General features: G+C 42.3%; 5 protein-coding genes and 1 long non-coding RNA gene across 9 annotated transcripts; 4 read left to right on the top strand and 2 right to left on the bottom strand.

Annotated features, from left to right (window-relative positions):
• Positions 1–10,173: 10,173 nt before the first annotated feature.
• Positions 10,174–35,692, top strand: dot1l (DOT1-like histone H3K79 methyltransferase). Of its 3 annotated transcripts, XM_053429749.1 has the most exons (28): positions 10,174–10,553; positions 17,528–17,571; positions 17,685–17,759; positions 17,946–18,009; positions 18,464–18,692; positions 18,910–19,004; positions 19,578–19,640; positions 19,740–19,795; positions 20,225–20,304; positions 20,537–20,605; positions 20,701–20,807; positions 22,282–22,323; positions 22,416–22,511; positions 22,647–22,872; positions 23,003–23,116; positions 23,911–24,002; positions 24,180–24,281; positions 25,242–25,379; positions 25,569–25,694; positions 25,975–26,411; positions 26,533–26,620; positions 26,723–26,872; positions 27,180–27,222; positions 27,363–27,985; positions 28,241–28,446; positions 28,740–28,813; positions 28,895–29,578; positions 31,666–35,692. In XM_053429749.1, exons 1-28 carry the CDS (start codon positions 10,473–10,475, stop codon positions 31,671–31,673), a joined length of 4,212 nt encoding a protein of 1,403 aa, XP_053285724.1. In that variant the 5' UTR covers positions 10,174–10,472; the 3' UTR covers positions 31,674–35,692. The 3 variants fall into 3 exon arrangements, with proteins under 3 accessions (XP_053285724.1, XP_053285726.1, XP_053285727.1); XM_053429751.1 differs by lacking the exons at positions 10,174–10,553; positions 17,528–17,571; positions 17,685–17,759; ... (1 more) ...; positions 19,578–19,640; positions 19,740–19,795 and having other exon boundaries at positions 18,551–18,692; XM_053429752.1 differs by lacking the exons at positions 10,174–10,553; positions 17,528–17,571; positions 17,685–17,759; ... (2 more) ...; positions 19,578–19,640; positions 19,740–19,795 and having other exon boundaries at positions 18,699–19,004.
• On the top strand, positions 29,593–35,692 carry LOC128447582 (putative protein TPRXL). The gene has a single exon (XM_053429753.1). The coding sequence runs from the start codon at positions 30,291–30,293 to the stop codon at positions 30,900–30,902; it is 612 nt and encodes a 203-aa protein (XP_053285728.1). The 5' UTR covers positions 29,593–30,290; the 3' UTR covers positions 30,903–35,692.
• Positions 35,693–38,498: 2,806 nt separating this feature from the next.
• Positions 38,499–40,691, top strand: amh (anti-Mullerian hormone). The gene is made up of 5 exons (XM_053430439.1): positions 38,499–38,701; positions 38,869–38,980; positions 39,061–39,154; positions 39,250–39,674; positions 39,773–40,691. The coding sequence occupies exons 1-5, from the start codon at positions 38,516–38,518 to the stop codon at positions 40,177–40,179; spliced, it is 1,224 nt and encodes a 407-aa protein (XP_053286414.1). The 5' UTR covers positions 38,499–38,515; the 3' UTR covers positions 40,180–40,691.
• LOC128447969 (uncharacterized) lies at positions 40,506–45,257 on the bottom strand. Of its 2 annotated transcripts, none has more exons than XR_008339687.1 (6): positions 45,171–45,257; positions 42,878–42,999; positions 42,587–42,655; positions 42,364–42,498; positions 42,114–42,190; positions 40,506–40,841 (listed from the first exon to the last, which is right to left on the bottom strand). It is a non-coding gene; the product is annotated as an uncharacterized LOC128447969 (long non-coding RNA). The 2 variants fall into 2 exon arrangements; XR_008339688.1 differs by lacking the exon at positions 45,171–45,257 and adding an exon at positions 43,851–44,716.
• oaz1a (ornithine decarboxylase antizyme 1a) lies at positions 43,916–49,108 on the top strand. The gene is given in 6 exon segments (XM_053430440.1): positions 43,916–44,135; positions 46,741–46,807; positions 46,809–46,895; positions 47,512–47,687; positions 47,908–47,993; positions 48,443–49,108. Coding segments are annotated over 6 exon segments (666 nt in total). The 5' UTR covers positions 43,916–44,016; the 3' UTR covers positions 48,574–49,108.
• Positions 49,109–49,412: 304 nt separating this feature from the next.
• Positions 49,413–54,067, bottom strand: peak3 (PEAK family member 3). Its single transcript, XM_053430438.1, has 4 exons — positions 53,491–54,067; positions 53,091–53,221; positions 51,627–52,186; positions 49,413–51,300 (listed from the first exon to the last, which is right to left on the bottom strand). Exons 1-4 carry the CDS (start codon positions 53,553–53,555, stop codon positions 50,224–50,226), a joined length of 1,833 nt encoding a protein of 610 aa, XP_053286413.1. The 5' UTR covers positions 53,556–54,067; the 3' UTR covers positions 49,413–50,223.
• Between the last annotated feature and the right edge of the window lie 1,839 nt (positions 54,068–55,906).

Here is a 55,906-nt window from a genome sequence, read left to right as displayed (position 1 = left end):
CAGTTTGCATCGTTTCTCATTGTAAACCTGTGTATTTGGTCAAGTGATGCCCTCGTTTTTAATGTGCATACTCTTCAAGCCCACAAATGTGTTCATTGCCCAGTATGTGCGGTGCAATGTGGATCCCAAAAAAGCCCCTGGCATGGCAGCGTGAGCAGAAGATGCTCCGACAAGGCACCCGAGAGGACAGGGCTCGCTGTAATGTGACACACACTGAAGGATCGCAGAAATCTACATAGTGACTAATCTACTGTGTTCCAGTTGGCTGGAACACAGCCTCCCTGTGCTGCCACTGGCTCCCGTCCCGAAGCTGGCCTCAGCGCTGCTCTGGGAGCTGGAGGGGGCCCGGCCAGAGAGTTCATTATGGCGAGCTGCCACCTCTACTCAACCTACAGCACCGTAAACACTGATATGTTTACGCACTCGGCAGAGAAACTGGGGCCGTCCTCCCCCTGTGTCGTTCTATGTTTGCAGCCTCTTTAGTCCGATTTCTAGATTTAAATTATCTGGGTTTCAGCAGTGAAAGAGGAGAGGGGTTTGCTCGTTTTTAGATTCTCTTGCTAACACACCAGGTCACTGCTTTAATGTGAACTTGTAGGCCATGGGTGACACAAAGGTCAATCAATAATTTGACCGGCCTGGTTGGTGTATTAGACATGAGGCCGTTTCATAATAGATCAAAGTACCATAGTTCATTCTGAAGTTCATACCCACTGCTGTCTAATCCTCACATCACTGCATACAACTGCAATACTGGAGTCATTCTGTCCATGTAGGTTACTGAGAGGGAAATATTTAAGACTTTATTCACACCTCCACAAAACAAACAAGGTCACATGAAAAAAACTTTACACGTTTTCGCAATTTAAAGAAATGTGATCATGGCCTGACGTGTCAGTCAGGTGGAGAATCACATCCTTTCATCACATGATCACATGTGATTCCACATACAGTATCTTCTGTATGCATACTTTTTAATTAAAAAATGAATAATAAAATACAAGCGTTTTCTAAGAGATAATTCAAAGTTTTAAATGTTGCTATTTGATCCAACTGTTGGAAAATATGAAGAAAAAAACGAAATGATTGGTAAAGTCTAATAATGATTAGATGGAAGTTTTCCTATGAAAGAGTCAGAAACACTGGGCAGAACAGCAGCCTGAACTTTCCCAACAGGGACTTTAACAGTTTCCATGTTTTCCACAAAGTGCCATCATCTCCACATATTCACTTTACAAATTCAGGCCCTGTGTTGATCATGATGGGGAATAAAGTTTGAGTCGTCTGTGTTTTTCTATGACAAAATATATACATCTTCCATCTAAAAGGTCCAAAAACCAATTTTCCCTTTAATTCACATTATGTGCTTTTGGATCTGAAACCCCTCTTTCCAATAAAACACTTTACATCCCAACATTGTACCCCCCTGTGAAAGAGTGGGATTCAAACCCGGGTCGTTGTTGTGGAAGAGCGAACGCTCTACCAATTAGGCCACAAAGCCTGATGTCTAACAGGAGGAATTAAACACCATAAGAACATGGACAAATTATCGTGTGTGTGTGTCCGTGTCATTTTAAATCTCTTTTGATAAACACTTCAGAGAAAATATTTTCTACTTTACTACATATATTTGACAGCCTTACTTAAAAGTTACTTTTATATTTTTGGCTTTTAGATACTGGATGATTTATCATACTTTAAAAACCTATTGTTAGAGAATAACCCAGTACTTTTCCAACCTTGTCTTCGGACGCCTTACAGATTAACTAAAGTTGTCCATAAAACAAAATGTTTAATATCCTTCCAGGGCAATTTGATGTACAACCAGCAATTAGTGCACAACAAAAATAAACCAATATATATATAATGTAAATAAAACACAATATAAAAACCCTATAGACTAAGTAGCAGGGGAAAATTAGCTTTTAATAAATGAATTGATAAGTCGACCAACAGAAATTTCCCGTCAACTATTTAGATATTCTAGAAAGATTTCATTCTACTTTTAATTTCCTGTTGTGTTTCTAATAATTATTAATGTTGGTGACATTTCCTTGATAAATGGGTGGAGGTTTTATTACCTCTGCTAAGGAGGTTATGTTTTCACCTCTGATTTGTCAGTCAACAGGTTTATGTAATAAACTACTGGACCAATAACCAAACAACTTGGTAGAAGCAAGCTGCATGGATCAGAGATGAACCTATAGGACTCTGTTGAGCTCTACTGAGTGCCAGTCTAGTGAATTAATCTGGAATCTTTTCTCAAAAAACATTCCCCCCCCCATAGGGTTTGTAGTGTGAAGCTAATGAGGTGTTTTATAAAGAGGATAACGTCGGACCAAGTGAAGCCACTTTATTTCAGCATGAACAGAAAAAAAAGAAGGGAGTTTCATTTCACCTCACAACAGTTCCTCATAGCAGCATGATGCATACAAAGAGATGTATAAAAACCTACTCATTTTGGCAGCATGGTAGGGACATTTGCTGATGTCACCACCCTAGGCTCCGTGGACAGGCAAGCCAGCATCTACAACATCCTACTGGATGGCTCCCTGTGTGAACAGTCAGGCGGCGGCTCGCACAGAATTTGCGCTTCTGCCTCAGGTGGGTCCCTGACGTCCAGCTGCGGTGATAGAGTGTGGTTAGAGTCAAAGGTGAATCAAAAAAAGATTACATTTTCAGGCGCACAATTCAGAAAGCACTGCAATGTAGAGGAGGAGAAGAAAGAACAATATAGAGGTAAGAGTCATCCCGATTGTGGACATCATTAATGTTTATTTGTGTCGACATGACATGATATGCTATCAGTACAGGAGTCTTTTGATATTTTTTATTATATATTTTTATTGTTTTTTATAGCTTACAAATGTATCTGCCTGTGTGTGCATCTGTTTACAGTCCAAAAGTTCTTGGGGATGCATGACAGTTTGCGTGTGTGTGTTGGGGGGCGCCATTTTGAAATCTCGCCTAGGTGGCCAACATTGCCAGGGCGGCCCTGACCAGTGAGCTGAGCTCCCAACTACGGTTCGGAGCCGAGACACTGGCCAGAGAAGAAAACACTTGGAATACGTTGCTTGTTTGGTCTGCATATGTGTGCCATGAGTGATGGGTAACGTAGTGCAAAGTCCAGTTAGTTGGTTTAGGTTAGGCTACATCGCGGACATTTTACGGGCACTGAGCAACGACATGGTGAAAGCATTCGATTTAGACAGCGTCTCTCCTGAGGAGAAAGTATTGAAATGTCCTGAGGGTCAGTGAACAGGTAGGGGTGGGGTACGTGACAGTTCTAGGCCAATGGCTATAGGGCTCTCATTGGCTGATGAGTTGGCGTATCAAGGGTGAATGAGGAAGGGGAGTGAAGAATACAGTGGTGGATGTTGAGAGGAGTGTCAGAGTTACGAACAAGAAGTGTGTCGTGTTCGCTGGACTTTAATAAAATTACACAAAAGGGAACAGTTTCCTGTCGTCTACACGTGAGGACGCTATACGAACGTGTTCACCGTTCAAATTCATTATTTGTCATTGAGTTGCGTTCAGTTAAGATTAATATTATGATGCATTTATTAGTCCCAAACACATGCACAGACATGCACAGGCACACTCATGCAGGTAGGGAAATGTAACCTCTGCTTTTGACCCATCTGGTGCAGGACACACAGAGCAGTGAGCGACTATGTACGGCGCCCGGGGAGCAGATGTTGGGGGAGTAAGGTGCCTTGCTCAGGGGCACTAGACAGGGTAGGGAGAATCCTCTTGGATTTTTGGACAGATCAATCCAGGTTCGTCTTTTTGTTGTTTCTCTGTGGAGTCGAACCAGAGACCTTTTCTGCCCATAGTCCAAGTTTCTGCCTCTAGTCCAGCGTTCTCATAAAAGTGAACATGTTCAATGAATGCGTTCTTTTGCGTTCGTTCATGCACAACACTGGCTGCGGGTCAGAGAAGGAGTGGCTGCAGCCGTTTGGCGCTCAGCTGCATGAGCACGAAGTGGAGGAGGAGGGAGGGGCGCAGCGGGGGCTTGTGAGCACCTCGGAGCATGTCGGGGCGACATTCTCACAAGAACTCAAATAAATGCCCTGTCAGATATCAAAACACATTTGGGGGGAAATGATGACAGAGAGAGTAATTGTTATTCTTAAATATTGATGAATGAAGAAAAAAATGGGCTCCAGCAGAAGGGCACTTTTTCTCATCCAGGGCAAAAGGGCCAGGGCTTGAGCACCTCTAGGGTTCTCTCTGTGCACGTGCCTGGGTGTCAGAGTCGTTGCTCTGCAGTTTCCAGTTTAATCTTAATTTCTCCAGTCTTAGCTTTTAATATCTCAGAACAATACGCCACCCACTTCGCATTTACAATCCACATTCCACGACTGACTAAAATTGTTCTTCTTTCATCATCTGGAACCCCACATGTTATTTTTTGCCGCCCCTCATGTGTCCTGTCCTCCCTTGTTGAGGAGCCTGTGTCTCAGCATCTCAGTGGATGATTCCTCAGCGACAGCTCAGTTGGTATTGACTCCCGTGACCTTCAGCCTCACTTCCAACAGGAGGAGGATTGTTTCCGCCCTCACAGCTGATCTTGTCACCACATCATTGTCTCTTTTTAACCCAACAATCAGCTGGCGGCAAAGAAGTCGAGATAGAGGCTGACGACGTATTATTTTTTTAGATGTTCTGGCTTCTTTGAGTGGGTTATATCTGTTATACTTAATAATTATTTGAGATGAATTTAATAAATACAAGTCAAGATTCTGCAGCAGTTGAATTTGTACTCTATTTTGTGTGATTCATGCAATTTTTTTCCTGCCATTTATTGTTGACAACCTTTTCAAAATATGATGTCAGGTCACATACTTGTTCCAAACAATACTGTCTCTGTTGTGCATCCCCTCGCTGAATCAGCCAACTTTTCCATGAATGAGCTGTGGAGGTTTCTCTTTTCCACTCATCCTCACTTTCGATTTCCTGTCGTCACATTTGCAATCGAACAATAGCCAGGCTCAGATATTGTCAAAAAGCAGCAGATTAGAAGGTTCTACTTGTCGGTTGTTGCAGAAGCTTGCTTTGCATCAAACATATAATTACATTGCTGGACAGTAAAGATAGACATGCAAATTAAATATCAGAATAACATTGTAGCTAACACGCTAGCCCATCCACACCCACAACAGCAGATTACAATATAAGTCAACTGTTGCATGTTGCAGTTCAACATGCTTTAATTATCTGTAACTGCACAGTTCTGAATGATAGCCAAGTTCGGCACAAAACATGTGCAGTGTGAGGAACTTTCCTACAAATGTATTTTCTATAAACCATGCAGTGCATTAATTGTACAGAAGACTCATGTTTCATACAGAGCTGAGCAGTAATGTAACAGGGTGTTGTGACCATCAGTTTATTGAATGTCTCTCAAGCTCCTTTCTTTATTTACTTCTATGCGTAGTTGCGATTGTTCAATCATTTTATTCTTGGAAATGTATTATTTTTACACATTATTCTAAGAGTGTTGTCCATTTCAACTGTCCGATTCAAGAGAGTGGGAAAAACAATGTTAGTTTGAAAATGTGACTGTGACACCGATTTCTTAATTTAGGACTTTGATCAGTCCTGGACTATTGATCCACGTTCAGGTCTGACAACATCACACATGTTTGTTATCCCTCTTTCTCTCTTTGTGTGCGTAAGTGTGGTTGTTGTAAGTGTTGTTGCGTTTATATATCAAAGGTCAGCTACATGTCAATATTGTCATAAGCCTGGTAGTGGGGTGCCTAGGCACTCAGTCATTTCAAATTGATGCAAAAGTTTTGTTTTGTTTTCTAAATTTAAGATAATAGTCTATAGAACAATTTTGGTCTGAGGGCCAAGAAACCAGATAAAAAAAAAAAAAGGTTTTGGGCCAATTTTCTAAAATGGCCAAAATCGGAAATATATATTATTTAAAAGGTCTTAATTTTTTTACATTTGCTATGATGTATTATTTGTTATTGCAATTGCAAGTCAATACTATGTTGGGGATGAACTTTTGCTCAAATATGGAAGTTGTAAAAATTATGGTATGGCAAAAAAATAAGGTGGCTACCAATTTTCATACCTTTTTTTTTAATAAATAATTTTAATAGCTATAGTTACTTTGGAGAATGTCCTGAGTATTTTGAATAAGGGAAGGTGTTTATTATTTATTCCATTTCATATACAGTAATTTGATGTATGTCAAGAATATTTTACAATCTTACAATTCATGCCCTTTAGTTATTTTTCTTCTATTCCTCATTTCACTCTTTTCTCTATTCTACTGCTTGGATAGATTAAGGTTTATTCGTCTGTGTTCCTCATTTGGAAAGTCCATTCAGTCCATGTAGGATGAATGAATAAATGCCTGAAGAATATAATAATTCTATCAGTAATGCCCCCAGTAATCAAAATTCACTAAACCACTTGGCTCTTTACGGAATAAGTTCTCATTGTACTGTTTGAAGTGACTGCATAAGTTGCACTGAACATTGAAAGTAAGTATTCCTTCTTTTACTGCTACTGCTGAACCAACCCTAAAAGGGTGAAAGACTAAATGTAACAGGTATTATGAGATGGCTGGGACAACGAATTGGCAGCTATGCATTCTTTGCCAAAACCAAACGACGGAAAAAACTTGTTTGCCCTGTTGCTAATCCAATTGTCAGTCGTAGAGAGGGAGCATACATAGATCATATCAGCCTTGCACGTCAGTTCCAAGCAATTGGTGCTGCTCCCCACCCAAATTTAGAACTTCCAGATGAAGAATCCATGCATCAGAATCGTGCTTCCTTGCACAAAACACGGCACAAGTGTCGTAAGCTTTACCAGCCAACAACACTTGACAATGCAAAAAAAGGATTGACTCCTGCCATAAGAAGATCCTGCCAAACTGGTGAAACTGTAAATCGTAAAATATGTATCTTCTGTGGTGAGGAAACAAATAGAGCAGACCATTCTTTCCAGAAGGTAAAACTTTCCCATCAGATACACGACATGGCAGTTGCACTGGGGGAAGATCGTATTGTGGCACTCCTTTCAGAGGGAGATCTTGTCACTATTGAGGCCAAGTATCATCGCAATTGCTGCACAGGGTTCAAACGTCGATACAATGCAATTTGTAAACGAAATACAGCTAGTGAAGACTTTGAAGTCACAGCCGAAAATAAGTTGCTCCAATTCATACAGGAAGAAATTGCTGGAGGTCGCAACATCTTTGCATTACAAGATCTGACCGATATGATGACGGAGCGATTGGAACAAAGTGGAATCCAGAAGACAGTGAACCGGACACGCCTAAAGAAAACAGTCCTCAAACACTTTCCGGATTTGGCAGTGGAGAAAGGTACCTGTGATGGTTCATTTCCCAAAGACTGAAGAATCATCTGTTCCACAACGTATGAAGTATTTCTTCCGTAATCTCCTTTCAGGACCCAAATCATCACCCGAACAGGAGAATTGTCGGGAGATACTCTCTGTGAGTCAGATGGCCATGCTAAATATGACTTCTCTTTCCTCAAACTTGTCTTATGAGCCTCCACTTGCAGTGTTCCTGGCCCTCGAACTGCATTCGCAAACAAGAAGCAAGAAGTTGGTCGTACTCTTACACAAATATAATCTGAGCGTGTCATATAAGAGGGTCCTCAGCATTGAAGCTAGCTTTGCAAAGACTATTGGAGATCGAAGAAGGAACAGCGCAAAAAATATTTTTTCATACAAATTTGCATCAGTGCATATTCACAGTTGCAGCCCTGGATAACCTGGATCATAATCCCACATCACGTACTGCTACCTCATCCTTCCATGGAACTGGGATTTTACTTTTTCAGTTTCCTACAACACAGAAGTCTGGACTGGACCAAGAATGTCTACGCATAAACTCACATGCAGAAGCAGCTGGTAGCAGTGGACCAATCCTGCCTCACATGATACATATGGGTTATATCGGTCATATTATAAAGATATCAGTTGTTACTCCTGATCCTGAATCAATACATACTTATTATGTTCAGATCAGATATTCTGATCAAGAATTATAACAGCTACCATATTTTATTAAGGCTGGTGGTAGGTTCGGAGCCAACAACGCCCCCTAGAGGGCAATTTTTTGACCGGCATGTCTGGCCCTCGGACCAAAATTGTTCTATAGACCCTTACAAACAACTTAGAAGTGAAAACGAAACTTTTGCATCAATTTGAAATGAAAATGACGTATTGCCTAAACACGGAACCCCACTATGGTAAGTTCCTGCTGAATTCAGTATTCATAACCGTGCCTTTTTCTGATAAAAGATTACAAAATAAATGTCTACTAAATTAAGCATGTGTTATTAACTGATACCAAAGTCCAGGGAGTCAACCTTTGCTGATAGGGGGAATACACACACTGCAACATTGCACCTCTCTCTAAGCAGACGTGCCTACTTGTCTCACAAGTGTGTGTGCAACACGTCCAGGTGTAGCAGGAGGTTAGTGCCTTCTGAACTGGAACACCTGAGGTACAGCAAATTATGACGAGCTGTCAAATTGCTGCTATAGATTTTGTCATCTTGAAAAACAACTCTTCTGATTGAGAAAGCGAGAGGGGTGTTAGAAGAGACATACATATTACGGTAACAATAAGTGACTGTGTATCGTTACTCTCTTTTTATCGTTTTTTTATCAATGCCATTGCATTCAGGCTTTTATTTTCCATAATTCCTTTTAGCCACTGATTCTTAATAGGTTTCTCTGTATGCTCTTTGTTTTAAATGTGTTTTTGTATGTGTGTGTGTATGGAGGACCATACATGACATAAGTAAAAATAAATAAATAAATAAATGTATAAATAAATACAGAAATAAATAAATAAATAAAAAAGGAAATAAATTAATTAATACAGAAATAAATATGTTAATACGAAAAGAAATGTCAAAATAAATGTCTTAAATATATTTGCACATTTATTTATTCCCTGATACATTTCCTTTTCATTTTCAGTGTCCTTATGCTAATGAGAAAGGCGGGCCTAACCACAGTCTCGAGCAGGATTGGTCAACTGAGCTACACACACACACAGCCCCTGCGCTCCGCCACAAACTCTCTCAGAGACACGGGCAGTGACTGAGACTTGAGCTCTTCACCGTAAAACAGCCGGTCAGTGACTTTGTAGAACAGTGGAAACACAGAGCATCTCTGGTCACATCTGCTCAGAGATCAGCGGCTTCATGATCAGAGCAGAAGCTGCAGGTGGTTTGTACCGAGCTGGAGTTTCTGTTTCCTCCTTCTCCTCTCGGCTCGCTCCTTGTGCTCAGTAGAACACGTGACGCCCACAGTCAGGACTACTGACACCTAAATCATCCCAATAAAAAATAACCTTAACTAACCCTCTGAACTTGAACTAGTTCATTTTAAGTGTGAACTGGCTCAACGCTGCAAACAGCTACTGGACACCAGCATTGAGAGGCAGACGTAGGGCTGGATCATTACACTCTTGTGACCAATCCTGCATGAGACTGCGGTTAGGCCCGCCTTTCTCATTAGCATAAGGACACTGCAAATGAAAAGGAAATGTATCAGGCAATAAATAAATGTGCAAATATATTTAAGACATTTCTTTTGACATTTCTTTTGGTATTAACATATTTATTTATTTATTTCTGTATTAATTTATTTATTTCCTTTTTTATTTATTTATTCATTTATTTCTGTATTTATTTATACATTTATTTATTTATTTATTTTTACTAAAGTCATGTATGGTCCTCCATATGTGTGTGAGTGTGTGTGTAATTTGTCCCTGCTTGTGTTTATATATGAAGTGTTTCCATTTCGTTTCTAGCTAATCTTACCAGGACTCCCCCGAAGAGGCGATATTCTATATATATATATATATGTTTAAATGTGTGTGTGTTTGTGTGTGTGTGATTGTGATTTGTCCCTGCTTGTATCTATATATGAAACGGTTTCACTTCATCGCTGCTCATTTTACCAGGACTCCCCCGTAGCACTGATATTGTATATGTGGGTGTGGGTATGTGTGTGTGTGTGTGTAAGTTCTACACTGAGCTGTGGTTACGCTGTCACGCGTCGTGGGACGTGCGCTCGCTCGTGCTCACGCTCGCTGACATCACAGTCCCCCTGGTGACGTCTGCGTCTCCTCCGCTGCCACTGGCCCACTGCCATATTTATTCATGCCGGGCAAGATGGCGGCGATACGGACGAGGTGTTATTGCCAGTGGACATGAGAAAGAATTTTATTCACACCGTTAAACCGAGTCGGACACGTTTCTACACTCGGCCGCGTCGTCTGCGTTCTCACCAAGTAACCCGCGTCGACGTCGTTTTTTTTATTTCACGCCTTCCAACGTCTGGGTGCCACGAAATGTTCACGTTGTAGCTCGCTCGCTAACCGACCAGCTGGCTAACCGAGAGCAGCGCCTAGCTAGCTAACCATCCATCACAGCCAAGCCGCCGTGAAGTGTAGAATGGGAGAAAAGCTGGAGCTCAAGCTCAAATCGCCGGTCGGAGCAGAACCCGCAGGCTACCCGTGGCCTTTACCAGTATATGTAAGTGTTACCCCTCCAGAACCCAACCGTCACACACCCACATTTACTCTCTGTTTTGGTCTTTGTTAGCTAGCTCTTTGCTAATAGTGGCTAGCAGAGGGAGCCACGGCACGCTCGTCCGGGGAATCAGGTCATACTGGTCCAGGCGGTGACAGCCGCCGTGTTTCAGCCTGTTACACTGACACATTGAGCTCGTTTCCCAGACCAATAAGTCCCGGAAATTGAAAACATACAGTGTTTGACTTATCGTATCTAAGTAAAGTAGCCCCAAGTATAACAGAGCCAGACGTTAACACTCATTTACAAAAAGGTGTGTTGTAACTGCAGCGACATAAACACACAACGTTCAACCCCCACCCCTCAGCCACCGTGTCCTTACATTACTTGTTCCGTATTGTGTCTCAGTTCTAAACCTTAATGTCTTTGCTGTAACACATGGTGTAAGGACACACAAATTGTAACAATGCTGTGTTATACCGGTTTTCTATCCTTGGATCCACCACGTGATTCTAGTAAACAATCGAACAACACAAATCCATATAGAAATATGTACTGTTTATGTGTTTGTGTTCGTGTCCCTTGAAGTCAGTGCTGCACTTGTGTGGAGCAGTATTGTATTCCTCGAGTGCCTTTTTAGTTTTTTTTTCTTTTTTTTAATCTCTTGACATCTCTACGACTGAGACCAGCTGGGTATGTATGGTAGTTTGAACTCTCAAACCTCCACCGAGCCCCTGATCGGTCTGTGCACGAGCCAGTTATAGTCACACTGGTCTAATTAGGGACTTATTTTCTCCTCTAGTTGTGTTTCCATGCAGCAGGCTGTCAGCTCCTCGGTGTCTGGTTGCCGTTGACTCATTGGAGATCAGCGGAAAAGGAAGCGGTGGCAGGCACTGTGGTGCTTTTTAGTCTAAACAGAGCTTCTCCTTTATAGTAATTGCGGTGAGACAGACAGCACAGACTGAATTTCTCAGAATGTCTGTGAAGTCTTTCGTATATCTCCTCTCCACCCACGTGACCTTATCTGGTGGTGTAGTTACTTCATTTCACCATTTAGTGTGTAAATTCCATTATTCCAGTAATGGTACCGAAATGGTTTCAAGTCATTGAGTCAGAGTTAGAAGTTTCTCTCCGCTTTGGCTCACAGAGTTCACCCTCCCGGTACATCACGCCAGAGTGTGATATTTGTAGCCTTGCCCATTTCCTTATGTTATGGTTGAGTGAAGATAAACATAGGAACAAGTATGTGTTGAATTTAATAAAGTTTTGACTTGCATGATCTCTTTTATACTGGGCCATGTGCTGAATTAGAAACAGCTGATGGGCTTGCATGTAGAGTTCTGCAATATGGAGCTTATTTATGCTCAGCTCTCCTCCTGTTTTCAAAGGGGAAAGACTTCCTCTCTTCGTCCCTCCTCCCATGTCCATATGGTCAGCTCTACAGGGAGGAGGGTGGAAGTGACTGCTCCTTTTCAACAATGCTATAATAAAATAATTCCTTTAAGGGATAGTTCACCCAGAAATTATCTGTTATCTGAAGTGTTTGAGTCCACAAAACCCTTTTGGGGTTTCAGGGGTTAACAGTGTAGCTGACTAGTGACCGATCTTCAGATGTAATAAACAACAGAAAATACACAACATGGCTCCATTCTGCCTGTGTGATGTCATCCAAGTGTCCAGAAGCAGCAAGATTCCTATTCGACTCAAAACTAGGTGATTTCCACCATGTTTCAAGCCTAAACGTCCACCAGAAGTGGCTAAGCTGGAGGACGTTAGCAATGCACCTCGTCAGTAGATATCAGCTAAAAATGTAGTTTCCTTCGAAATTGAATGTCGTGGCTTCTGGACACTTAGTTGACGCCACAGGAGCAGTATGGAGGCTTGTTGTGGTTTTTCTGTTGTTTCATTACATCTGAAGAAGGAGGACTTGACTTTAATTGTTTTGGATTCTGCTCTAACAAAGTTTACCCCCGAGACTCCAGAAGTGTTTTGTAGACTCAAATTTGTGAATTTCCTTTTTTGGGGAGAACTATCTCTTCAATGTGTTTTTCCAGTCACGTTTCATGATCAGTTGCTAGCCTTGTTGAACTGCCCCCTGGCAGCAACAGATCCCACTCCGTGTAGATTCATACTTCTCTCCCACAGAGCATTAAGATTGCTTATCTCACCCACAGAGCATGGACAATGTGCTGTCTGTGTTTTGACACACACAAAATGGATATTGTACCGGCTGTTGGAGAATAAGGCAGGCTGTCAGAACCCAGCCCATGCAAATAGGCTTTCTTTCTCTTTGGTTTTGTGTTTCGTCTGTTTCTCCCCGTCTCACCCCGTCTCACTAAGTGACCACATCTGTGCATCTATAAATGCTTCCATATGAAGTACACCTCTGGTGTGGTGCAGCTCTTTGTCCATTTGGTTGTGGGTGTGGGCATTAACCAGCCCTACATAGCATTTCAAACGCACACCACTGCTAGATAAGTGCTACGGAGTGTGTTTGGGTTTGATCCTTACCTGTGGACTTCACATATTATTTAAAGGCTGCACTTACTGTAGTAAAATCAGAGGCATAACATATATAATAACATTTAGTATGCTGTGGTGCTGCAACCACAGCATACTGAAATGTGAAAAACCATAATAATGGCTGTCCTGTCACTGTGGCTAGTGAAGTGATTTTTATTGTACAGTGTTTCTAAGTTGGAGCCAGGCAGCCTGCCAATGTAGGTCAGCTGTGTTGCAGTCTCTGTGTCATCAACATGTGACCTGCTGCGCTCATCTGTCAAGACGCATCCCCCACGGAGCAATATGTTTGTGACCATCTGATGATAATTTTCCGCGTATCTTTGCTTAAAAGTCAGAAAGAAAAACAAGCCCAAGTATCTTGTTTCATATATTGATTCACTGTGTGAGCTGTATTTCGTGGTAGGAGTTGTGCAAGTGTAGGAGTGGCACGCCTGCCTTAGTCATTTGTTCTCGAGGGCTGATGAGGTATACAGTACGTAGTGGAGCAGTGCGTGGTGTAAAACCCCAGACAACCACGACACAGAGCACTGATGTAAGGAGCGACTGAATGTGGTTTCCATGGGAGGAGTCACAAGTGCATCAGTCGTACGCGTAGCAGGGAGAGAGGAGAGTCTCCAGTATTTTGTGTGTGACGCTCTCTTTCAAATCGTGTTTATTTTTAGCAACAGCCCTGTGCTGGTGTTGCTGTGTGCCGTCTTTGTACGAGCAGGTGACCCCCCCCCCCCCCCTTTCAACATCTCATTCTCTCGCTCTCACAGTCTTCAATACACTCGCACACATCAAACACCTTCCCTCTCTAGTATGACAGTGTTTTATATCTGTTGTGCCTGCTCTTTGTTCAAATAGATTTGTAGCTCCTTCGGTTTATTAGCAGCACTGCTAGCTTTAGGCTTGATAATGAAGTTAGAACCGGAACTCTGTGCTGACAGAAATAGAACACGATTTCCTGTGTTGTCATACATCTTTGAACGTGTGTGCGCATTCATGTTTGAGCTTTGGCGGAAGTTTGCAGAGTAGTGGCGGGCAGTGTTGAGCGGGAAGCTGCGAGGCTGTGAGCTCTGAGCCATTAGCTGGGGCTGCTGTGCCAGTCCTCTAACAGCTGACAAATGCCAGACCCCCCCTACCACCACACTTTCCAGCTCTTCTCACTTTCACTTTCTTTCCTTTTACCCTGTTTTTCTTTTACCCTCTGATTTCTCCTCCTCCCTTTCATTTCCCCATTTCTTCCCCTCCACCAGAGGCTCTCCTTGGCACTGCACTGTGGAAGGAGACTGAAAGTGGGTCAGTGGGTCAGCTCCGGCAACAGGCTCAGGCAGGCTGCACTCTGGGTGTAACTTGAGCCCTCTTACTGCCACAGAATTGTGCATTCCAGCTAACATTAGTAACTATAGATTCCCTACTTGTGATCAATAAAATGTATATTATCTAATTTTATTAAGATTTTATCTAGACTTTAGTGACTTTTAAACTAGAGTAACTTAAATTGGTTTCCTCAGAAAGGGTTTAAATTGGTATTGAGTCTTGAATTTACTGAGGCCATTTCCTGAAGGAAGGTTAGAGCTACTCCAGGTGAAATTAAGTTTAATTTAGATTTACAAAGGTTTAACCTCAGATACATGGTGTCTGCATTGAAAACTACTGCAAAAAGTGATTTGGTTTATGAGTCACTCTATAATTTGTGTCTAAGGCCATTTTTACAAAATATTATTTAACAGTATATACCACCCTTTGTCCAAGCCCTCATTAAAATACAGTTTTTGTACGATGTTTTTCTATTCTTTAGCTTCTCTGTAAAAGGTCTGGACCAAGTTGTCTGGACGTTTTATCGACTTCGTGTCTCATAAAGCCACTTTTACAACTTGCTGACTGTTTTTTGACAAAGCCATTAAATTAAGGCTAATCCGAATGCCGTGACAACACTGAACATACATAATTGTGTAATAGTGTGTTGTAATCACTGACAGAGTTTCTTAGCAGTCAAAATAGAGTCCAGTGGTGGTTCTCACAGTTGTGTGTGCAGTGGATATTATGTCTGTCAGATGTTGATGCAGTGATGTTAATGTGTAGCTTCGATTAAGTAATTTCAGTGTGCCTGTATATTTTTTCTTCTTCACCAGCCCGGGACCCTCCCATTTTTTGTGTGTGATGTGTAATCTTCTGAAAAACAAAATGCTGTTTCTTTACTTTGTTGTGATCATCTTTAAGTCATTAGTGGCATAATAAAAACACCATTGAAATAGGAAATGGATAAATATGTTTATTTTGCCCCATTTAAAGTAATGGGAATAAAAAAAAAAAAGCAAGGTGTCTTTAAACACTAGACATGCTGCTTTTCAATAAAACAAACTCTGCCAAGGAGGTTTTGTTTTCACCCTGGCTGGTTTGCCTGTTTCACTTTCGTAAACATTGCGAGATACAGCGTTTTTTTTCAACAGAGTTTTAAATATGAAGTGCCCTTTTGAAGTACCCAACTCATAGTTGTGTTTTATTTTTTTTCAAATAACTTTTATTTGACTGCTGTACATCTCTAATCCTGGCTGTTAGGATATCGAGCTTTTTTATTCAAAGCTCTATATGTTTTGCATGTCTGAGTTGAAATAGCAGCACTTCCTTTGGGTCCTCATTGGTGATCAGTGTTTTATGAAAATGTATAATGAAAATGTATAATGAAACTGTTGCATGATAAATTAGTCTGTTAGTTGAAGTCGGCAAACAAGGGAAACAAAGAAAACTGGAGTCAGGACTCTAGTCAGTGTCTTGCAAAAGAGTGTGGGCAAAAGACTTCAGATCAATAATTGTTTATTTGCATGAAGAGGGAAATGGGTTTGGAAGGGATTTCAAAGAGTTTGAATATTCATCAGTCAACAAACTCTATAAATGGACATGATTTATTTATAGTAGGTATCCAGCTAAGATGACTTTAAGGGCACAAAACAGAATGATCAGAAATGTAAAAATGGAGCCCAGAGTATCAGCTAAGGCTTAATGATTGCAGCTGGTTAATATCTCATGGTTCTATAATGGTAAATCGTTGTTTGGGGTTTCATTAAGTAACGTTTCCATGGAAGGACATTACTGAGGAAGCTGCTTCTCTCCTAAAAACTGCACATGCATGCCTTAAGTTTGCCAAAGAAATTCCACAGTGCTCCCGCGAGAATGTTTTCCAGGCTGATGAAACTAAGGTTGAATTGTTTTGGAGGAACACTCCGAACTACACATGTTGTAAACAGGCAACCGCATACCAGCGTGAAAACATCATTTCAGAGAAGATATTGGTTAGAGGGAGAATCATGATTAAGGGTTGCATTGCTGCCTCTGGGCCTGAAGGACTCAACAACATGGAGGGGAATTAAATTCCCAGGTTTAGCAAGGTATTTTACAGGATAATGTCATAGTGGCAATTTGCCAGGTGACGCTTGGTAGAAGCTAGGTGACTGAAGTAAATAGAGAATGACTTGTGGAATTGACTGAGCTGAGGCAGTTATTTTTGAACAATGGTCAGAATGTCTCAAGAATATTCCATTCATATTCTCATTTACATGTAGAGAGCATCGTCTAATCACGGCGTCAAGCAGTTGCTTACTGACATATATGTTTGAACTTACATATATGCAGTAAAAACTCATAGGACTTTAATGCTATTTAAGACCTATACATGTCTACATAATGCGACTAAGATTGGAATACTCCACCTCTTAAGTTGATTATTACTTTTAATCGGGTTAATATCTGAAGACTGGTGTCTATGTTAAAATGTCCACTGTGCAATTAATACTCAGCCAATAGAAGCTTGTTAAAGTGTATTGCTGTTATTGGGTTTCTGTGTTTTCTGTATTGTGCTACCTGGCCTGTAGATTTCTTTTGATAATTCAAGGGAATTGTTGAACAGACTGTTTTATGCTTTCTACACCCACCTGCTACTTTATTAATCAAATTTTAAAGGTTCAATGTGTAGATTTTAGTGACATCTATTGGTGAAGTTGCATGCTGCAGATGAACAACCCACACCTCACCCTCCCCTCCCAAACATGGAAGAGAACCTGTTGTAGCCTTCAGTTGTCATAAAAACTCTAAAGGTTTGTCCAGTTTGGGCTACTGTAAAAAACATGGCAGCCTCCATAGAGAAGACCCGCTCCATATTTTGGTTTTTTAGACATAAAGTGTCCATTCCAGGTAAAGACAACAACAGTTAATAGAATATAGATGTAACACACAAGTGAAAGATTATTTTATATTCAATTTCTGCCAATAGATCCCTTTCACCTAAATCTTACACACTGAACCTGTAAAGCAGTGCAGTATGAAATATACACTGAACATGGAGGCTATAATCCAGTCCACTTTTTGTTTTGTTTTTTTAGAGGTGATGTTTCAATTTCAGCTTCTGGCATTGACCATAATTTGTAGTTCTTTTGAATTTGATGAGAATGGTGTCCCTCTTTTCTGTTTTTCAGGATAAACATCATGATGCTGCTCATGAAATCATCGAGACCATACGGTTAGTATATCTAGTCTCTGACTCATGTACTCTGTGCCCACATTCACATGTACTGTAAGTGACAGTGACAAGTACATGATGAACTTATGGTATAATGTGTGTACTTTCTGTAGGTGGGTGTGTGAGGAGATCCCAGACCTCAAACTGGCAATGGAAAATTATGTTCTCATTGACTACGACACAAAATGGTGAGCCGCGGGTCACGTGACAATCTTTAGCTCACGTTGATTTTATTTTTTTAGATCATTCTGAAATGACTATTATGATTAAATGTTTTTGTGAAATCACGCCTGAAAATATGTTGTATTGGCAAGTTAGATTTGATCTTATACAAAATGATTTCGTTTAATTTAGTGTCTTATGATTTTTTACAGCTTCGAGAGTATGCAGAGACTGTGCGACAAGTACAACAGGGCCATCGACAGCATTCATCAGCTAGTGAGTCTATTTGTGTGAAGGGTTTTCAGTGTTGTGTAGCTGCTATGAAACGTAAAACACTAAAAGTGGAAAATACTGTATCCGTCTACATTGAACTCTGGCCATTTGTGACTTAAATTTATGACACATGCCATCCTGTACAGTATGTATACAGGAATTTAGGGATTTGGGGTTTTAGTTGTTAATCAAGATTTTCCTCAGAGCCGATGATCTCTATATATATAGAAATAGGTGTCCAGACAAAACATTCATCGAATTTAGTTTTTTTCAGAGAGCATCCTGTGTAAAGTTTTTCCTTTTATCTTCTCCAATAGTGGTTGAAATGAATGCTGATTTAGGCGTATGTTTGAATGCCCATTGTATGTTAACGCATAAGCAAAATGCATCTATGACTTGCTTGGAATGTTTTTGTTTGTGAATAAGTATAGTAATGAATGTGAATCCCTCCTTATAGTGGAAGGGGACAACCCAGCCCATGAAGCTGAACAAGCGTCCATCCAACGGACTGCTAAGACACATCTTACAGCAGGTGTACAACCACTCAGTGACCGACCCGGAGAAGCTAAACAACTATGAGCCTTTCTCCCCTGAGGTGTACGGAGAGACGTCTTTTGACCTGGTGGCTCAGATCATTGACGAGATGGAAATGATGGAAGATGACACCTTTGTTGACCTCGGCAGTGGTTAGTCCGCTGTTATTTTTGGGACATCCAGGTTTCCGGGAGAATAAGAAGGTTTAGTGCAGTGGATAAAAAAAGACACCATAAGGTGTTGATTCTTTAAAAAGACAAGATGGGTAGAGTTGCAAGACTTGGTCAGGATGTTGGTGTTGACAGGCTGGTTATATAACTTTAGTATAAGATAAGAATCTATAACTTTTAAATTGTTTCGTGTTTGCAGGAGTAGGACAGGTAGTGCTGCAGGTTGCAGCAGCAACTAACTGTAAACACTACTATGGAGTGGAGAAAGCAGACATTCCAGCCACCTATGCAGAGGTAACTACGTTTAAAACTCACAGGACCAGATGGTATTGCAGAAAGGAAGCAGAGAAACATGAGACTAAAGCTGAATTCATTCTAAAAACACCACTCTGACAAAAATACATTCCTTAGTCGTTGTAGTAGAAATGATGTGTTGACGCAGTGCAGTTACATCTGCAGATAGATTTGGCAATTTAACAGCATGGTCTGACAAAAAGTCTTTCCACCGTGGGACATCTTTGTCTGATCAGCCTTCGTACAGGTTTCAACCTTAGTATTCAGTTTTCTTTTTTCTTTTAATTTCTTTTGGCAACACACCCATGTCACTTTGGAATAAACATGTCTAAGAACAGCCACGCTGCAAACTAGTACAAGGACCTCTCTTAGTCTAAATGTGTCTATGTGCAAGAAGTCTCACTTCAATTAAATTAAACGGCTGCAAATACAACTTAAAAGCTCAGCATTAGTTATGATTGTAAAATACCCTCTAAATCTCTGGATAAGTACATCATCCTTCTCTCTTGCAATCACCTCTAGTACACACACAGAGCACTTTAAATTAATCATATGTTAAATTCTTTCTTTTAGTCCATGGATAAAGAATTTAAAAAGTGGATGAAATGGTATGGGAAAAAACATGGAGAATACACAGTAAGTTGACTCAGTGTCGCGTTTACACTTATACTCACCAAATATTTCATAGTAGGTACGAAGGTATTCAGCTTCTTTACCCCAAGTCTTTTTTTTCAGCTGGAGAGAGGGGATTTTCTCTCTGAGGAATGGAAAGAAAGAATTGCCAACACAAGGTGGTAATCCAATCTTTGTCACAGGAACGGTCTGATTGACACAATCTCCATACATTTCACACCATTACACATTTAACTAAGTTTAGACTGATACATGGAATTAGGAAATGTTGTCCTTGGTACCATTGGAAAACTTTTTAAACTATCAAAGTTTGTTCACTGGCAAAAAGTATTTCGAATATTTTGATGTTTGGTATAAAGTCTCTAGCACCATGTTGAGTGAACAAGTTTAACTCGGGTCACCCAGATAAAGATCATCCTGTGCAGCACTCCCATTAGAAATGTTAACAAGAAATGTAATTAACTTTTTTGTCCCGTGGCAATGTTGCTACAACATATTCCTGTTTCAAAATGTACTATTTGCTTGGTGAACAAATGTTTTGCTGTTGACTGTAGATCTTTAACATATCCCTTTTGTCTGTTTTGCAGTATTATTTTTGTGAATAACTTTGCCTTTGGTCCAGAGGTAGATCACCAGCTGAAGGAGCGCTTTGCAAACATGAAGGAAGGTTAGTATTTTGAAGCTAAACACTGAATTATGATTGTGGTTACTCCTTGTGGATTATAGCCATTGGTTATTTAGATGAGCTTAAAAACAGAAGAAGTATATTAAGTTAAAAGTTCGAGAGAAAAAAAATCCCGTTTTCTTTTTAAGAAGTAACAATGTTTGACTGCACAGTGTCTAAAATGTAATACAATGGAAATAAATCTTTATTTATTTTTCTGCTTTTTATTTCGCAGGTGGAAAAATAGTTTCCTCCAAACCTTTTGCACCTTTAAATTTTAGAATAAACAGTCGAAACTTGAGTGGTAAGTATTGCGATCGGTCAAAAAAATCAGATTTGATTGTTTAAGGCTTCTTTTGTATAGTATATAACGTGTATGCATTTCTGTCTGTATTGCAGATATTGGCACAATAATGCGTGTGGTGGAGCTTTCTCCACTGAGGGGCTCTGTGTCCTGGACTGGAAAACCAGTTTCCTACTACTTGCACACCATAGACCGCACCATAGTAAGTCCTAAAACTTTTCTTCATCACTGCTCGTGTAACTGGTTATTAGAGGTGGACACAAATGCAGAGACTAGAATTACTAGCAGAGGGAATGTTGTGAATAATAAAACACTACAATGCGCCAATACATAATAGATCAGACACCAACAGTAACCTCAGCTCAAGAGGCAGGCTTCCGTAACAGCAGCTGTTATTTTCTTAATGAGTCAGTCTCAGGAGTTATCAATCTGAGGAGAGAACACAAAGGGTTACGCATGGTGAAACAAGCCCAATAGATAATACTGAAGTGTGTGTGTCACTCTGGCAGTAGGTTAAAGTAATACCCGGTAACCAGTGGGAAACCCAGTGAGACAGCTGCAAGGCTGCCTAAAAGGTGCTGGTAACAATCTGCATTTGTTGATGTGTTTTGTGTTACCACTTGACATAGACAGCTGTACAAACTGTACTCGCTCTTTATAATAGTGTTGGTGGTGGAACTTCTTGAAATGCAACTGAAGCAGTAACAGTGTCACAGTAGGGATGTGGCTGTAGTTTTTTGTCCCTCAGAGAATGGCATTTGGTCAAGCTGAACATAGTTAGGCCACTTGCAGACTTGCACAGACTGTACTATCAGAATATGCAGCCCACTCATTCACTTCAATGAGGCCATTCTGGCAGTGCAGCAGGGTTGCCACAAAATGCAGCGTTATTCCAAGGAAAGTTCAACCACGTCACAACTTGAATGCCACAATGCAATGTTTTGTGGCAAGACCCTGTGGTAGCAGTTCAAACGCACCGAAGCATTCATTTGTATTGTTTTTGTTTGTAGCAAGAATCATATTTACACTGTTTATCTTTATTTCCACAGTTTTATTGTCGAAGTAAAGGAGAAAATGGTTTGCACTGTGATAACCTTTTGTATTTCATGTGTCACCAGTACCTAAAGTAACACATCAGCACAGCCTTTAAACACAAGGATGAAATTGTCACCACCATTTTAATGCAGCTTTGAATGTGTTTTTTTGTTAATATGCAATAACTATATATTTGGATATATATATATAAAATGTCACTTGAGTCTCTTGTGTTGTGTGGAAAGTGAAAAAGCTGAAGCATGAATAAGAGAAATCACTGAAGTTACCAAAATTTATGAAATTCAAAATCATGTCACAGGTATTGCATCCTTTAGTTTAAAAATAGTCCTGAATGAGTTTGACTTTACACATTTATTTTAAATTTAATGGGAGAGATATTAAATAAAAGAATATAATATTTGTTTGCTTTGTGATTAAACAAGGATTATTGTAGTTACAGGGACATTTGAAATCAGGTTCCAGACAAAAGAATAATCAGTATTTATAAGTGTTAACACCATGATTAGTTGAACTTGGGTGGAATAATCACTAAAAATAATACCTAAAAGTTTTCTATAATAACATCAATAGACATAATTAACCCTAACCCAAATATCTAATCTTCTTCTTGTCTTTTTCAGCTTGAAAACTATTTTCATACTCTCAAAAATCCTAAACTCAGGGTAAGTCCTGCTCTTCCTCCTCAGTTTAAACACAGTGTCCCTCAATGTATGTATTAAAATGAAAACAACTAAAATGGTTCATCTTGTATCAGGAGGAGCAAGAGGTTGCTCGGCGACGTCAGCAGAAAGACACGAAGGACAATAAAAGCAATAGTACCACGCCCACAAAACCGAAAGAACAAACCAAGGTAGGACATGATTTACACAACATGTTTTCAATTTTGCTCTATTATGAGTCATTTTACACCTCAGTCTGTTTAACTCTGCAAGGAGAGGTTCCTGTCCTCTTTGTGTAAATATGTGTGTGACTATACGTTCTACAGCAACAGGACTCCTGCGGGGAGGAAGAGCGTCCTAGCCTGGTGACAGTGGTCAAGCCCCCCGCCAAACCCAGGAGAACCCGGCTCTTGTCCAAAGGTCGAAAGTTGAACAACAAGAAGCGCGGCCGACCCAAGAAAGCTGCCCCGGCTGCCGAGAAGAAAAACAAGAAGAATCAGAGCGCGCTGGACTTGCTGCACGCCAAGACCCTTTCTGCGGCACCCCCCCAGGGTCAGAGCTCACACACATTCACGCACACACATAATGAGATATGCCTCGTATCACAGAAGAGACAAATGTCCTCCTAACCACATCACTGCCTCATTTTACTTTAACTTCAACATGCTTACTGTGTGTGCAGATGCATACCGGCCACCTCAGAGTCCCTTCTACCAGCTACCTCCCAAAGTCCAGCACTATCCCTCTAGTCAACTGCTGCTGAGCCCGACTCCACCTGGTCTGCAACAGCTGCTAGGTAAGCCTACGAAGATGCACCAGACCTTGATCAACTCTATATCAACAAAATGCAGTCTGTGAAATCCATTTGATTAACATTGAACCGTTAAAACAACTTGGAAAAGGGGATCTGTTTATGATAAGTTAACAAAACAGAAAAATGATTACAGAAGGAGAGTTACAAAGCCTAGTGAGATAACAGTCGTTACCTTGACTGAATCAAAAATACTTTAAGGATATGTACACACTAATAAAAAATTTTATTAAAATGTTCCCCATTTAGATGAATGTTTTAGGTCGGAATCAGAAATAGTAATTTATGTACACTTAGCATGCACTTTCCTATGGGGATTGTAACAATAATCCATCCTAATGCCTCCTGCACATGTTGGCAGTTACAGCATTTTACAAATGCTATTTAGCTGCACAACAGCTGCTAGCAAAGACAGCCAGGTCAGCAGTGTTCATTATCCATGTTGCATTCCCTGTTGTTAGTCGAGGCTGATGCCATTTGTTTGGTTCCTGAAAAGGATCATAAAATAGTAGTGTTGTGTATCAGGGAAAGATAAGGATTAACTGATAAGACCAATTCAGGAAGAAATCGTGGGTGTCTGCTTCACCTTCTCCAAAGGTCTCTGTTTCTGCCCCACCTGACTGAAATACAATCCTAGAGTATTCATAAATAGTAGAGTGGATGTCAGCTGTAAATGTAGAAAACATTAGAAACATCACTGTAGATGTGGCTTTCGGTCTAACTAATGATGGATTTGTGTTTTCTCGTTTCTCCCTACGTGTCTTGAATCCTTTTCGCAGATAACATCAAAGTTCAGTACATCCAGTTTATGGCCTACATGAAGACTCCTCAGTACCGCACCAACCTGCAGCAGCTTTTAGAACAGGAGAAGGTATTAAGATATGTCATTACATACGCTACAGATTGGCTACTCCTGCAATTTTGATTAAATATATTCTAGGTTTCATGTAGTCAAGAACATTTTATATATCTGCAACATTAATTTAAATTGCTGATTGCTCTGCTTTGGTCCATCCACTTAACTGTATTCTTGTTTATGTCTCTGCAGCAAAAACACAGGGATCTATCGGGACAGGCAGAGCAACTCCACTCTGTCTGTCACTCTCACAAGGACAGAATCAAAGGTCTCTTTCAGACTAAACTAGATGAGGTAGGAACTACGACTGTGTTGTCCTTTTAACACAACATTCCTATAAACTATCTTGTACCGACATCCAGGAATTTGCACTTCTCCTGTCAAGTCCTTGATCCATCCTAACGTTCTTTTATTATGTATTGGGATTTTTAATACATAACACGACAGACAATTATCTTCTGGTTCATACAATTCAACCTAGCTGCGGCTAGGGGCCAGAGCACTCTTGTCACTTTCAGACTTGAGTCAATGGCTCTGAACAATGGAATCACATTTGATTTATACTAAATAAGCCCCTCCTTTCACAGAGGTAGAATGTTTATCCAATCAGCTCTCTGCGTGTTGTCTTCAGGCTTAGATTTGGTCACCCTCAATCTGAATGAGGACCCCTTCGAAGTCTCACTACACATTTCCATCAGGCCTCTGCTGAGTGTCAAGAAGAAACCTGTTTCCCAGACCCGTCGTTCTCTCAGACCCCCTCGTCTGCGCCGTTTAAACACCTATGGTCACCCCGTTGCAGACAGTAAGATAGCCCCTGCTGTGAAAACCCTTTTGTTTCAGCAGCAGGCTCAGGAGTCTCCAGCCAATACACATCAGCACAGAATGTCACCAGTCTAACTGCAGAAAACATTCTATATATATATATACATTTGTCATTCTTTCATTAAACTTATCTAAATACAAAATGTCCCATCACAATTATAAAACCATTCCGTCCAATGATACACAGAAGCATTAATGCCCAAAACTTTGTTACAGTGATCATACCCTGAATACACTTAGCAGGCTGATAACAAAAGCATCAGCAAAGTTGTTGCTGTTGTGAACGTGTCTGTGCGGAAAACCTTCCGCTGTGTCGTCCCTATGTGAAAAGCAGATTGCGGTTGAAGTCTGTACCCAGTTCTCTGGACCTTACGTGCAGGTCTTGTCTGAAAAAAGCTTATGTGTGTGTCTGTGCTGTGATTGTATGAGCAGCTGGGAGTGAAAGCCCTGACTGCGGAAGACCTGCTGCAGGCCCAGAAGGAGATATCGGCTCACAACCGTCAGCTGAAAGAGCAGACCAAACAGCTTGAGAGAGACATGGCCTTACTGAGAGACCACAGCCTGCTACTGGTGAGACCTCAGAGCCTTTTAGTGTTGTAACCCAAACCTAGTTGTTCCAGCATCATCTCCAGTAATTCACACCTGACACTATTCCTGTTCTAGGTTTTACGATTATGGCCGGCATTATTAATATGATTACTTTTCCTTGAGTATTCTTGAAAAGCAAATCAATAACTGCAGATTTGTTTGTTTTTTCAGTTGAAATCTCGATGTGAGGAGCTGAAGCTGGATTGGGGCTCTTTGTGTTTAGAGAGTCTGTTGAAGGAGAAGCAAGCACTGCGCAGACAAATATCTGAGAAACAGAGACACTGTCTGGAGCTGCAGGTACAAAGTCTACCTCATGATTCTGTCAGATCTCTTTCAAAATGCTTGAATTTCTCTTTTCATCTACTGTAATACTCCACATTTGCGGTTTTCTCTTTTATCCCACCCCTCCTTCATCTGTCGCTCTGTCTCTTCAGACATATTTATGGGCGTTAAGCTTATCACCTGAGAGAGAAATTAATTGAAGATTTATTGAATCACTTTTTTTCCTAGACATGTCAACATCATCACTGGATACCTGTTTTCCTGTGTAATGGCTCCCCCTGGTGTGTGTTTGTAGATCAGCATTGTGGAGCTTGAGAAAAGTCAGCGGCAACAGGAGCTGCTCCAGCTCAAGTCGTACAGCCCCTGTGATGGCTCCCCATACAGGAAGAGCCTGGAATCACGCTCTTCCACAGACTTGGACTCCTCAAAGCTCGGCCTGTCCTCCGGCCCAGCCCTCAATGGTGTCAGCCCAGAGCTTTCAATTAATGGCACCAGCTCATGTTTCGACCGCGCCAGCTCAAAGGGAGAGCTTCTTTCGCGCTACCTGCCCATCTCTCCCGACCACGAGATCGTACCCGCTGCCCCTGACGCTCGGCAGAGGCAGCAAAGCTCCTTTCACACTCTTCCTGACTACACACGCTTCTCCCCGGCCAAGATTGCCTTGCGGCGGCACCTTAACCAGGACCCAACTGCCTCAATATACCTAAGAGGTCCAGGGCTGACCATGCACAGGTTGGTAGGCGCTAGAATCTCCCAGTTCTCAAAGGTCTTCAAGTTTCTCCCTAAAAAAAACAAATTGCTAACTAGTGGAAGTAAAACTTACCCATTTGTGTTTTGTTTAAATTTTTTCCAGGGAATTTGTTGGTGTTAACTCACCACTTGGAGCCAAACAGAACTGCCTCTCTCCCAATACATTGGATGCACAGAAGAGTTCAGACAGGGTAAACATTGATCTCTCTTTTACGGTCCGTTCAATTTCCTAACTCCCTTGTGATCTTCAGTTCTCTCACCGTCAACACATTTTCCTTTGGTCTCTTTTAAAGGGTTGTAAAGAAAGGAGTCCATCTGTTCAGGTTGATAGCAGCATCACAAGCCTTCCAATTAGCATCCCCCTGAGCACTGTCCACCCAAGTAAACTACCTGTCAGCATTCCACTGGCCAGCGTGGTGCTACCCAGTCGAGTTGAGAGACTGGTGAGTACCCTCACGACAGTTTCACCTTGGCACAGTCACCATTTTTTTGTTATCTCTATTAATCAATGAGCTTGAAAATGACTGAAAGTGTTCCTGTTCAATTTTTTTGTCATGGGACAAAGGTTCTGACAGGGCCCCATCTCGTACCTTAGTTTAGGCCACTAACATTGGTGCCCTGCTGGTATAATGATATGAAATTAGATTGATGTACACACGTCGTTTGTACGAACAGCTATTTACTCACATTTTACATGGTTTTTATTTATGATTTCATGTCATAATCTATTTTTTGGGTCCATAATTTCAGAGAAGTACTCCCAGTCCCGTCTCTCAGTCAGGCCAGACTAATGGTGAGGATTACCTCTTAACCACTCAATGTTTTCATACATTCAAACCTAATAATAATGACTAAGATATTATTAATTGCTTCTGTTCTGAATTTGATAACTGCCTTTCTTCTCCTCCTGTGTATTTTTATCCCTTTCTCTAGGATATTCAACCAGCTCAGGGCTGATGAATGGAGGTCCCCACCCTGAGGACCATAATGGTGCTTCTTCATCCCCGCTTCCACACAGCAATGCTTCTCTGACGGGACCCATAGGTCGAGGAGGTCCCATCCAAAGCCCCCCACTCAGTACTGGAGGGGTTCTCCAATATGCAGACGGACCACCAAGGATTCTTCCAGAAGACGGACAAGACCGCCAGGGAGGTGAATCTGACACTGAGCCCCAGGATAGTGAACTGCGGAGGAGAATCTTCTTCTCCTCGTCCTCCTCATCCACGTCTTCCACTTCGTCAGGCAGTGGAGGCAGCATGGCCGGAGGATCACGCCTCCACCATCACACTGGCAACTCAGCCAAGCAGGGATACAATAGTAACCATGGAAACCACCATCACCAGTCGCCTGGCACACAGTACACACAAAACCCCACACATATGCTGTCATCACATTCCTCTCACGGCCTCGGCTCTCAGGAGGGACGCAAGCGTGGGAGACGAAAACGCAGCTCTGCGGGGCCTGTGACGGCCAGCGGATCCCCAAAGAGGAAGTCGTTCCCTGGTCTCAGCTCCAACAACCACTCCTCAGGATCACCACTCAACATTAACACCATGGTGAGTCACCAGAGGCATTTGAGATGGAAACCAGCAGGGAGCAATATGAAGCTATTTTGATTGTTAAAGTGCCGATTTGTAATATACTAGGATTCTATAAAGTTGCATAATGATGACAATAATACTATCAGTCATAGTCAATAATATAAGGCCATGTGCTGCAATAATTTGACTTTACAGGCAGGTGGTTATTCTCAACCTATTTTCATCCATAAGTGTCATCTAGGTGTGATCATCATGTCCTCATCCCAACAGGTCAACAACATCAACCAGCCTCTGGAGATCTCTGCCATCTCCTCACCAGAACAATCAAGCCGTAGCCCCAGTGGGCCTGACATGGACCAGCCTCCCATCTTGAAGAGAGAGCGGCCCTTGGAGCTCAATGGCACAAGTCGTTACTCCTCACCCCCCAGCTCAGATGACGATGACTCAGGATACCCCGCTGACAGCTCTAGTTCTCGGTAATAGTCATTGTGATAATAACAGTATACCTGCTGACCTTGCCTTGTTGTGAGGTTTCTTCTATAGCTGCAGGATATTTGCCTCAGCTCCGAAGTTTTATTAGTTGATGTGTCATATCCAGATGCCAACTGCAAAATGTGCCCCTACTTTTATTGCAAATCGATTATCTAATTTGATGTTTTAATAAAAGAATATGACTTTGTGTCATTTGATTGCATCAACTCTTGCAGTTTTTATTATGTTCACACACATTTTGAAGCCTCCTGTGACTGAGTTTGTCTTTGTCCTCCAGAATTGAAAGAAAAATTGCTACTATATCCTTGGAGAGCAGGGATGGACCAAGTAGATTAGGGGATAATGAAAGAGGTATGCTGATGAAAATGTTTGAATTCACGTTAAAATAAAAGCTTCTTGATGTCAACTGTTCTTTTTATCTTCCACCACCAGGCAGAAAATCTGGTAGCAGCAGTGGAAACAGCACAGGTAGTGATGGCTCCTCTTCATCCTCCTTGTCCTCTACCAGCAAATGGAAATCTACTTTTTCACCTATATCAGACCTAAAGCAACCCAACTCTGACCTTAGACAGGGGGGCTCCCCTTTCGGCATGGGGGGGTCAAGCCGGGGGACAGACTCAGATTCTGACCACAAACAACAACATCAGCAAGTGAGAAAAGGGAGTGACGGAGAGTCGTCCAGCTACATGACCCCCAATCCCTTCCTCAGTCAGGAGGCAGGCAGCCGAAGTGGAGGCAGCGGAGCTCAAGGAGGTGGCAGCTCAGAACAGCGCCAGGCCATCCAGAAGCAGAAGACCCCCCGTGACTGGGATCTGAAGACGAGCAGCAGCAGCCCGGCCAGTCAGAACCTCTTCATCTCTGCAGCTGCTACCAGTGGAGGGGGAATTCTGAGTGGGAAGGTGGGCGGCAGCCCTGTAGCAGTTTCCTCAACCACGGGGTCGTCTGTGGGACAGTACCTGGGGTCTCAGTTCCCGCTTGGCGGGGCATCAGTGTTACAATCCTTGTTCGGGGCCCAGACAGGCGGGTCCACTGTTTCTGGGACCGCCCGGCTCGTCAATGGACACTCTGCCATGGGAAGCTTCTCCAGTGCAGGGCTGGCAGGGGGAGCGGCTGGAGGTGAGCATCGCTGATTAAATTATCACGTATAGTTTTGTCTCTGTATTGTTGACCAGGCAGAGTGAGGGCTTAGTCTTAACCTGGGGTCAACTTGATCAGTCTGAGGTCACAGACCTGGTAAGTGGAGGCCTACTGCTGCTGTCGTTATGTCGGACTCAGTCTGACAGTTTGAGTCTGCTGCTTCGCTTTGACATGGACTGGCTGCTTGAGTGCTGCAATTGGAAACACCCATGGAAAATGTTGCACTTTGTCCGATTGAATTCTTAACGACAGTTGAAATCTGTAATTGGCCATGAATCCTAACATGTTTTACCCAAGTCATACTTTACTCCTTTGTCATTTTCTATGGGTGTATCTCTAGGAGTTGTATGTCAGAGTCAGTTCACCTGTAAGTTAAAATATACCAAGAAAATCTACACTGTTGTGATTAAGTTTGATAAGATCCTGAATTGGCCCTGTGGATTTGGTTTTGTCCAACCACAGCCACAGTGGACTGACTCAGTTTGCTTTGTGTGTGCTTGTCTAAAGACTCACTTGGCGCTATGCACAACCTGGCTCAGCCCTGCTTCTCTCTTTGTCCCCCCCTCCTTCTCGCTCTCTTTGCTACTATTATCTGCCCCCCACTCCCCACTCTCCACTCTCTCGCCCTGCCTTCCCCCCTCCATTTTCTACTGTATGATTTGCAGGTATATTTCACCACGTGCTTCCAACAATGTCCTCCCATCAGTTTGGGGCAGCGCTGCCCGCTTCTGGAGGCCTCAGCTCTCTGCTCAGTCTCTCCTCCTCTTCCTCTACCTCCTCCCAAACCCAGCAGCACACCTCCCCCCAGCCGCCCTCTACACGCCTGACATCCGTGTCTTCACCTCTCCCGCTCTCACAGGCTCAGCACGGCCGCACTCAGTCAGTGCTGCACAGCCCCTCTCCTCCCACGCTGTCCCTGCCCCCTCCACCGCCTCTGCACAGCGTCCCCTCCTCCTCAGCACCCATGCACTCTGATGCCCCACCATCGTCCCGGTCAGACCCCCTCTACTCCTCCCGTCCATCCCATTCTTCTCTCCATCACCAGAGAGCACAGTCATCCCTCTCTCACTCCATCTCCTCCTCCACCTCTGCTTCTGTCTCTGCTGCCGCCGCCGCTGCCTCCCTCTCCTCTTCCTCCCTGTCCACCTCCTCCTCGTCTCGTCCATTCACAGTGCACTACTCCCCCCGGCTGCCCCCTCCACCGCCGGCCACAAGCTCAGGTGGTGGCGGGAGCATGTGGAGGACTCAGGGCATGCATGGAAACTACATCACCTCCCAGCTCCCCGGCTCCCGACCTAGATAGGGTTTTGGGGAGGGAAGGGGAGGTGGGAGAATGCAGAGGGGGGAGGGAAAGGGGCAATCAGAAGGTGGAGAGAGGCAGAGAAAGAGAGAGACTGGTAGGGATTGAGAGACAGGATACCTGTTTTTCCTGTGATCCTACAAGCTGTTGTTCTGATTGAACAAGGTAAGACAGATCTAAGGTTTAAAAAATGTGTTGAACAATCAAAGAACAAAAGTTGGTAAAACACAAATGAAATATGATAGTTCAAATTAAAATGAACAAGTTATATTAACCCAATTTATTATTATGAACAAATTAGGGATGCCAAGATGGAGAACTTCACCCAGTGGATAATAAACTTGTGTTGGATCAGTTTCATAATGACATAAAAGGACTTTTAGAAGTTTTGAAGCTCTCATTGTGAAGAATGAGCTCTGCCCCGCTTGCTCGTTTTAATTATCATTTAACTCAAAATGCTGATCATCCATGATGATAAACTCTCCTCATCATTCGATAAGACTCTGTCTAACTCCAGTATCAGACTCGATATTGATCATTTGTGACGTTAGAGCCACCACTGATACAAATAAATGAGCCAAAGTCTTGTGTCTATAAAAAGAAAATAAACTGTGTACAACTGACTACCACGGCAACTCTAGAACAAATTAAAATACATTTTTCTAACACTGTTTTTATGTGTGTGCTGGGTGGTACATTAGGATTTTGACAGTGTCATGATTTGGTTCTGTTTTAACTCATTTGTTTTTTTACTTTGCTCCACCAGGTAACTGATGAAAACTACCTCAACAAAAAATGAACTATGCAAATGTCCAGGTGCGGACCAAGGCACTCTCCTCACTCACTGGTGCTTCAAAATATCTGCACTACCCAGCAGCCTGCAAGACCGGCCTCTTTAGTGGGATCTCTGATACACATTCTCACACACAAACACACACACTAACCAGCACCACCACTATGGTTAGCTTGAGCAGAATTCATTGGTACTGTCATGTAAATGTGAGTGTTGTTCGCAGATTATGGTGATTTGAGCTCAGTACTGGCTGCTGCCCAGCACTGACTGACCTGAATGATTCTGTTGTCTAACCTTAAAGCCCTCAACATTATGATAGGTTGTCATTTATTTGTCCAAGTCACGACTATAGCAACTAGTGTTCGGCTAAAGAATCAGTTCTGATTGATTTTATCAACCGATAAAAGCACACAGTCCAACTTTCTAGAGCTGAATCTCCTCTGGTGTCATCCTCTGTCCAAATTTCAATTTGTGTGTGTGCACACATTAAAACAAACACACACAGGCCAGTTCAATGAACTCTGTTCACATGTCATGCAGCCTTTCCTCTCTGCATGCATGCTCTATTGCTTGTTTTCTTCCTTCAGTAAAATTCAGTGTTTGTTGAAGCATATTTGATGAACTGAGGAACTTTATATTTCGGTCTAACTTCACACTGGATAGTAAGATAGTTACTCGTGTAGCAAAAACACTCTGGCTGGATTATTGACCCCCCATAAACTCTGGTTATGTGAATGATTTTCTCTATTTTTTTCTTTATTCACTTTAAGGTCGGCCAAACCATTTAATTCACATTGTTAGTAATGGAAACTGTTTCAGTGTTTTATCTTCTAATATCAGATATTTAACATATCAATGAAAGTTTCTCTGGTGACAACAATCAGGTGCATTTCACATTCTCTAACGGACACATGAAGAGTTTGAGGGAACATCTGTGTGTAAATTAACCTTTCACAGAAAATGATCTGACGTCAAACTCACTTTGAACATTTGGTGAATCATTTCCAGGGGTGATAATAACACTGAGTCGGACTCATTAGCACAGTATATTTTAATGCTTTTTTAAATAAGACCAATGGAATTTGATTTAATGAGATGGTGCTCTGTGTTTTTTGTGTATTGTCAGCCACACTTATGGAATCCCAGGTCAGGGGTGTGTGGCTGCAAGTAAAACTGAATCCAGGTGTAAAAGATAAAATAGTAAAACCATAGACAATTGAACTTATTGTATTGTGAATATTTCCTCCTCTGGTCAGTTTGATAAGTCACACTAATCTGTGGAGCCACAGCAGGAATTTTTTAACTTTTCTCATCCTAAACTTATTCATATTTATCTCTGCTGTCGCAGGTTTAAGCAAAATGTTGGTTTATACATTTCACAACACACAAAAGACAGATACACACTCGCGCAAGCAAATCCTCACACACTGGGAAACACATAACCACAACGAACTACTGGACTCTTTTCACACCTTTTTGTTTGTTTTTTATTGTGTAATTTGTTATTTTTGTAAACAATGTTTGTACTGTGAACGTGATTCATGCTCCAACTGTATAGTTGTGTATAATTTAGATGATTATATTTATGCCATCAGTCTTTTCTTTTGCCTTGGTATTTGTTTTTCTCTTTATTTTTTCTTTAATCCTGAATTGTGTCGACAGTGTAGAATGCAATAGTGTGTGTACTTGACTCAGTCTGAAAACCATGGTGCTAAATTTGGACTGTGCCTGATTTTATTTATTTTCTATTAATGAAAACATAAAAACAATTCGAACACTTGGTGCTGTACACAGGGACGTTTATAAAAGCCTTTTTTTTAGGCATTTCCTTTTCTCCTATTTAATGTGCTTTTGTTTAATAACGCCTTGTGTACAAGTGTAGACGCCATCTTGAGATGGATACTGTGTAAACAGGGGCCTCTCTTCATGTTACTCACACAGCTGTTTTAACATGTGTCCGGCCAATTTCTCAATAGTAAGTCACATAGCTGTAGGTTAACAAGACACACTGATTTTGTACATACGTTTTTTTTTTTTTTTTTATCCCCTTGTATGTCTCCAGCATAAAACAGAAAGCTATATAAGATAAGTCTCTATATACAGTCTATGTGTATAAATGAGTAAATATATATATAAGTGAATAGGGGTATTTTGGTGCTGGCATTGCAACCCCTTAAATATAACCTGTTAAACAGGAGGCTTGAAGCCGGGGAAGAGCGAAGCTTTGCCATCGCACGACCTTAATGGAGGGCGTCTTAAAAACACACGCCACAGAACTAGAAACTCACAAACTGTGTAATCAACACACAAAGGTGCTGTGACTGGAACATAACTAGATTCCAGCTCTAGAACTGTTATCTTGATTTTTACCAGAAGTTTTCATGTCCGTTTCTTTTTATTTCCTTTTTTATATATATATATATATATACCAACCCAGATTCTGCAGGAAAAATGGTGCTTCTGTTTCCAGACAATGAAATCTTTACTGGTGCTTAAAGTGAATGTCTTACTGACAAGGCCCTCCCATATAGTGTAAGCATACTGTGAGACATGCTGATGTAAAGCACTTGTGTTAGCGTGTGTGTGAGCAGCAAAGCTTCTTTTTCTGATAGTGGGATACACTTACGCTCATTGTGTGTGGTTTTATGTTCCCACTTGATGGTGCATATCTAAGGGAGCTTAGACTAATAATAATCAAAGCTTTATAGTAAACTCCTGTCCTGTGCACTCACTGCGTGAACACGAGCGTGTTTTCAGAGAGACGTTTTAGAACATAACTAGAGACAATAGAGTCCGTTTGTTACCAGCACTGAGAACTCCTTTGTAATTATTGTCTGACGCTATGATTTTTCTTATTCTTGATGTTTGATACGATTACAATTACATCTTCTGCTTCTAGCTGTGTCTTCAGATTCCTGTCGGTTTTTTAATACTACTTGTCAGAACAGACAGCACGGTGCTCTCCTTCACTTAAAACGAGGAAACTGCAGCTATTCATACGAAAACATTGCTTGTCCCCTGTTGTGCTGCAGGGTTTCATGGGTAACGATAGTCAACACGAGCTCGCCTTGCGGCTTTCTGGATAATACAGTCTAACCTAGAGACGTTTCTCTCACGTCGAGTGGGGGGGGGTTGTGATGTGTGTGACGGTGAGAATAGTTCATGGACACACTTATTTTACACCGATTTGAACCCGCCTCTTGTATAATCACTGAAAGGGGTGAGGTGCTGTGATCAAAGTCCTTTGGTGCATGAGCATGATTGGACCTTAAAGCCTCGATGCAGTTCTCCAGCTTCATCCCCGTCCTGGGACATGAACGCACGATAACCTGTGAGAGCCGAGGCTGTTTACTCTAAATCCTGCCAAAGGTCTGAAACTCAGGAACTTCCCAGGATGCTTTTAATGATTCAAAAGATTTAAACTACAGCACGCCACAAGCTTATTCACCATCTCGTGGCGTGATTAAGTCCCTCAGTACTCTTCCCCCAAACTCAGGACCAGGACAAGATCCTCATTAAGTGTATGTGGGGGTAACAATTTAGTCAGGTCTCCTCAGATTTATTCTCACTGTCACAGACGTGCAGCCTCTCCGGTGAAACGCAGCTTTAATTGGCTTTACACGAGTCGTTCGGATCTGGAGAAGCTGTGACACGGCCACAACTGTCAGCATCTTCCTCATCTCACAAAGCCTCTGTCTGATATGTGTCTCTAAAGAAGGAGGTTCACCGTCCTCTGTTGAGTTGAACCGATGTTAAAAGAGCCGAGCGTGAACCGCAGTCTGTGCATCGTGATCTCTGATTGGTGAAGCCAGGGCAGGTTTGAGGTGCAATAACGGCAAACCTATTTCCCAAAAGGCCCCGGGTTTTCATGGAAAACTTGTTACTGTTCGATGTCGGTGCTTTTATCCTAAGATGTTATAATGAAACAAATGGAATTAATGGGTTTTTTTCTGCGTTTTATGATTATTAATAAAAATGTTTCCTATAATATTTGAATTCATTTTTTTGTGCTGTGGCTTTTATTTATGTGATTCCGTTTTCCCTCATTTATGAAGTTTTCACTTAGCAGTAATAGCACCACAATAGCATTAAACAATGGCAATAGACCCAAGACAAATAAACAAAAACAATCTTTGCACATTCAAAACAATGTAATGTCCCGTCCTCACTGGTGTGTTTTGATTATCAACATCAAACTTAATTGAAGCATATACCTCCACCAAGGCCCAGCAGTTGCCTTCTTAAAACAATTTAAATTCACTTGATCCTTATTTTTATATGGGTCTGCACCAAATTGCACATAACTCATAAAACATCAACAAAAAAAATTAAGAACCATGAATAATTCTCTGAGAAATCAAGGGAAACTTTTGAAAAGACTTAAATAAACAACATTTTGCATTCGCCTACTGATCATTTTGAAATGGGTTCTTTCCTGACACGTACTGCATTTTCCTACCAAATGACATGGTCATCTGCCCTGCGGTTTTTGTGTAATGCTGCTAGTTATCTGACATACAAAGGTTATAAACATCTTGACTAGTTTCTGGTGTAGTGCTGCTGCATTTCTCCTTCACAAATCCCAGCAAATACCTCCCAGCTCCACAAGTCACAGAACACTACTTGTTTTTTATGACATGTCTGTAATGTCTCAGAGTAAACCTCCCAAAGAGTCTGGAGAGTGAAACTTCTCACCTGGACGCAGCAGTAGAGAGACAGATGGGGTCCCGAAAGCCCAGCACAATGTGTGCATGACTTCTTCGTTCTCTGAGTCTGACCCATGTGGATTTTTCGGGGGGTGGACACAGAAACTGATATAAGGGAGTAAAAACAAATGCTTTGTTTAGTCTGTAAAATAAGTGTTCATGGCAAACATCGCTAATATCGGTATATCTGTGAATGGCTCACATCGGCCGTCATAATCGGTCGAGCTCTGATTAGAGTAGAGATTTGTAGAGATATCCATAGACATACAACACTGTGGGAATCAAAGCAGGTATTCAAAAGCCTGTTCATCATTAGGACATGTCGTTATGATGATGGGGTACAGCTACAAAGAAACGATCCGTTGAAAACACGAAAGATTAATGACTGATTCTTGTCATTCCTCGCTGAAGATTTGTTACGAACAACACTGAACCTTGACTTTATCTCTCGAGATACGTGACCACAGATCAGCCCCGAGACCTTGAGAGGCTGCAAAACAAGGCTGCAGCTGTGAGACTGCCGATGGGAGTACCGGCTCTCTGAAACCTATCGCATAGCATGTGTCCATTCCTCCATTCCTCTCCGGCTGCAAAAACAACAGATACCGTTATACACCACCATCGAGTCCTGCTCTGAGTGATACGGTCACACGCGGCTCTATCATCACCTCACGATTTCTTTGACTTCACTCTAGTTCCTCTCCGACAAGAAGGATCTAATTGTTTAATAAAACTCAGCCACTGTCAGACGACCAATAACAAGTCAACAGTGACATCAGAACACACACACACACACCATGAACAATACACTGGTTCAACTGACATATCACTGGGGACTGACTGGGAGATTTTTACCAAAGGAACAGGGAGCTTCTTTCATCTCTTACTGAGGCATAGATGAGAATATTAATACCACTCTTATATCTGTGTCCATTAAATATGAACCTACTTTACCAAACTAACCGATGGATATATAGACCGGTATAGAGCAAGCAGTAGCCGTAAAGTAAATTATATAAGTATCAGTAGTCTTGACAATAACGTGTATATAATGTGTATTTCCTGAAACACGCAACATTCCAGTATTTTCTGACAGAGGCATTGATGCAAGGGTCATTTCGAACTGTATTTTTTTAAAGTAATGTAAGTCACAGCACTCAAAGCTCACCTGTGTCTGAGAATATTTGCTCTGCACCTATAAAGCATTAATTTCATACTCCTCCTTTTCCAGCCTGGGGGGGCTCATCAGAAAGTTACACAAAGTAATTTCTATAAATTGGGAACCCTCCCTGATGTGTGTCCTCACACACCTCCTCCTCTTCCTCCTCATTAACCAAGATTAAGTGTGTAAGAGCTTAACCTGCTTCCTGAAGGTGGTAAAAAAACACATCTCAAACACAACCCACACGTCTGAAATCACCAAGGACACACGATGTTCCTATTTTGACCGCGTGTTCCCCAGTTAGTGAGATAAATAGGGAGGAGTGCACACCTCCCATACTCCGGAGCTGGACCCATTCAGAAGAAAGAGTTGAAAAAAGGACTGACAGCCAGACACACCAACAGACAGTGAAGCATGCCAGTGGTGAACGTCTTCTGCTGCGGAGCCCTGGTGCTCTGCTGGACCTGTGCGGCACTGACAGGTCAGAACCCACGCAGCTCAAACTGTGACTTTATTCATGTGTTGTTTGTGAAATGCATTTACAGTTCATGTTATGGTGCTGCAGGCTTACCAGTGAAGGTGTTTGCTAGAGTTTATATTCTTGTCTTTTGAAGCTTTTTTTCAGTGTCTCATGTAAATTGTTCTTTTCCCCCAAACCTCATTGGCCTCCGCAGTTTCTGATCCCACCCCTCGCCATGCACCGTGCTATGTGGAGGACATATTCGCGGCGCTGCGTGAAAGTGTGGGGGACGACGGTGAACTCACAAGCAGCAGTTTCACTCTGTTCGGAGTCTGCCCAGTACCCGACAGTCCATCGGGATCCGTCTTAATGGACCTCGCCCAGGAAACGAGCAGAAACCAGAGAAGAGGATTAGAGGTTTTGCATCCAACTGGAGGTGAGGGGTCATCATTTTAGTTGAAATGTTTTTTGTTTTTTTTAAGTCTCAGGTCATGCATGTTTTCTCCATCAGTGCTCGTGACTGAGGAAGAGGACAGAGGAGCCCTGGAGTTGACCTTTGACCTCCCTCAGTCTCCTCTGCTCAGGCTGAGCCACGTGCTGCTCCTGGTGTTTCAAAGTCCACCTAAAGGTGAAGACCTGGAAGTGACCTTCTCTAGTCCGTCTTTGCAGCCTCACACGCAGGTAAGAAAAGGTCTGCTGGGAATAATGCACAAAGTCCACCTTCTGTTCTGTGTGGATGGTTTTAGGTGTAGTACTAATTTTGCAGTGCAGAATATGGCAGATGATGTTGTGGATGAGCAGCGCTTGCAAATATTTCCAACCCCAAATGTTTCTCTTTTGGTTTCCAGTCTGTGTGCATTTCAGCAGAAACCGAGTACACACTGTTGACAGGAAACGCATCAGACGCCAGCTCTGGTCAGAAATGGAGGATTTCTGTTGAGGCCAAATCCCCTGATCTGAGTACGATCCCAGTTCCTTGTGTTTTCTCCTTTTCTCGTTTCACCTGAACTCTCTTCACATTTACTCACTCACTCTTGCAGAGCAGAACCTTAAAAACATCCTCATTGGTGAGAAATCAGGAAGCAGTACCAACATAACTCCACTTCTGCTTTTCTCTGGGGGAACTGAGACAAGGTTGTTTGAGCTTTTCGTGTTCCATGTCAAAGTTTTTACCACAGTGACGTCAGGGCGGTGCCTCATGAACTTCTGTTTTATCTGCTACGATGTAGTCGTGTTTCAGGATCGACCCCGTCCTCGTCACAGACCTTCTCCTTCCTGTGTGAGCTGAGGCGCTTCCTGTGTGAGGTCCTGCCTCAGAACCGCCCTGAGTCCCCTCAGCTCCAGCTGGGCTCGCTCCAGTCCCTGCACTACCTGTCGCTGGGCTTGTCCTCCAGCGAGACCCTGCTGGCGGGGCTGATCAACTCCTCGTCCACCACCGTCTTCTCCTTCTCTCGATGGGGCTCCATGCTTCAGGTGCATCACGGACAGTTGGCTCTGTCTCCTTCTCTGTTGGAGGAGCTCAGGCAGAGGGTGGAGCAGATTGGGATGCAGATAACGGAGGTGATAGGGGGACAGGAGGTGGGTAGCAGGGCCAAAGAGAGGCTGGGGAGGCTCAAAGAACTCAGTGCTTTACCAAAGACAGAACCAGGAGCAGGTGATGTAGTGTCTTATTGTCTTTAGCAGTGTCAGGCATCGCCTCCAAATCCTGTTGGATGCACTCATTTGACCGTTTTCTTCCTCTGCATGTACCAGGAGAGAACCAGTACCGCGCCTTTCTTCTCCTGAAGGCCCTGCAGACGGTGGCCCGTTCCCACGAGCTGCAGGTAGGACAGCGGACCCCCAGAGCCGGCTCCACTAACCCGGCGAGGGGCAACGTCTGCAGCCTGAGGAGTCTCACCGTCTCCCTCGAGAAGCATCTCATGGGGCCCAACACGGCCGTCATCAACAACTGCAGAGGCTCGTGCGCGTTCCCCATGTTGAACACCAACAACCACGCCGTGCTGCTCAACTCCCACATCGAGAGCGGGAACGTGGAGGAGCGCGCCCCGTGCTGCGTGCCCGTGGCCTACGAGGCCCTGGAGGTGGTGGACCTGAATGAACACGGCACTTATCTCTCCATTAAACCAGATGTTGTGGCGAGGGAGTGTGGATGCCGCTGAAGCCGTGTTCAAGACACCGGAGAGATTTCACTTGTTTCATCGTCACTGTAGCCTGTTAGATGGAGCAAGTGTTTTGTCATGCGCACTATTAATAATAATAATAATAATAATAATATTAATAGACACATATTTATTCAGTGAGGTCTTCTTCGTACGTTGGAGTAAATGCACACAACAAAATGTTCCCCTCATTCACAAATGTATTGAAAACAAAAATATACATTTTAAAAGATATTTGATGTTATAATTCATGTATCAGTATTATCATCACTGTTTGTTCATCCATCTGAGAAGTTCTCTGCATAATAAGAAGACATTTTATCTAATTAAAATGGATATTGAGTCTTTTAATGAATATTGCCATCATCTTTGAAAATATGTAGTATTATTCAAAAAGGGTGTAGAAATACTGATTTAATATGATAAATATTTCTGAATAAAATCTTTTATTGTCTAACATACAACGATATTTAAATGTAACAGTTTTTTATTATTAAATTCAAAGTATAAGACTGTGGTCTCTTCTTTCAGCAGCTCGACATCCTTTATTCTTTCGTTTTGGGTTTCAGGATGGCTTTGTTGCCGATCGGCTTCTTTCTTCTTCTTATCGCTCCCACTTCTTCTGAACCCCACCACCACATGACACTGTCCCATAGATTGATCTGGAGGAATACAGCAGCAGATAACACACATGATATGGGGGCTGCTGTGGCCGAGGGGTAGGTGGCTGTGGCTCCAACCAGAAGGTTGGCAGCTCGAACCCTAGCAAAACTGAAGTGTCCTTGGGCAAGTAAAGACAGTATTTCATGTTTCACATTGTTCAGTCTGATGCTCACATGGTACAATCAGTCTGCACTTTTATCAGCCGGGTAAAATAATTCATGCAAGCATATAAAAAGTTTAAAAAATGGCAGTAAAGTACTGGCCGTTCTTTGTTTATACCAGGGGTCGTCAACGTTTTTCAGGCCAAGGACCCCCAAACTGGTGGAAAGATGGAGCGGGGACCCCCTACTATATATATATTGTATACAATTGTGATTTATATTAAACTGGGCCTAGTGCCATGTATAAGCATAGCTACCCTGTTATTGTGCATTCAGTACTAAGCTGTTCAAATATTACACGGGTTCATATGTTCATGTTTTTAATTTAAACATGTGCAGGGGTACAGGGTGGCCATGCCACTGCCATTTATAAACATACATCTTGCATACACCACTGAGTTATTAAAGTAATTCACAGATTCATTTTTTTATTTGAAACACATGTAGAAGAGACAGTGAATCCTCAAGCCATCTGTGGATGCCACACATACTCCCACATTAGTGATATGTCGGACCCTGATGTGTAGCAAACAACTTATCTAACCTTGGACGAATGGATGTTGTCAGGCAAAGGGTCATATCAGCCTCACAATATGTCGGATGCATGTTAATGTGTATTTAAAGACATTTAAATTTTTGGGGGAAAAATTGGTCGAAAATAAATACAAAATTATTTAAAAAAAAAAATGTTTAATCAACCAAAGAATTCGCGACCCCCCCTGCAGTACCTCCGCGGACCCCCTAGGGGTCGCAGACCCCCTGTTGAAGGCCTCTGTTTTATACCAATACAAAAATGCATAAATTAATCTGGACGTTAGCATTAGTGAGTGAATAGTTTTTAAACCATTTTTGCTTTTTCGCTACATACATATCTACTGACCTGATGAGCCAAATTATTTCATATTTCAGAATTCTAGTAATACTATTATTTAATATATATATATATATATATATTATCCTCAAACTGCATATAGAAACATAAATGAGGGCATATTCTGTGTTTACTGCTCTGAATGAGTAAACGAAAGCTCCTCAATCCAAGCATTGCTATGACTGAACAGAACAAGTGGGACTTTGAGAGACAATGAATAATAACAGTGGGGACAGTACCTGAGGTATTGAACCATCCTGCAGACTTTCAATGAAAGACCGAATTCCTGTGTCCTCAACAAAAGAGTCCAAAGCATCTACAACCCAAAATAAAACAGAGGACACTGAAGAGAATTAATTTAGGATACACAGAAGCTAGCAGTCAATAAGTGTAGAATTGAAAATGCTAAAATAAAACACTTAAGGAAAAGAAGGCAATGCAGTACATAGATCACCATGCATGCAGTGTATTGTTGATAAGAGTACTCACCGTGCACCTCACTCACACCTGAGGTCACCAGCAGTACGACCAGGGCCAACACTAAGCAGCGGTTCATAGTGAGTCCTTTCCATGGATTTGGAACATCACTCAGATTTTCGATGGACAGAATCCGCTCATAAGACACTTTATAAAAAAGCCAAACAAGTCAGATCCATGTACACGAGTTGCTGTAAAATTCAGTTTGTTTTTTTGAAGTTGACTCATTTCTTACTTGTGTTGTTTTCAAATGATCCAACTCACTCCTTTAGGTTAAGGTTTAGGAATTGCATCCAAAATAAAACTGTAAATGAAGATGGAGAACTGCTTACGGATAATTCAAAATCACAGCTTTTCTTGTTCATGCACCTGCACTGCAACGTGCACAGTCTTTTTAGCTGCACTCTGTGTCATAGACTCACATACGGCAGCTTAAAATAGGCCCCCTGCAGCCAGTTGAACGAGGCAAACAACATTTGAGGGTTTGATTATTTATAAACTTCTACAGAGGGAAAAACAAATGTACCTGATTGGCCCGTTCGGTTGTGTCTCACTCCTGAAGTGAAGTCCTGGTCGTGTTGACGGTGATTTCTGAGCTGCAGGCACCGGACTCTGCCTTATACAAACCCTGAACCATGTTCCCCGCTCCTTGATTGACAGGCACAGATGAGGGTTGTTGAAAAAAGGAAAATTACATTGGTGGTTTGCGCTGATACTGTTGATACTGAAGTCTTAGAACAGTATCTGACACAAAGAAATATCAGATGCCAGGAGGAAATTCAACCTGTGACTAATTTACTGTTAAACTCGCCCGTTGAGAAAGTAGAAAAGAAATTATTTACACTTTTAAAACTTAGTAGAGTATATTTACCTCCACCAAGGAGTTTATGATTTCCTTGGTAATCATTTATGGATCAGGCAGATTGAGGGGACTGATATTTAGGAGTGTGTGCAATTTGGTGCAGATCTAAATGAAGATCCAGATCGATTGAATTTAAATGTGGTTTCATGAGAGGAGTGTTTGGCATTAGGGATGGTGTGTGTGCCATACTCTACTGAGTCCCCTTCTAGTTGTACATGTGGCTAGAAAGTAACCAAGTTCAGTAAATAGACACATATGTCAGGTATCTTTCAGGTACTGCACCAGATCTTAGTATATTGACTGTTATTGAAGCTCCAGATACTAATTTACAATGACAAAATATTATGATTATCTGAGAGAATGACAAGCACCACGTCCAGAAGCTACAACAGTAAAATACTGCATACATCAGTTATAATAAGAGGGGTGGTGCAGTTTTTTAGATTTTGATCCTATTTTCAGTGTATTTTTTGTCCAAGCTTATATGTGTGTATATATATGAGTGTGTATAAATACTTAATAGTCTTATTTGTGTGCTTTGGGCATGTGCATGTATAAAGATCTATTGAATATCTATCACACACACAGTTTTTAGACGTGCACAGAAGTACACAGTGTTGATATTAGTCCTTTGTACCTGTGCTGGATCCTGACTCGCTGCGGCTCCGGTGACAGCAGCGCGTCAGGACCCGTCAGGACGGACGCGTCCCTCCCATGATGAGTACCTCAGCCCGCGGACCCGCTCGCCCACAGTCGGAGACGAGGAGAGGGCAGAGCGAGTATCTGGAGCGGACGCTGGCCGGATGGTTAAATCTAACCTTCAGACGATTTTGAATAGCCATTGTTTTGTTAGAGAAAAAGAGAGACACTTAACCGAGATGCCTGTCAACGAGCAGTCCAGTAATAAAACTGAAAGCGAGAGGTATGTGATGTCGCAGTCTCAGTGGATTGGGACGCTAGCTAAGCTAAGCTAAGTTGCGTTTAAAAACCGCGGCCTAGCTTAGAGATGCGGTGCATTTCCTAGAGCGGCGAACTCAGTGCCCCATATTTTTTTGTTTACATAACAGAGCTATTTTTGCCTGTTTGTTTTTTAAATCATATGGTCAGATTCTTGAGTTTACTAGATGCTCAATACAGGTTTTCTAAAAGGGCCATAAACGATTGAGCTTTATCTCGTCTCTATAGCATTTACTGAAAACTGGTTTTCAGCAAGTAGATAAACTCATAGTTAGCCAGCTCTAGCTAGCGAAGCTAATGCTAACGCCGCAGAATAGTATCAGTAAAACACCGAGGAGTTTGCTAGTCTGCTAACGTCGAGCTGTCGAGGTAGTTCTCGATAACGACATTTAATCTAGTCCATGTCCTTTTTCCTAGCACAACACGTATGAAGACTGAATAACTCTGTGGTTGAACGAGTCATTTATCGTGTGTTTGCTTTGCTTTCACGCTAATGTCAACCTAGATGAATTGCTAATTGTTACAGCTAACGCTACATTACCAGTATAACCAGTGTTTACATACATCAGGGGCAGCAGTGGAAATAATACATCCATAGTGTGATCACGTTTTCTACCTTGACCTTTACTGTGATCTTGTGAGAATACACGGATCAGTCAATATATTTATATAACTGTTATGTAAAAATGTGCCTGTAGCTGACGAACCTAGTGGAATAATGGCTGAATTGACCAATAGGGGCTTCATAGCTTGTTTTTTTCCTCCATTTTTATTCAGAGGTGAACAAACAGTGAGGCATCCATGGACCTCTCGATAGAGATCACATGAAAATGTTGTTTTTGTACGGATCAGTCATCAACCCTCATTTTAACACGATCTCTGCTCTGGGCTTTAATCAGACCCGCTGTTGCGTTAACCATTGTTGTGTTATAAGTCAGCCAGTTTGAATCCAGTAGATGTGTCTGACAGATTGAAACAAGTGAGGTGTGTGTTGTTGAACCTCGGTCGTGTCCTGACAGGATTTTGGCCCGAGGCTTCTTCTGGTTCTTTATTACTGTGAAAGACTCGTCGGAAATTTCCACTGCACTGCGAAGGAGGGGGTGGTATAATGGGGATGTTTGAGTCCAGAGATGATGCATAAACACACTCGGACTCTACTCCTTATTCTACACAATCCCTAAAATAATAAATGATCTATTACATCCAGCCTTTCCCCCCCTGGTTCCCTCGTGAGGTTTAGCATTTATGTTAACAGCATCGCAGCTGTTATGTAATAATCCAGTGATCCAGGTCGTTGAAGATTATAAAATATGTAGTTCTCTCATTCACCAGTAGCTTTTTCTCGACACAGGCAGGTTCCTTTTTTAACCCAGTGGCTCGCAACTACTGATCCTGTTAGGTATTTTGACGTGAGGCTGGTGCAGCAGCGTGTCGTCCGTCTGATGCACCGACACTTCCCTGTAACATAACACAACAACCTCCTAGAGATGAGTGCTGCAGAGAAGCAATCCTCATGTGACCAGAGCAGCTGTCTTTACCAGAGCGACCCTGGCTGGGAGTGTGTGTGGCCGCCTGCAGCGAACAAGAGGATTTCAGAGGTTGCTGAATGGTGCAAATCGATTTGAACCCCCTGTGCTTCAGTTTACATGTTAGGAAAAAAAGAGGCATCGGAGGTTTTGTGATCAGATGCTAACTGGCTGTGTGAGCGCGCGATCTCCATTAGTTTGCATGATCGGGTAATAGGTTAGATACCACAGATTGACTTGGTTAGACTGAGCCATTGACCACTGTTCTCATTTGGTTTTCACACATCTGCTCCACATATAGCACAACAGTGGCATTTGCGTAAGAGAGCATCTGTGTGTGTGTGTGTGAGAGTGTTCTTGCTGTGCTGCAACAGTGCAGCTGCAGCAGCTAATGGGTTTGTTCCAGACCAGCACTCTGAAAGTAGGCCCCCTCTCGACACTGCCAACGCAGCTACACACACGGACTACACAGGCAAGCTGAGACATTTCAGTCGAGCATTTGGATTAAAAGCTGATCTCTCTGGGTGAACTGGTGCTTGTTCCTGTCTGTTGTAAACTGGAGCAATGCGGTTAGTGTTGGATGAAAGGAGGCTAGACAAACGGAGCCTGTTAATCTGGTCGTGTTCCCCTCAGAATCACGTGACTGGATTAGAATATTGTTCTGAGAAACCGAGGCACACGGCTCTGTTCATCTTAAGAAGTGATGTGTGACTCTTCTGTATGAACAATGCATCAGGGACTGGACAAGGATGATGTGGAAGAAATGTGCAGTTGTCAAATGTTCCTTATCAATAAACTCCTATAAATATCTGTGTCTGAATCAGGGACAGTTCCTGATTGAACTATGCCCCCAGCTTTCTATTATGTGCCGAAAAACTCGCCCAAGTTTAGCAAATGTTTTACCACGTCTTAGTTGAGTCATTCAACACTGAATTTGTTCCGCGCCTGATGTTCATATTTAGAGTTTAGTTTGGGTTTGTTAACAGAACCTCCCGTGAATATTCCTCTCTAAATGGCTCCATCTGCGTTTGTTTCTCCCCCCAGTATCTCCAGTCCCAGGAGGTGCTCTCACTGCTGCAGTTACCCGTGTCCAGGGCCTCTGTGGTGCTCCTGATGCCCCTCTCCCACCCCTGAAGATCCCAGGTGGGCGAGGGAATGACCAGCGGGATCGCAATCTTTCAGCTAAGCTATTCTATTCCGTAAGTTCCACCTCATGTTGAAGTCTCTTCTTACACACAGGATGTTTATATTTTGGGCAAGAGGGGGGTGGACCTGCCTTGTGGTAACAGGGCAGTTAGAGAAGTCTATCTATCAGCAGAGATGCAATCACAAAGGTGGTTGTTTGCAATTCAGTTCTTTGGAATCGTATCTGTCTTTACACTCAGTGAGCCTCATGCTGTCATTGTTTTGTTAAGATGCTGTGGCTTTGTTTTTGTAATATTTGAATTTATCTCAAATGCTACACACACACATCATTTGTTGCTAAATATAACATCTGTGATAATAATCAGGATATTCCAGGTGAGGTCAGGATCTTTGGATGTAGAAACGTAGTGTGCTGAATGGGTTTACTGCAAAACCAGCCGTTGTGTGTGTGCCCCTGAGCTAAAGCTGGTTTTCTATTTCAGAGCATACAAACTGTGTCAGTGGTGATGAACTTGTTACACCTGCTTTATTTATCCTTACACACATTACATGTTCAGTCATTTTTTCAGGTGAAGTTTTATTAACTGTCAAATAGCCAGGGTGAAATTAAAGGCACAAAATCACATTCATATCATAATTGAAAGCACGTTTCCCTCCGCTCTCCTTTAGGATGCTCAGCTACTGGTTCTGGAAGAGCCCCCCCCTGCCAACGGCAGGGTGCGCTTCTTGCTCTTCGAGCCACGCCGCTCGGAAGGGAAGCTCTGTGTCTGGAGGGCGGCGCTGAAAGGAGGGAACCTTTACGTTGAAATCCCCCCTGGAGCTTTGCCCGAGGGCAGCAAAGACAGGTCAGTTAGCCTTTTTTTTCTAGTCTTCACACATTGTACAAAATGTCTAAACAATTCAGAAAGTCTAAACAGGCTTTTCTTTATGCATGGTGATTGAAAGGGCTCGGACGTTGTTCATAGAAATGTACTTTGACCATCATGAATATTTATTTTCTGGTGAAATATATCAACATATTATCTATAAAACATTAACACTTTTGTTTGCTCTGACTTTTCACAGTTTCGCCCTCCTGCTGGAATTTGCAGAAGAACAGCTGCAGGCTGATTACGTCTTCATCTGCTTTCACAAGAGCCGTGATGATAGAGGTACCACTCATATTTGGTCTGCGTTTACTTATACAAAACTTTGATATAGTACCAGCACTATGACTAGTTGAGCCTACAGTTAATCATATATGAAATATACAGTGAGTTAATTGAACGCATGTAGTTTGTAGCCTCTGGAGAAATTTGATGATTTGTTTCAAAGTTAATACGTTTGAATATCTGAGATGAGGGAGACTTTACCACAAGGAACAAACTTATTTAAAACTGCAATGTAGAGCCGATCCCTCTGCTGTGGCCAAACAGACCACTTCCTTTTTGTTCATGTTTGTTTGGACATGGTTCTAAAACTATTTAGGATACATACTAATATAGTTTTGATAGGAATCTCTAATTAAATTATAAATGAGTCACCACACTTGTTTTATGTATTTAAATGGAATCACATCATCTTAGAGATTTACACGTGTTTCCGTCTTGTCCCTCCTCAGCATCCCTCCTGCGTACATTCAGTTTCCTGGGCTTTGAGATTGTGAGACCAGGTCATCCCCTCGTCCCCCCCCGCCCTGACGCTTTCTTCATGGCTTACAGCATCGAACGAGACTCCTCCGATGATGACTAGAAAAACGCTGAGCAGTTACAAACGTTTGTTGTACTTCTTTTGGTCCCTACCCACAAATCGTTATCATTTTTTGGGAGATGAAAATATTATTCCAGCTCAGTATGGTTGAGGTTTCCTGCTCCTTCGTGTTTGACTTATACCTCCCACGTGCTGTGTTTCAATGATTTTGCACTAGGGTAAGATGTTAATATACCAGGAATGTAAAGCAAGCGCCCACATAATATCAGGGCATTGTGTCCTCACCACTGTATGACCCTTTGTGATGTGTAGTTCTCATTCCCCTTCAGCACCCCTGCCCCCCCCCCCCCTCCTCAGAATAAACCCTGATCGTCTCCACAGTGTGATATTTATGATAAATTCAAATTCATCTTACTCATGTAAGTAGACATGTCTTCATAGCAAGTATCAGTTGATTCTCCAGTTTGTATTGATTTTTTTTAAATGTGTGCATGATTTTCATTTGTGATTTTAATTCACTTGATAGGAATCTGCATGTTGTAACTGTACTAAATAAAAGTGCTCACCTAGAAAGTGGCATCTGTGTTCCTGTGGGTTCATGCAGACGTGAAACATGTGAGAGCGCTGTGTTTTGAAGTGACAAAATCACACAGTGTCATCCGACCACATCTAAAGGAAGAAGGGTTAACGCCTTTCACCAATCATCATATTGAACAACTGATCCATTCTGCTGCTGGAAAAGGATTTTGAGATGCTGGTGGTTTGTGTGACGATCTTCTCCTTTGAAGCTTACTAAGGCTCTAAAATGTCACATTGCTTTAATCATATTATTGAGTTATGAAAGAAAAGTGTGGACAAACATAAGAACCGTATAGCAAGACTTTAGAAAGGCAAGTTTATCAAAGCCCTTACGTATTATTTATAAAACTGCCATAATTCTTTTTTAGGGGTTTGGGACAATACATCTCTATATTGGTGAAGCACTTCTCAAGACAAAGTGCTTCAAGAATGAAAAACAAGTAAAAATATAAAAAATACAATAATCAAAAGACTAAATGTGTGAACATGACACTAGAGTTAGGTCAAATCAGGGAATGCAGTATCACAGAGGTACGTGTTAAGCTTTGATTTCAAAATGTCTCTGACTCAGCCTGTACGTGTTTATCCTCGGGCAGTGTTGAACAGTCACATTCAAAATGAAATCATCGTGGGGATTTATTTTTCGAGAGTCCTTAATTTCCAGTCTTTGCAAACAGCACAAAAAAAAATGCACAATTATCTTGTGAAATAACCAAAACTGATTGAAAGCAGAGAAAGACATTCATCTTCAGGGTATTTCATTATTCATATTACAGCCCAGGCTAAAAAAAGGGTTGTAACCCTATCTCTTGATCAGGCCCATTTACTTCTTCTTTGTGTCATGGCCAGACCTTCCACAGAATTTCATGGAAATCTGATTCGTTCTTGAGAAATCTAGCTGACAGACCAAAAAAACAGACAGAATGAAATCATAACCTCCTTGGTGGAGGTAAACATTCAAAGTGAAGCACTTTCCACATAAAGATCGATACTGAAAGGAGCATGGAAGGAATTGGCTTTTCCTTTAACTATTATAATAATAATAATAATAATAATAATACCCAGGAGTGATTTAAGGAACCATCTCATTTGAACATGGAGTGCCTGTACATGTCAGTCCATCGTCAAAGTGAGCCCCACCTGACTGGTCACACTCACAACTGCCTCAGGGTCTGTGAATGACAGGTACTGCAGACACATGCACTCCTCCCAGTCCAGCGCGGACTGATCCTGGATCAACCCTCTCTCCGCCAGCTTCATCACCAGCAGCGCCCGTTTGATCGTCAGCCAGTTGTGTACAGCTCCTGCTGTGGTGGGGCCGCTGTGATTGAGGAGTGGGACCTGGGGCCCCCAGAGGAGCACCTGAAGCAGGGCCACCATGTCGGCTAGCTGAGGCCCGCTGCTCCCATTCTGGAGCAGAGAGGACAGATGAAGAAGAGCCCGTCTGTATGAGGACGTGGAGAGACTTGATGCCGAGCTCTCTTGTGAGGACAAGCAGAACTGCAACAGGGCACCAATCTGTGAGTTTATGGAGGAAACAGGGTGAGACACAGAGTGCGGGTTTAACACCACTCGAGGGGAACCTTGTCTCCTCCATAACATCTGGATCCTGCCCTTTCCCTCCAGGGTTTCCCACTCCCTCTCTTCTTTCAACCTGCTGGTCTTCAAACTTCTCCTGGCTTCAGAAGAACCATCGAGCTTGTTTTCTGTCTCGTCCCTCGCCCCGCAGGGCCACACCAGAAAGATCTCCTGGGGTCTGAGCTCGGCTGCCGTGGCCCCAATGTTGTAGAGATGCTTTGCACCTGTTATTATCTGCAGCAACAGGACACACACCTGTCTGTCATAGAGCAAACGCTCTGCGCTCTGCAGGCAGCGGCTCTCCTGGACAAAGTCCTCCAGAGTGACGTGTGGCAGATCCCTCTCAACGCTCACTGAGTGTCCTCTCTGCAGGAAACACTGAACTGAGCTCACATTCATCATTATGGGATCTGTGGAATACTCAGTGCTGCCTCCGCCTGGTGTTTCAGCAGCAGCGCATTCTGATATAGAAGGAGTGGAGGGATCTTGAGGTTGTCGGGTGCTGGAGTCGTTCTTCAGGATGCTGCTGGGTGTGAAACAAGCGACCACACTCTGCACGTTGACATGTGACAGTTGCTGCTGGGTGGGTGCTTCGTGTGCGTGTTTGTGCACCTGCGGAGAAAGAGAGAAAACTCATGAAACAAAAGTTATAACCAGGAAATTCTTGCACTGCAAAAATATTAAGTGTTTGAAACAGAAAAAGAGATATGAGCTGTTTCAGTAGAGACACCTGATGACAGTTCAGAGGAAGTGTTCTAGCACCGCAAGTCATTTGCCAGTGTTGATAAAGATCATGTTTGCTGTGAGCAACATGCAAACCACTTTTACAAATCCAAGACTATCATAACTGCAAGATACCATTTCAGAGTACGTGCAAAAACTCAACACAGAAAAATATATTTTGCGGAGCATATCAAAGTGAAACAAATAGCTGATACCTTTAAACCGAGCTCCCTCCCTGGAAACCTGTGGCTGTGCAGTCTGTAGTAAACACACTCTCCTATCTGCTTTGGCTGGCTGTCCTCAGCAAGCAGGAAATCCTGAGGCTGGTATGAGCTGACGTCCTTCTCTGAGGCCTCTACTCGCAGCAGGATGCCGGCCTCTACTCTCTGCGCCATGCTTCTCAGAAAGAGAAGATGGCGATGCAGGATCCCCTGAGAAACAACCCTCTGGTCATCGAGGCTGCTGAAGAGGTTTGGCAGATGTTCGTCCGGGGAGTCAAAGGACAGCTGGGAGAAGGAGAGCAAAGGAGCCACACTCCTTCTGACTTTTGTGACCTCGTCTATCTCCTGATGGAAGTAGCGGAGGGGTGCGGGAGCCAGCATGTACACAGGGTTGTCAAAGTTTTGAGGGTGTCTTTGCAGGGGAGACATAGGAGACCAGGGACACAGCGGGGTCGTGTTGGTTCCAGGGAGGGAGAGGGTGCGATTTAGCCTCTTCTTTGGAACAGGCGGGGGGTGGACGTCTGAGAAATATCTCTCCTGGTGTCGAAAGGGATCTGAGCAGAGAGAGAGATTTCAGACGCGAACAGTGAGTAACAGAGATACGACATTTCGGACACAGTATTTGGAGAAACCTGCCTGTTTGGACTCCTGTGTTAACGCTTTGGAGCTACTATAAAAATAATAAAAATATTCCTTGTTTTCAGTGAGTGTTTCAATGTTTGTGGGCAGAGCTTTTATAAACAGTCTATGGTGCAGAGTGAATTTGCTTCATTACTGTTCATGTGTGTGCTTTATGTATAAGTTTGAAGGATTTACTCAACTGCTGTTGCTTTATCATACACTACATGTCGGCTTTTGCAGAGGTCTGTTAACCAACACAATGTTGCTTATTCACACCTTGACTGGTACCTGTCATGTGACAGGTACCAGTCAATCATCAGTGCTGCTTGCATTTCAACACTGAGCGGGTCACGCCAATTCTCCCCTCTCTTCATTGGCTGACAGTTCAACGTTGGATTGGTTTTAATTGATTTTTTCATTGCTCAGCCCAGTCCGGGCCCCGGTTTCACTATGGAGCTACTAACTCCTGATGCGCCCATTCATAATTTATATAAACAAGGGTCTGCATAGACAGTGGAGTTACACATTCAGAAAAAGTTATGTTTTGCTGAATACTCTGCAAATCATGGGAACCTCTCTAAGTATCACATGCATTTTATTGAAAGTAACAGTTTCCAGATGGGTACTTCCTCTGTTTCAGTTCTCACATGCAGCCTGTGAGATGAACTGAGAGGGCTAAACCACAGGGTAACACGCATTCTGTTCCCATCACACTTGGTTGTATAAGTCGATTCTTCCCAGACCTTGAGAGTTATCTGATCCTACCTGATTCAGTTTTTACAGTTGCATATACTATATATGATTATTTTTTCGCACTTAAACTCCACTGTATCATACCGTAGCGCTTGTGTATGGGGCACTGATCTGCATGACAGTCAGTGGGCTCAGAGAAGACGTCGTCGTAGTTCTGATGCTGCAGTCCCACGGGGCTGAGGAGGGAAGAGTCCGCGCTGGAGCGACTCCGACTCCTGTGGGGGGAACAGCACAGAATAAAAAACGTTGAACTTCTATCATGAATATAAACCCTGTGCATGAGCAGAGTGCAACTGTTCGCATATCAAGAACTTTGCATCTGCATAAAGAATAACAAAGAATTCTGTCTGTGGTGCATCCACTTCATCAAATGAGCTGAAATCAACCTGTATCCCAGACATGTTTTTAAATAGGAATATGTGATCAGGATTAACCATGATATAAAGCCAATGTGAACACAATATTGGGATATGGTCGGTCCTACCTGTGCTGTTTGACAGGCAGAGCTGGTGGCAGCTCCTCGGCTCTGCCCCCTGAACTGTACGCCATCTGGACCCTGCAGAGTTCCAAAAGCTTCAACCTCCACGTCCTCTGTCACTGAGCACTGTTCATGTGAAGCTCACAGGTGGCTAACTCACTTCTCACTCAGACTTCCTGTCTAACCTCGGCTACTCCCTCTCCCTCCGTGTCGTTGCATGTGTTTAACTCAGCTCATTTAAACAGGTCTGCTCTGCTGCTCTGCTAATTTTGTTTGGCTCTTATCTTTCTTTTGGGGTCTGAGCTTGAGGTTGGCACCGGAAAACTCAAGTGTCTGCTCTCAGGGCAAAACTTTTGTGTAGCTAACTTCAACTTGACAGAACAGGGCAGAGCAGTTACAGCCGAGACACTCCATGTTGCAAACTTTCAACCCTCTCTCTCTCTCTCTCTCTCTCTCTCTCTCTCTGTAGCTGACGCTGTCGATGTGCTTTTCGCCCCAGGAAACCTCAGCATGAACTTCTCTATCCTTGATGATGCAGTTTGAGCCTTTACATCTGCAACAGCTTCTCCGGGGATTCACTGCTTCAACCCAGTAGCTTTGGCTTTCACTGACTGTAGTGGAAAGGTGAAACATTCAAGCAGAAAAACACAGAGGTTGAGTTTTATACTGTCCATATTGCTCAACTAGCATGTTTTGGAAAAATATCTTCATTGAGTGAAATAGAGTAAATATAGCATGACCTACATAAACATGCAGAGAATAGTTCTTAGCTATCAAATTTGAACAAATGCCTTCCAAATTATTTTCCATTAGAAACAAGGTTTGCCCTAAAAATATCATGGATTGTTCCAAAAACTCTGTAAAATAAAATGAACGACCACTACCTTCATTGAATTGTGGGTGTTTAATTCAAATTTATAGCATCTGCGGTCTCCCTGGGTCAAATTTGAAATAAGGCAATGCGCATAATGTTGTGCTTTTCAGCAGAGATAAATTTAGTCAATTTTGACCCTGGAAAACAACTTAGCATAGCACATGTCTCCGCCAAAGCCCAACAGCCCCTTTTCAAGCTGCACCAAGTTTCACATGCTCATCAGGTCCTTAAATATGTCTGATTTCATTTCATGAACCTATGAAGGATTCTCTAGGATACGTTAAAGACAGTGAAAAAGAATCCTGCATCCGCCCCCTCATGCGGATCCACACTGAACGTTTTTTTCAGACTTATACCACAACCCTGCACCACGTATTGAGGAAATCCTCCAGTAGATTGTGTGTAATCTTGCCGACCTGAAGATAGAGATATCACCTCCTTGGTTGAGGTAATTGTGCAATATCCTGACTAAACCTGACCTTTACTAGTCTAGTTTACAACTTGATTAAATTTGATAACTGTGTCTAATAATTCGAACTAGAATGACCTCTGTCCATTTGTTTGGTTATTTTCTTGTTGGTTTGTAAGTAAGATTTCTGAAGAACTGAACCGAATAATTGTGTCTTGATTAAATAAAAGGTGACATCTTTAGGGGAATGACATTTGTGTGTAGTGTGTGCAATATGGTGCAGATCCAAATATACATTTGGAATATAGTGAATTTAAATGTAGGAAGTGCCATTCTGGTTGAAGTCTTCTTCCTGCATTTGCACATAACTAATTAGGATTTAACGGAACAAAGGCTGTTATGAAAGCAAGTAGCTGTGACTCATGTTTAGTTATATACAACTTAACATGACTAAGAACATTCTACCGAATTCTAGACCTCTGCCTCATGGTTGCATCATTAGAGGACAGTTCAGAGCAACTCCAGGATCATGAATCAGAAATGGTTTGTACAAGATTCTGATCATGTGTTTCATGGTTGTTGAGCTACAGCAAACAACCTGAAGCTGCCATTGGCTTTTGTGTTACAATAGGTTATACAAGGGGTCATGTTAGTATAAGTGGGCCTAACAAAGGGAGGGATATTAATATTTATCATTAATAAACTAATCAGTGCCCTTCACATTACATTTCATTTAGCTGAGGCTTTTATGCAAAGCGACTTACAATAAGTGCATTCAACCATAAGGGTACAAACCCAGAACAACATGAATCAAGAAAGTAAAAATTTCTTCAAGAAAGCCAAACTACAAAGTGTTATAGGTAAGTGCCAGATAAGTGCTACTAAATCGCAGTTTTATTTAAAAATTGTATTAAAAAATTGTTTTTATTCAAGGTATATTCAGAAGAGATGTGTTTTTAGTTTGCGGCGGAAGGTGTGTAGACTTTCTGCTGTCCTGATGTCGATGGGGAGCAAACTGTCATGATTTTGTCGAGTGTTTAGCTCACAGGGCTATAGACGAACAGTGTAGATAAGCTACAAAAGAATTAACATCTCAATCCTGGAAATCCTGAATCTGTAATGTTTGTGACACACAAACA

This window comes from Pleuronectes platessa, chromosome 9 (assembly GCF_947347685.1).
Source record: "Pleuronectes platessa chromosome 9, fPlePla1.1, whole genome shotgun sequence".
Lineage (NCBI taxonomy): Eukaryota > Metazoa > Chordata > Actinopteri > Pleuronectiformes > Pleuronectidae > Pleuronectes > Pleuronectes platessa.
Note: the sequence above shows the minus strand (reverse complement) of the source record. Positions and strands in the feature narration are given on the sequence as shown.

What these genes read in the sequence shown, in the direction of transcription:
- dot1l (XM_053429749.1), top strand. Translation starts at nt 10,473, where the DNA reads ATGGGAGAAAAGCTGGAGCTCAAGCTCAAATCGCCGGTCGGAGCAGAA. An exon ending in CGTGGCCTTTACCAGTATAT is followed by an intron (nt 10,554 to 17,527) that starts GTAAGTGTTACC and finishes TCTGTTTTTCAG; the next exon opens with GATAAACATCATGATGCTGC. An exon ending in CCAGTCGAGTTGAGAGACTG is followed by an intron (nt 26,873 to 27,179) that starts GTGAGTACCCTC and finishes CCATAATTTCAG; the next exon opens with AGAAGTACTCCCAGTCCCGT.
- LOC128447582 (XM_053429753.1), top strand. Translation starts at nt 30,291, where the DNA reads ATGTCCTCCCATCAGTTTGGGGCAGCGCTGCCCGCTTCTGGAGGCCTC.
- amh (XM_053430439.1), top strand. Translation starts at nt 38,516, where the DNA reads ATGTTTTCTCCATCAGTGCTCGTGACTGAGGAAGAGGACAGAGGAGCC. An exon ending in TCTGGGGGAACTGAGACAAG is followed by an intron (nt 39,155 to 39,249) that starts GTTGTTTGAGCT and finishes GCTACGATGTAG; the next exon opens with TCGTGTTTCAGGATCGACCC. An exon ending in AAAGACAGAACCAGGAGCAG is followed by an intron (nt 39,675 to 39,772) that starts GTGATGTAGTGT and finishes TGCATGTACCAG; the next exon opens with GAGAGAACCAGTACCGCGCC.
- peak3 (XM_053430438.1), bottom strand. Translation starts at nt 53,555, where the DNA reads ATGGCGTACAGTTCAGGGGGCAGAGCCGAGGAGCTGCCACCAGCTCTG. An exon ending in CCCCATACACAAGCGCTACG is followed by an intron (nt 52,187 to 53,090) that starts GTATGATACAGT and finishes CTCTCTGCTCAG; the next exon opens with ATCCCTTTCGACACCAGGAG. An exon ending in GGAGGGAGCTCGGTTTAAAG is followed by an intron (nt 51,301 to 51,626) that starts GTATCAGCTATT and finishes CTTTCTCCGCAG; the next exon opens with GTGCACAAACACGCACACGA.